We start from the raw sequence: 72,089 nt of genomic DNA, 5'->3' as shown, positions 1-72,089 counted from the left end.
AGGGTGAGCTAGTATGGTTTAAATAATGTATGCAAGGATTTAAGTTCATTGATTTACAATGAAGTATGATGGTGTAGGTATGATGTAGAGGCATACCCAAGGTACTATGTGGTTGCATTATTTTCTAAGATTATTAAGTATTGTGTATGCTTAGATACTACCCTTAAGTTTCTAAGTGTGAACAAGACTAGTTATATAGTATACGGTGTTTGTAATAGCTAAGTTAGGAGTTATAGGTTGGTGATGTTGGGTCTTTGGTGTATTAGAAATTCTCATAGTTTAGGGAAAAATATGAGTTTAAAGGGTGATAGTAGAAAATTAAGAATAAGAGGGCAGATTATGTGCTCAGTGAGATAGGTATGTTTGCAGAGAAGAGTCTAATTATATGATCATAATTATTGAAGCTAAAGGAATCTAAGGATGGTATATAATAAAGTATTGTACAAGAATAAAGTTAGTATTTTCCAAATATAGTTTATTCAAGTGAGTTGAACATTCAAGTGTAGATCGTTATAGTAATGAAATTGTGGCTTAGTCCTGATGATATGGAATAAGCCCATAGGCTTAGAATGTTGACTTTAATCTAAGGAGGAGATTATAAGGCAAAAAACTAAATCAAGTTCGAGTTTGATTGTGATGCATGTCAGTAAGAGTTATGATGAGATAGTGATCCATTCTTACTCTAGCATATTTCTTGGATTTCAGTCATTATGGCACCCTATCCATGTCTTAAGTAATAGAGACACACTTGTGACCAATGTATATTCACTTACTGCATATTCATGTTTATTCTAATCTCCTAGTAAAAGAAAGTAATAGCTTCACTCCGTGAGCCTAGACATCCCTCATGAATCTATGAGTTTTGTCTTATTTTAAGAAACTTATGATAAATATAAATCCATGTTTCACAGTATGTTCTATTACCAAAACTCGTGGTACACCTATAATGACTAGTTAAATTTGAATTATGTCATGTATATCTTTAGTTTAGATCTCTTCAATGAATCCACGCCTATGATACTCTATTCTTCAGGCCTCAATCAAGTATCAAAGTTATGTATAATATTCTTTCATGGTTTAGGTACTCATGTTCTATCACTTCGGTGATCCTTCTTATATTAAAATAGTGTTGATTAAAATGGATGAACAATGGCTTATATGGGAGAGAGTGGATGTTCCTTATTAGGAAAAAGTGTTGTATGCTTATTTTATCTTAGGTTATAGGTGTGAGAGAAGATCAAGGCAAAGTTGCGGTATTTGTCATAGTTAGTTGAGAATTCTTGGTATGCCTTTTTGTTGATAATTCATGAAATTATTATTGATAGAGGTATTACAAAATATGGAAAAATTCCTAGATGGGGTGGCTTCCTAGAAGTTCATATGTGGTTATAATGATAGGCTTGAATGTCATGTGGGTATATAAGTGGAGGAATGCATTGTGCTCTAGGGAATTCATAATTAGAGCTCTGAGTTAGTTGTTGAAGTGGTAAGGAGTATTATCCTTGAGATGGAGACTCTGAAAAGACATAGGGTACTGAATTTTATAGTTTAGACTAGTATTAATGTGTTATATGCAGTACCTCATAAAGGTTATAAGTTGCATAAAATATAGCGTAGCATTTAAGAGAAAAAGTATAGTTGAAAAACGCATTTGAGAAGTGTTGCAAAGCTTGAGAGTTAATAGTTACATCGCCTAAGGTATAGTAATCCCGTTCTTGCTTCTGTTCTATATGCCTATATTCCATGTTATGTAGTTTTAGTATGTTGCAATTTCGTATTCAAATTCCATACTCAGATCATGCCTAAAATCCTTCCCCCGGTTGCTATTAGAAGTTATAATAAGGAGAGTCTGATGAAACTCATATTCCCTTCTTAGCAACTCTTGGATATTTTATCACATTATCTATCACTTTACAGTTCTATATGTAAGATCTTGTCATGAATTCTTTAATTGAGTTCTAAACTCTCAGTATGAATCAGCTCCTTATAGTCAATCAAGTTACCTCAGAAATCAATTTCATGTTAGGGATTTTATCTTTTCAGCTCATCTATATTCTTCATTTGTAGACATGATGGATAAGTACTTATACTTTTTCACTCCTAATAATAATTAAAGATTTTCCTCCTAGCATTTCGCTCTTCTAATATCAGGTCTATATTAATTCATATGATTCCTAGGTTGTGATCAAGTTCTATATGTATCAACTAAGTTGGTACTCTGTTAAGAGGTGATTCTAATTACAAAACATGTTTAGAATATCAGTTTTTATTAGTAACTTTATTTGTCTCAATATCAGTCACCATTCGAGGACGAATGATTCTAATGGAAAGATATTGTAATACCCCAAAAATTTCTAGCTAAGCTTCTAACCATTCGTCATAATTTTATAGGTCCAAAAATGATTATTTTTAATCATAGATAAGTGTTATGATAATTTATCTAGTGTGTAAAGTGTTTCCGATGTGAAGAATGTTCATAGGAAACACTTAGAGAAAAGTTGAGTTGAGAACTTTTGTTATCGATTGACTTTTGGTATTCGATTCTACAAGGGTCAACTTTAAACAAATATAGATTATAGAATATATTGAGTTTTGAAGCTAAACACCAACAAAATTAAAGGTAATTGAGTCATCTTTCCAATGCATCCGATTTCTCCTTTATCCTATACCTGAGTGAAAAGTTATGAGAATTTTCATGACCAAACCAGTAAGGATCCGTAATAAGAGCGTGGCACACCCTCTGTGCTCCACGATAAGATAATGCCACACCCATGGCCATAGAAACGCCAAAATTCACATTTTTCTTCACTCTTTTGAGGAAAAACTAGTCATTTACATCCTAAATGACCCTGTAACTAATATTAACATATTTTCCCTCATCCCATAACTCAAACACATGATTCCTCTTCTCCCGTACTATCAAAAGCATCCAAATAAGGGTTCTTCTCCAAAGTTTATACTCTCAAGGCTCAAATTCAAGTTTCCTTCAAGATAATTTACTAAGCTACGATATGTGGGGTTTAAGCAACGATAACCTTTTAACCTTATGTGCCAAAGCTTTGATTTTACAATTAAATTAATGAAATTTCAATTAGGGTTCATATCCACTATTTATGATTTTGAAGTTATGGTGATGGTTTTAGAATTCAAGTACATATAGTATAAAAAATCATGGTTTACTCATGATTTACGAACATAGTAGTTATCATAAAGTGAATTGTAGTGTTCTTCATCAAAGTACCATAATTGTGGTAATAGTATGAGATTTTAGCATGATTAATTTAGTTTTCAAGAAGCTCAGACTTACTTTTCAAACTAAAACCTATTACAGTATGATTTTATTTCAGTTTGATCTTATGATCTCAGACCAGATATGAAATTCACATAAGTAATTAAGAATTTGAGATAGAAACAGAAGAATATTGTGTTTCCAGACATAACAACTTATATGCTTATTTTTAAGGTGAGTTTTATATAGATTACTAGCACTAGCATGACTTGGGAGTAGTACCTAGCACCGAAGAGCAAAGTCTTAGCATACCCTAGTTCCAAAAACGATGTGTCACCATAGATTATTATTCAGTTTGTCCAAATGGGCATGTAGCTTGTCCTAACGGACATGCCATATATTCTTTAGCTTGTCCAAATAGACATGTATAGGTGATAACCCCAATTAGTCTTTTTACCCTGACAAAGTATATTGGACCCTTTTGATGAGGGTTGTTACATCAGACTTAATGATTCTCGTATGATTTATGTCGGTTTACAGAATCTCCCACAAAAGCAAACATTTTAGAAACTAAGTGTAATGACTCACAAGCTTTATTTGGATATTGTTTTATGATTTATGCTTATGTTATTTCAACTTTCTATTTTATTTATGATCAAAGTGAGTCTATTTACACTTAGTATGCATGATTTTAAGATTATGATAGATATTAGTTTTTACTTATTGCATTCACTCTCACATACTCAGTACATTCCCGAAGTATTGATCATATATACGTTTGTGTGTCTACATTATTAAATAATGTATGTAATAATTGTAGCTGACAACATCATGACCAGACAGTTCGAGCTTCCAGCCAGTAGGTGATGAGTTATCTTTATTCAAGAACCCTAGTCAGTTTTAGATCTAGTATTTTTTTTTATTCATTTGTATTGATTATGGATAGCTAGGGGTCATATCCCGGTTACCTATAGGCAGTATTAGTCGAGACTTCATAAACAGTCAGTCAGAATTGATGTATTCAGTTTTAATTTTTCTATATATAATTCAGTGATGTCAATATTTTTAAATAGTATTGTATTAAACAAGTTTAGCTACTCCGCTTAGTCTTTCCAGTTTCATGTATTTTTATTCAATTGCTTAGGAATTATAATAGTATCATGGGTTAGCTTAAGATCACTTATGATTCTAAGCACCGTGTGACATTCAGCGAATAGCTGAGCATTACATCCTATCTTCTTTAATTTTATGCATCAACCTCGGTTAGAAAACATCTAAATTTACGACTTATTGAGACAAATGCATATAATTAAAGAATATGATACATTTTATGTGGTCAAATTAACTACTCAATAGACTCTTGCTAATACGCACAAAACTTTTTCCAAAATAACCTTATCTATTTGAAATACTTTAAAATGTGATTAGATGCTCAATTAGAACAGGTCATAATTCTCAATATATTAAATTTAAATTAAACATTGATACCTAATTTTTGCCTTCCACATTTACAATTAGTTTCTGAATTTCTCTATTTTAAATAGTTTTAAAATATTTATTTTAAGTTATTTTGAAATTTTTCAATCCTACCTTTTGACTTTAGGTGAAATTAATATATTTAGTGTTTAATTATACATGATTATATAATTATCAGTTAAAAAAATGCTTTACAATTTATTCAGAGTGAAAATTTTGAAAAATTACAAATATTCTACTTTTCTCAAGATCGATTGAAAATAATAAATTGATGACATAATTAGTTTCTTAATTTTTACTTTATTATTATTATTATCCTTGAAAAAATAAATAAAATAAAATTTTGTTTTATTTAATATATTTTGAAATTATTGTATTTGAGAAACTCGAGATTAAATTGATTATAAATTCCTATCGAATTATGATTAAATTTAGCTAAAATTATTAAATTTGACTGTAATTGAAATCAAATTGATCACAATTGCAATACAATTAGCCGATTGATTTTTAATTTGGCCAAAAATTAAATAAAATTGGTTAAATCCTAATCTAATTAGGGTTATTTAAAAAATAACCCCAAAATTCTCTTAATTTTCTCAGACCCCTCTTCTATTTTAATATCTGGGCCAATTAAACCCAGGCCCAAAATCAAATCAATCCACCAGCCCAAAATTCCCTCTGCCCCAACCCAACAACCTACAACAATAACAAAAGCAGCCTACCCCCACCAGCTCAATTCACCAAATCGCCCCGACCCATCACTTGTTATATTCCAAACTTCAGCCTTCAATAAATATATATAACAAACAACCGACAAAACAACAACAAACAATGTTTCAATACAACAGCTGCACAACACAATATTCTCAACAACCACCCGACAACCATACCCGAAACTGACCTGGGATCCAACCTGACCTGCCAAACATGGCAGCCTGTAACAGCCATAATTTCAATACAACACCACCAGCAAATGACAATAATATTAATAGTGTGATAACAATCAACAATAATAGCAAAAGACCGATAAACAACTGCTGCAGCAATAACTCAGCAATAACGTTAGGATTTTGTCCAATTCTAGTCAAACCTTATCAGGAATTTTTAAATTCAAATCTTAAATTCATTTTCCCTCTTTATCCCTCAATTTCCCTCAAAATTAGTTCCAAAGATCCTATAAATATCGATGTATGTAGAGTGGAGAGAAGGAGGATTCTTTGGAGAAAATTGAGGATTCGGGATGAGCATTCCTCTTATCCTACGTAACCAAAGAATTCAAGGAGAAATTCCTTTGAAACGTTCAATCCCGACAAAAGTTAATCTCTGATGAATTCGTTTAAAATCCTGTGAACTAGTGAAAGTAGTGAAATTCTTTCCATTTAAGCTCGTTCATCTCGGTTAGCTACCCGAAGAAAAATAAATACCTCCCCTCATCTAGTTTTCTTGTGTCATAACTATTTACTTTATTACCATATAATTTTTTTTTAGTATAGTAATAGATGCTTGGATTGTTTGTTGTAGAGGCTTAAAGGCCGTAAGATTTTTATTTATATGTTGCCAGAAGTGTGCTGCTTGCTTTAACGTTAAAAAAATTAATGGAAAACTTCATTATTGAATTTTGTTTATTACCATATATTTGGCTCTTGTTTGAACTGGTTGTCACAAGTAGAGTAGAGTGTTTTGTGTGTGATATTTGATATGCGAGTTTGAGGACAACATATACCTATTAAGTGTTTGGCCAATAGTTTTCCTGTCCTTTTCATTTGTTGTTACTAAGAATTTTTTTTTTGTGTTATAAGTCTGGCCAAATTGATAACCTGTTTATTATCCCCTGATATATATATATATATATATATATATATATATATATATTAAACTCACAACATTTGTAAATAATTTAAGCCTTTATGCTATGGTTGGCTTTTCTTGTAACAAATCTTGAATCTATTATTTGGGGAATCAATGTTAAATGGATGGTTAGCCCATGTTTTGGCACTTTATTGTTCTAGTTGCTAACTTTATGTATTTTAGACAAATCTTGAATCCATTGTTTGGGGAATCGATGTTAAATGGATAGTTAGCCCATGTTTTGGGACTTTGTTGTTTTAGTTGCTAACTTTATGTATTTTAAACAAATCTTGAATCCATTGTTTAGTGAATTGATGTTAAATGGATGGTTAGCCAATGTTTCGGCACTTTGTTGTTCTAGTTGCTAACTTTATGTATTTTAGACAAATCTTGAATCCATTGTTTGGGGAATTGGTGTTAAATGGATATTTGGCCCATGTTTTTGGCACTTTATTGCTATAGTTGCTAACTTTATGTATTTTTGACTTTTACTTGAATCCATTGTTCGGAGAATTGATGTTAAATGGATGGTTACCCCATGTTTTGGCACATTGTTTAATTCATTATTGAGCTTTTGATTCACTATTTTAGACAACATATTCTACGAAAAGTTTTATCAAGTAGATTAATTTGTGTATTCATTCTTCTTGCGCTCCTCCTCTCTTTTGATTTTTTTTTTGCAACCTAAATAATTTGGAGTATCATTGTTTAGGTATAAGAGATACTAGTGATGTATTTTAGTGAGTGATCTTGCTTATTGTGTTGAGGTTTAGCCTCCTGACTGTAACCATAAATATGTTGGTTTCAAATAGCAATATTAAGATGAGTTTTCTTTTCTTTTTATTAACTTCTATTCTTCAAGTATGTTTTATTATATATAAATATAGCTTTAAAATATGCACGGAAATAATTGTGTACACTAATACCTTAGAGAGAGAAAGACATGCCTCTCTCTAAAAATCCCTCCCCTCCTCTCTTCTCTTCTACCCACTTGATCTAAGAGGATGACCATCACTCATGCTGCCCCGTCGATTCTACCGAAACCTCTAGATTCCTCAGATACCTCCATGGGCATGGCCACGGAGACTCCATCAAAGTTATCCATTTGAGAAATAACAAAGGGTCAGATCGTACCTCAGGACCACAATCCTTAGATAAAAGAAGCTTCTCTTACTCCCCTATTCGAAGGAGATGACATTTCCTTGTCATAGAGGAACACGTGTGACTATACAAACCATGGGAATTCTCTATCATTTTCAAATTGGTGGGGATAAAAGTAAATCACTCTTACCTCAAGAGAAAACTCATAGAAATATGGAAACTAAAAGAGGCATTTCCCTTGATTGATCTCGGTCTGGACTACTTCATGGTTAAATTATCTGGGAAGGAATCTCAGCATCGGATTCTTTAGGATAGTCCCTGGTCTGTGGCTGGAGCATATGTGTTAGCTAGGGTTTGGGAACCAAATTTCATTCCAAAACAATAAACGATCAAATCCACAGCCATTTGGATTTGATTACCCCAATTACCTACTGAGTATTACGATGGATCTATCTGATAGAGAGTGGGAAGGAAAGTGGGGAAACTCCTTAAGGTCGATGCCTACACTTCAGCTACACTCAAAGGTCGATACGTGAGACTATGTATATAAGTTTCCTTGGATGTGCCTCTTAAATCGGAAATAACCATTGGGAGACATAAACATCCAATCATCTATGAAGAAGACGACTTTCTCTGCACCTCTTGTGGAAAATTAGGACACGTCACTAACTCATGTCCCCAAGGACCAGTACTGGGCGATTCCAACAACCTGGATACTCAGACGAATCCAATTAGCAATGAAAGTTCCTGGCAAATGATCAAATTCAACAGGAAGAAGAAGGACACCAGAAAATAACAACATGCAACGTAGAACCTGGCTCAGAATATTAAGGTTAAATCATTTGATGTCGGGTCAGGAAATTTCCATGATATACCCTTCTCAAGAAGCATCCCCATTCCCAGAGATGGCGCATTTATAAGTAGCTCTAAGGGAAAGAGTGTGAAAATGGTGACTTGTTACCCTAATGAATCGGTTCAAAGCTATGGGCCTATTGAGGATAATCATCTCTCTGATAGGAGGCCTACTACTATCAATAGAAAAAGGCCCAATTCCCATAGCCCAAATCTTCCTTTGGGGAATACCATTAGCGAGTCAAACCCTCTCTAACAGGCCCTATTAGGTAAGGCCTTATTCTCTTTTCGGACCAGTCAAATCAGGCCCAACATGTCTTAGGCCCAGTTGCCTCTCTCTCAAAAGCTGAGCTGGCTACTAGTTTGAATATCCATCCCTCTCTCTCCACCTTTGGTATCCAAATGATAAGACCTCTTAATGACAATCTATCGGTGTACATCAATCATGAGCCTAATTTTGCTATCTCCAAGGTCACTTCATTTATTGATGCATGCACCAGTAATGATGGAAGTCGAAAGGTCAGCTCTTAAACTGACCTTTTATCCCTTTCCCCCCAAAATAAATCTCAAACCTTCTACTCTACAAGCTCTGACTCTCTTCTTCAAATTTCTACTAATGTCTCCCTCAATCTTAAGTCTAGCTCATCTAGAGTTCTTTATCTTAAACCCCTAGAAAGGGGCCATGTTCCCAAGTTATGGCTGGAGATATGCCTCTCGCATATGGTAATACCTCTAACACTCCAGCTTGAGTGGAGAACCCTCATCATTCACATTCAGGACCTGCATTATCTCTCCCAACTAGTGACGGAGGGAATCAACCAGGGTCTATCCAACTATGGTCAAAATGTATGGATGACCACCATGATGACCATCTTCAACCAGAGCCTCATGAACAATATCTCCCCGGAAATGATATTCTTAGAGCTAAACAAGATGTGTCAAAGTCTTTCCTTCTTCCCTTCAACAATATTATCTCTTCTCATAGAGGGCCTAACTTTTGTGAAAAGATCTGGGGACCCCCCCAAACAATGGTAGATCCTACCTCCCAATGCCCTTCTCTACTTTCTCTCTTACTGGAAGTGATGAAAAGGTCCAAAACCATAGATATCTTAAGAGAGAGCAATAGGGAAATAGAAAAGATCCTAGCTACCTTAAAAATCCCTCAGATAGAGGCCGTTAGCCTAGAAAAGCCTCTCAAATATATCTTCGAGGAACTCACAAGTGAATTTCTTATAGTTCTCCTTCCTCAAGACCTCAACAAGTTTGACTTAGAAATCAAGCTTCTGGGACCAGGAATTTTCTTCTCGATACTCATGAATCCTCTCTCAAAAAAGAGGAAGTAACCAATGAATTCTCCCCTGAATCCACTGGACAAGGGCAAGGGGATTATTGAATCCCCCTTAAAACTCACTCTCTTTCAAATAAACATATTTATATAGAATGTTAAGGGAGCAAATGAATTCAAAATACACTGCCAGACCATGATCAATAACCATAAGCCCTTTCTATTGGATTTGCTTGAAACCAAAATGGGAGACCACAAATCCCTCAATGATATCAAGTTATCCATATATCTGTCAAGGTAAACTCTCCCTCTTCCCATTAGTTATTTAGTGCCATTTATGCTAGTAATAACATTGATGCTAGACTAACTTTATGGGAGAACCTGATAGAATTTTCTGAATCTATCAAGGACTCCCCTATAGCCCCTTGGATCATTGAGGGAGATTTCAATAAAGTGCTCACTGCTTTAGAGAAATTTAGGGGGAACCATGTCAATGTCAACAGAATTGGTGCCTTCTGGGATTGCATCAACAAATACTATTTTTTGGACCTTGGTTTTAAATGTAGTAAATACACCTGGACAAACAAAAGGTACAAACACAGAAGACATCTCATCCTTGAAAGATTAGATAGATGCCTGGTCAATGAGGCCTAGCTCCACCTTTTCCCTGAGTTCTCTGTCTCCCATCTGGTCAGAACCCAATCTAACCACTGCCCTCTTTTTATTAACATTCTCAAAACCCCTTTCCATTGATAAACCCTTCAGAGTGGAATCTATGTGGTGCTCCCACCCTAATTTCATCAATGTGGTCATGAACTCTTTTCCTAATTATAAAACCCTCATTGATGCTACCAGGGACTTTGAACTCTAGGCCAAACATTAGAATAAGTCCATCTCTGGCAACATCTTTCACTAAAAGGCTAGGACCCTAGACAGAATAGTTGGTATTCAGAAGTCTTCCTTTTATATCCCAAAGTTATAGTCTCTACAACTATTATACTGAGCACATCCTTTATATCCTCTTCAATTGCCCATTGCCCAGGGACTTTTGGACAAATCTCCTCCTTAAAGGTACCAGACCCTATAGAGTCACCATTGATAGCTAGATAACTAGCAACTGGAATCAAACTTGGTCTAACCTGAAGAATAAGATATATGACTACATCCTTAACTGGAACACTATCCTTATCTTCAATCTCTAGGTATATGGAAGAATAGGAATTGGAATGTTTTTTATAAGAAGAAGGAGAAACCTTCCTTCAGGCTTATCTATAGAGAAGCTGTGGAATGCATGCACCTTACTGCCAAGGTGAAGCCTAGGAACTCCTATCAGCTTATTAATATCAAATGTCATCCTCCCTTAGAGAACTATTACAATCTTAACACAGATAGTGCTTGTCTAGGCAACCCAGGCAAAGGTGACTTGGGGGGGTAATCAGGAATAGTGTTGGGGGATAGGTCATGGTTTCTCCAAAGGTTTCCATCGAACCACCAACAATCATATGGAACTTTTAGCCCTTAGAGAAGGCCTCCAACTTGCTGAAGAGTCTAACCTTACCCTTATTGAAATCAATATTGGTTCCTTAGAAGTAATTCTCATACTGACAAAAGGTAACTTAATGTAAAATTATATTGTTGATGACTGAAGGTCGACGCTAAGAAGGATAGGTATCCCATAGGTGGTGCACTGCTATAGGGAACAAAATGGAGTGGCAGATGCCTTGGCAAAGCTGGGAGCCAATTTAGATATCCAACAGGGGACTATGCTTTTTTAAGTTCCACCCATGTGTGCTTGGAATACTGTGCGGACAGAAATTGTAGGAACTTAATTTATTATATTGGTTAAGACTAACTTAGTGCATTCCCAGGAGGAATTGCAAACCTCTTTTGTACTAAACCCAGATTGATGTTGGATTGAACTTATTTTGACATGCAAAGCCTTTTGACCAAAAAAAATATATCTATAAATTAGTATCTAATCCTTATCTCTTCTTCACTTTACATGAACTCTTCTGGATGAGTCCAATGGGAATCCCCATATCCTTGAATTTGAACGTCGTCGAGTCGAGCCTCATTAAAGTCCAAAATTAGATTGATATGCACAGGATAGAACATATATACAGGTTGGTATACGCTGATAAACAATGTGTATACACTGAAAGTCGTAGTTGCATACCATCATACAGTGTACAATGAAATATGGGGAGGTGATATGCTGATTTCTACGTTGATTTACATTATATACGTGGAAATATACACAAAAACACAAGGGTGAGGGATATGATATACAGTTAGTATACAGCTGATATACAACTGCATAAATGGACCAAAAGTCCATAAAAAAATGGGCCCAAAAGCTGGCCAGATTCGGGAAAAGGCCCAAACATTAATTCTTCTTATTCTTGTAAATTCCTATTTGGTTATGTGCTTGTATTAGATTTTTAATTTGGTTAGCCTATATAAATCCCCTTAGAATATTATCTTTTGTTAGTCTCTGTAGTTTTTCCCCCTGCACATTTTATTTTATAGTGCAATATTCAAAATTGGTAAAAATATATTTTTCTTTATGTTTTTCCTTAGAATAACTTTTCAAAAGTCAAAATGGCATTTTATTTCATCAATATGTTAAAATAGTTCATTCAAGTTAAAAAGAATTTTCATCGACCTAAACTCCATTTCCTTTACGAAAGATAAAATTTTCTCACTAATTAGCCGAGGTTCATAATTCGTTCAAATTGATATTTTTATTTAAAGACGTATATATTTTATTAAAAATGATATTCAAAAATCACTTTATTTGTCCCCTTAATTGAAAGAATAATTTATAAAGAAAACGGGTTTAGCTCAACCTTTCTTTACAGAAAGTTTTTCTCAAGTTAAATAGGACCAATTTTCATTTGGTTGACAAATGTCATTTTAAGTCTAAAAAAATAATTAAAGGTAGTATTTTTATAAAATCAAGTCTTCGTAAAAATTAGCCACGTTAGTTAGTCAAGTTAGTTCTTTTTGGTAAACCGTTTTAAACGGACGCTCCTAAGTGCCTTAAAAAGGGTGCGGATATCTGATGTATGAAATAGATTTATTAGGTATCTAGTGAATCTATTTTTATTTGTGCGTGGATATTTCTTAAATTTTGTTTCAATATCTTTTAGTGATTTACTTTTTTCGTAAGATATATTCATTAATTTGTTTGGTTTATTATTTTATCCTGTAGTAATTGCAGAGTTACAAATTTCTGTATAATAATTTATCCTAACTGTACTGTAATGTATATCTAATTCTAGATTTTCAATGTTATTTATTATCTTGTGTTGTTCTTCTCGTAGTGAGTTTTTTAAATTATATAAACTATCACATGTACTTTTATCTAAATTTTCTAAGGTTTCTTCTATCCATATTAATTTTTCTTTTAGATTTTCCATTATTTTTCTAATTTGGTTTCTATAATTAATTTCATTATTTAGATTTTCTTGATTTTCTCTAGTTTTTCTAATATATTCTAACATCTCTTAATCTGTATAATATCCTTCTGGGTAAATTTCCTCATATAACTGTTCTAGCCAATTTATGGTTTCAATTTCATAGTCTATCACTTTTTCTAATATTATTTTCTTAATATCTATTATTTCTATATCTTTAAGTATATATAAGATTAAAACTTTAAGATAATCTAGATAATCTATCTTTTAAAATTGGTTTTATTATAATATTTTGTAGTTGTTTGTTTTAGCCTTAGTAGTTCTTGCATATTTTTATTAAGAAATTCTATGTATTTTATATCTTTATTTTCCATGTATTTGTCTATATTTATTTTTATCTGTTTTTCTAGTAACTGTATGTTTTTCATATCTTTTTCTAAATTTTCTATGTAATTTGTCATGGTAAGTATTTGTAAGAGTAATTAGGTAGGTATGGTATATAATTTACTCTAGTCATGTAATATTTACCAAATGCTTTTTCTAATATGATTTTTCTTATATCTACTACTTTTATATCTCTAAGTGCATACAAAATAAGTATTTTAAATTTATCTACCATCACATCAGATAAATAATTATTCATTTTCATAAAATTGCTTTTTTCAAAATATTCCCTTCAACCATGTATATAACAAAATATGGTCATCTTAGCTTACTATATACTAGATTATTCTTAAATAATATGTTCTTCGGTCACTATTAACATGGTAATCCGGATACTTTTTCCCTTAAACAGCGCCTCTACTCTGGTTACTCCCCGCCACGGCTTCTTGCCTCATTGGTTTCACCTTTAGGATGACATAATTCTTAGGGATCTTTCTCCGTTTCCGCTTTGTTAATAAACTTCTTAACATATTATTCTTCGAATAATTCTACTATAAAGTAACTAGTATGAATTTATTTTATCATATCATGATTGTTGGGAATTATGAATTTAGCTATTCATAATCATAAATAAATATACCTGTTCGGGTAGTTTTGATATTTCTGAAGTTTGTTCCTCCATAGCTTTTTCCATTGAAATATGTCTATTTAATTAACTGAGTAAAATATTTGTTGTGGAATGGAGAGAATGTTTGCTTCAACGCATGAAGGCTTGCTTTGCAATGCCTTCAGCTTCCTTTATTTATAGAATGAAATCCTCTTTACAATCTTTACACCCTTTTTTTACATTGCTAAAAGAACTACAAAAAGTCAAAAAAGGAGGCTAGGCTACTAACTAGCCTTTAATTTCCTACAAACCTACAAATTTACAATTATTACATCTTTTACGTAAAGTCTTTCACTTTGTACAATAATTCAACAATAATAAGACTTTGTACAATATCTTGTCTCCGTTGATTTTGTCGTATCTGCTATATCTCCAGTATTGCTTCTTATCTTATCTTTCCAGTTGGCATTTTGTCTTCTTTTATTCTAGATGTACTTCTGGAATGATGTTATCTTCTCCATTACACCTTGAACATTGGTGATCTGGATATTTGTGTCCAATTATTTTACAATATCTTGTCAGTAGTCCGTCTGAAATAAATCCTTTTTTAATTGCTCTTGCGGTAGATTATTTTTCTGGGTTGAGTAATTTCATTATCCACTGTCTGACATCTTCCATATCTGCTTGTCGTAGCTCTTTTGAATTAGAGTAAATCATTTGATGATCTCTCGAATAATAGCTCCATATTGGGTTTCCATTAGTATAATTATTTGCTAGTTCTTGAATAATCGTAGCTAGTCCAATAAGTCGTTTATTTGCGTAGAAGTCGGGTATCTCAATTCTGGGTATCTCCGATTGTTGTGTAATATCTTCTGGTATGATCATATCTCTAGTTAGTCCTATTTTTACAACTTGTATAACTGATTTTATTTCATCATATAGTATCTCTGCCGGTGCAGTATAACACTTTATATAAAATAAATTTCCTTTCGTTATCCTTTTGTAGGTGGTGAATATCTTGTATAATTCTTCCATAGCTGTTAATTCTTCTCCGTCTTGGGTATATATGGTGTTTAATAGTCCATAGTCAAAACAGGTTTTTACTAGGCTTGGGTTAGTTTTGGGTAGTGCAATTAGTTTGTTGTATCCTTGTAATTTTTAGATTATATAGTTGGTGTTTGGTTCTTTGATGTTTGTAGCTTTGGGGTTATGGTTTAGAAAAGTTTGTACTCTGTAGATATTTTCTATGTATTTCTGGGCAGTGTAGTTGTAAACTTTTTTATCTTGGTTTAGGCTATCTCGGTATGTGCTAACTTGTGGGGGTATGAACAAGTGGTCTTTTTGTGTTTTTGGTGTAAATGGTTTTTCAAATATTTTATTCATATTCATATTCTGGTATCTTGGTCGATTAACTCCTTTGCTTGTACCTGCAGAAGTAGATTGATAAATGTTATGGGTTTTATGGAGTGTCCCAACGTCTCCTTCTAGCTCTGGAACTTTAATGTCTTCCGATCGACATAGCTCTGCACACTGCTGAGTTAGCTGATTTGTAGCTATAAACTTCAGTTTATCTTCATTAGTCTTTAGCTTTTCTATCTCATTACCCATACTGTCCACTTTCATTGAAAGCGTAGTTAGGGTGTTAAGTATTTTTTCTAGAGTATCTTCTTCTATTATTTCAATTTGTGTAGCTTTGTCTTGATATGTAATCTGCAATAACATTTTTGTTAGTACTGATCACTTCAATTGTAAATGTGAAATTTAATATATTCAAAACTAGTCTCCGAATCTCTTTTGTTGTAACTGAATTTTGTATTTTCTTTGTTAACCACCAGCGTACCTGTGTATTATCTGTTCGTACAATAAATTTGTTATATACAATATATGGCTCAAATGCTAATAAACATTTATATAATGAACATAATTCTTTCCTATTTATTTCCCATTTTATTTCTGTCTCATTGAACGTACCTGAGTAGTATCTACAATGGTGTTCTATTTTTTCTACTTCATATCGGTATTTAAGTACTCCTCCGTAACTATATTCATTAGCATCTGCTTCTACTATATATATAAATTTTCTATTTTCATCTGGAAATTGTAATTTTGGTAATTCTTTACAAAGTAATTTTATTTTTTGAACTTGTTTTTTATTTTCTTCATTATAGTTATATTCTACATCCTTTTTAAATTTTTTCTGTAATGGTTTTAAAGTTTCTGCTAATTTTGGAATATATTCTCTTACTTGGTTTACTAATCCTAAAAATGATTGTAATTTCTTTTTTGTATCTAATTTTTCTTTCGAATTTATTATTTTTTGTACTATATGTTGTTGCATTTTTACTCCACTTTTATCTATTTGTATTCCTAAAAATTCTATCTGATTTTTCATAATTTCAGCTTTCTTTTCGCTTAGACTTATTCCCGATTTTTCTATTATATCTGTAAATTGTTCTAATAATTTTAAATGTTCTTCTCTGGTTTTTGTATATAATAATATATCATCTATGTATACTATACAATTAGATAATTGTTTAAAATAACTATCCATAAAATGTTGATATCTACCTGGTGCATTTTATATCCAAATGGTAATACGTTCCATTCATAAAATCCTTGTGGTACCGTAAATGCGGTTAATTCTTTAGATTCTTCTTCTAGCATTAGGTGGTAAAATCCTGATTTACAATCGAATTTGCTAAAATAATTATATCCTTGTATTTGTCTTATTTTTAATATCTTATTTGGTATTGGATAGTTATATGTTATAGTTTTTGCATTTAAATTTCTATAATCAATTACCATCCTACTTTTTCCTCTTTTTTGTTCACTATGTTTATTTACTATAAATGCTGGACTATTATGTTTACTATTACTTTTTTGTATATATTGTTTTTCTAATAATTCGTCTATGTGCATTTTAAATTCTTTTAAATCGTCAAAATTATATGTTAATCGTTTTTGGGTTATTATGCTATTTTTATCTATTAATTCAATTTTTATAGTAGTTTTATGTTTTTTCCATCCTTTTAATGGATCTTCACTATATAATTGTTCTAATTTTTTCTGAATTATTTCTATTTTATTTATTGAAAATATAGTTATTTCTGTTTTATGTATCGAAAATACTACTAGTTCTATTGTATCTTCAGTATTTTTTATATTTTCTAACTTTTGTGTAATTTTTTCACTTCCTTTTATCCAATCAGTTTTCTTTCTTATTTTATTATTAACTCTTTTTGCTCTTTCTTTCTGTTTACATGGTGTTGTAAACCACCAGTCTGTTTTGGTTATTATATGTGGGTATAATTTATCTAAGAATGGCATTCCTAAAAGTATATCTTTTGATGTTAATTCATAATTATAAATTTCTTCTATTGTTAATATCTTATCCCATACTTGTATTTTTACATTCCTAGCTTTATAAGTAATTAAGCTTCCTTCATTATTAAATCCTTTAACTATTATTGGTGTTTTTAATTTATCCCATTTACTTTCTGGTAAGCAATTATATCTACATAAATTAGCTTCTGCTCCTGTATCTATCATAGGCGTATAATATCTACTATAATATCCTTCTACTACTATCTTCATTAATACAAGTATCTTCATTTCATGTTAAGACTCTTTTTAAGAATAACTTTTCTTTGTTATATGTTAAGGTTAATTGTGTATGTTCTATATTATATGGTTTTACTTGTTCTAACCATTTTATTCCTAATATTATATCTGCTTTTTGCATTTCTTCCTTTACTTCGAATTCTATTTTTATTTTCCTAACTCCTATTATTATTTCTTTTTCTGCTATATTTTTACTATTTATTAAACTTCTTGGTAGATCTGGGCACATATCATTATCAGTCTTTATTTCTTCATTTTTTACTAGATATTTTGCTATATAATTTTCTTCTTGTCCTATATTCAAGAGTATTAGATATTCTTTTTCATTTATTTTTCCTGTTATATAATATTGGTTTAAATTACTTATTGAATTTGTTTCATAACTTGTTCTTTTTGATGAGCTTGATGATTCTGGTTTTTCATTAGCTATTCTTTTTGTTGTACTTATTCTATCATTTACTATTTCTAAATTTTCTTCTGTATCTATGTCTCTATAGCTATAATCATTATAATCTATTGTTTTTACAATTTGTTCGAATGGGCTTTCTATTCGTATTTTGTTAATCTTATTTTTTCCTGTTATTTTATGTTTTGTTGTTAATACATATAGATTTTTGCATCTTGCTGTAAATATTTTACTTCCTGGGGTTAATTCTATTCCTGATATTTTCAAATATAATACGAGTGATTTATCTATATTTCTATCTGTTACTGCTACTGAATAATTTGCACTTATTATAAATTTAAATTTTTGGTATATTAGATTTCCTTTTACGGCAGTTATTATGCTTTTTTCTATAGGTTTTATAATTCTATCATCTGCTAAATATAATTCTATTGGTGTATCTATTCCTTCTCTAAAACATGCTTTTATTAGTATCTCTGTACCTCCAAGGTGTACATATTTTATTGGATCTCCTTTACTTTTTTATATCATTTATTTCTTTATTAATTATTCTTTTTGTTACTAGTGGTATACTAGCTTTGCCTTTTGCATATCTGCAGTCTATTACATGTTTTTTTTGGCATACTACATAATATTCATCTTTTATAGCTGTTTCATATTTTTTTAATAGTTCTATAGGTGTTAGTTTAGTTGTTGTTGATGATGATGTTCCTTCTATAGGTTTATTAGTTCTTAATACTTTTTTGCTATTTTCAGTTAAATTTAAAAACCATAATTTTACTGATCCTATTAGTGTTCTTTCTATATATTCTGGTGCATCTGTTATATTTATATTATTATCTAATAATTGTTTTGTCATATATCCTATCCATAATTGTATTGTTTTTTCTGTATCTATTACACAGTCTAGGTCTAAAAAGTTATAATTTTTATTAATTATTTATTTTGGTATCCATTTGTCATATTCATTATATTTTTTAAACTTATTCTTATAATACATAGGTTTTCTTATTTCTGTTGTTTTAAGTATTATATTTTCATCTTCTTTTTTATCAAGAATATTTATTTCTGTGTGGGTACTTTCTAAGTTTTCCTCACTAATTTCTTTTTGTTTTTCATTGATTTCTAAATTTTTTGTATTTATTAATATTTCTATATATGTTTCACTATCTTCGGAATCATAATTATCTGTCTCTGTCTCTTCAACATCTATATTATTTATTTCTAATTCTTTGTTTTTTATTTCCAATTTTTCCTTAAATTGATTTATCTCGTTCAGTAATTTTTGTTCTCTATCTTTTTCTTCTTTTTCTTTTTGTCTTTGTTCATACAGCTCTTTTAACATTTGTAGTTCTTTTTCTAATTCAGCAATCCTACTATTTTTAGTTTCTTCTATTTTTCGTATTTCTTCCGTAGTTTGTTTTTTTATTTTTTCTATTTCCGTTTTCCTATCTATCTCTTCATTTTCTTTTTCTATTCTTACCATTGCTGTTAATTTATCTTCTAATTTTAATTCTTCTTTTTCTAACATTAGATATAAATGTTCACCTATTTTCTTATATCTTCTTTCTAGATTATAAAATACTATTTTTATTTTTGATCCTTCGTGGTTTTCATATATTTTTTCATCTATTATAAATTCTTCTTTGTTCATTTTATTGTGAATAGTTCATGTTGATATATATATTCTAAACTATCTATTTGTGATTCTAATTTTGATATTTCATCTTTTTGTGTATTTATTGAATTTTTACTAACTCCGGCAAATATATTATAATGTAGTCTTTTTATTCTTATTTTTAATTCTTTACGTTTTTCAGAAATAATTTATTTTAATTCTTTGTATTGTTGTACTTTATTCATTTTAAATTATATTTATAATATCTTGGCGGATATCATAATCTAATTTTATCATAATTGGGTGGTATGTGTTTCATTCTTCTAGATTTTAAATGGATTATTAATTTTGATTCAATACTAGATATTAATGTAATTAAGTAAGCTAATCTTTGTGGGTTTTCTTTTATTTTATTTAGACTTATATATTCTGAATAATTACTAATTAAAGATTCTTTAATTTTTCTAAAAGCTTCTCTATTTTTAAATGGTCTTCTCATAATTAATTTAATAGTTTATAGGTAAATTCTAATAACTCTAACATATATCTTACTTCCGTATTTTTTGCATTACTGGGCTTTGATACCAATTGTAGGGGGGTGTGGATATCTGACGTATGAAATAGATTTATTAGTTTAAAGATTTGTTTCTATTTTTGAACCTTTGAAACTCTTTTTTAAAAAAATCTTGATTTTTTTGTATAAAAATCAAGTGGCAACTCTGTGAATTTTCTTAAAATTATTTCAAAATTTTCTTAAAACTTTGAAAGTCTTAAGAAGGAAGAAACCATTTTCTTTTTTAAATCAAATCCGAAAAGGATAAAACAGAAATGACGACTCTGTTGAGGAATTATCTAGGTTCTAACCAAAAGTAATTTTATAACTTGTTGTGGCTAATTATTACGTGTTTATTTATTTAAATTTAATATAAAATGCCATTCCATCCATATTTCTTCCATTCAGGAAAATTGACACAGTCACACGTATACGTGAGGTATGCTTTGCACACCCGCAAACTTCTTTCAAATTCCAAATTCTAGGAGAGTTGGCGTATGCACAGTGTGTCCAGATCTTTTTCTATGTGACCGCATAGCCTTCTCACTCGAGTTGTCCACTCGGGAGCCCTATGTCTAGTAAGCTAAATCTTAGAAGAACAAAAGATAGAACTTCCCTAAATATTTGTCATGCTTGCAGAAGCCTTAGGTGGTTTGACCCATGGTGTCATTCCACAAATTTAGGAAACACCCTCATGTCAAAAGGGTTCACGATCCAATGACAATCCTCATATTATGTGCAGAGATAATGATAAATTGATCCAAGTCAAAATTTGATCAAATTCAATTTGAAAAATTCTAAACTCGCGTAATATCATTAATTAAAATTGAATCAATTTATCAGAATCTCAATCGATATTTGACGTTCATGCTCACCCTTGGCTCAAAAGGGTCACCCAATTAGGACACGCTATTTACTATTCTATTTGTTGCATGATATAATTATCTTATGTGATATAACTGTATATGTGCTACAGTATTTTATTGTTTTGCTTTATCTATGTTCGCTTATCTGTGTGTTTAAAGGACATACATTTGGCTTAAAACAAGACTAATCCATAACAGAATTTTTCATCAAGATGGATAGAAAATTTAAAATGAAAACGAGTAGTTTGACAATCAAGAAGAAGTGAAGCTGCGACACCTGAATTTGTAGTTGTCAAAGCTATAAATCCTCTATATCTCACAGTTGCTAATAAAGCGCGATATAAAGAGATTTTAAGAGTTTCTCCAGGATCATCAATAAAGAAAGCACTAGATTTATTTGAAAATGTTCTAGCTAGGATTATATTGTAAGCTCTTCTTTGTGCAATAATTAATTTATTTTGAAATAGTAAATTTTCTTTGCTAATAGTAATGTTTCTTTTAAAGTAAACATCTTTAACTTCTTTTGCTATTGGAGATGCTTTAATAATTTTTGAAATTAGTTCAAATTCATTAATATCACAGCTAACTGAATGAAGGATATCATTAATATGATTTAACCACTTTATAATGAATTTTATTTATATTTATTTTTGAAGTTTTTGCAAAAATTCTCTGACAAGGACATGTTAATATTTTTCATAATTCTTGTGGACTACTTGAATTACAATAGATTAACAACATAGCAAATAAATGTCTGAGACTTGATGACATTTGATAACGTACTGCTTCAAACATACGTTCTATTGTATTATTATCTGAAAGTAGCAATCCTCTTTTTTCCGCTGACTCTCTAAATATTTTACAAGGTATTTCATTTACAGTTATTAAATTTTGATATGATTTTGATCCTCTATGTTCATTAAAAGTAATCTAAAAGTGTATTTTTCTCCTTCAGTGGAATAACAGGTCACAACATGTCCAATAACATGTCCATGTATACAGCGTGTTCATATTTTATCTATTGTTGACCATATAATATTTAAAAAAATTCAGTATAATAAGTTTAAATTTTTTGTTGTGTCATTTAAATTGTTCATTACAAAAAAATTCAATTAACATTTTTTTTTTGAATTATAGGATTATTTATAATTCTACTAATATTATCAGTCCTTTTAAATAAAATAAGTTGTTGTCCATCGAGATGTAATTGAAGGTAGTATACATTTGAATACATTTCATTGATAGTAAAAGCAAATATACATCATGTTATTGTAATACCCTGGATTTTTATCCTTAAAAATTTTTTGAGCTTTGAGCTTACTGCCGAACCTACTACTCACCTTACGAGTAGTAAGGTGTCATTACGGGTCATGAGACCCAAGTCATAGGGTGAGCAGTGAAGGTTGCCCTTGTTTCTACCTTAAATATGAATTTACTTAACAAATTATAAAGACTCATTACGAGTCGTAGTGTTTTAATCTTAGGGTGATCAGTGTGTTGCCTAAACCTTCTGACTAGAGTACGACTAGGACATAACGAGTTATATGAACTCTTTACAAGTCGTATGGCCCCTTTCGTAGCCAAATTAGTGTGGTAGCCCTTTGTTTTTGTTGTGACCACAACTTCTCTACACGAGTTGTAACGTGTCTATATGAGTCGTATGACTCTAATAATGGTCAAACCAGAGTGGGTGCCCCATCCTTCTTCTCAAACTATGACTTATGTGATGAGTCATAATATGTCCTCATGAGTCGTAGGATGACCCGTAGTCACTGGCGATAACTTTTTAGCTTTCAATTAGTGGTACTTTGAACATTTTTTCTTTTCCCCAATAATAATCCATGTCTTAAAAAAACTATTCAAGACCTCATTATCATCCATAACACATTCAAAACAACTCTCAAAACTCTCTCAAAATTATCTCAAGTAAAAATACTTAGGGTTTCTCAAGGTTGACAATTAGAGCTTCTAAGGGTGATTTCTTCTTCACATTTCTTGGTAATTAAGGCATGTAACTCTACCTTAAACTTATTTTCCTTAAAGCATGTGTGGTAAATGATTATTGATGTGAAACTAAATTGGATTTGACATGGGTTGAGGGTTTTAGAATGATTGAATTTTAAATTGTTTTTCCATGATTACTATGAATTATTCATGTTTTGACTTGAAGGTTTTTGAACTAATGGGGTGCATCGGTGTGGAAATTGGAATGGGGATCGAGGCATTCCCCCAATTTGATGATTTTGGTATTGAAATTGGTTTGAAAATTGTGTTTCCTCAACCCACTTGTGTTTTTGGTTTTGAAATACGACTTGTCACATGATTTGACTTACTTACCCATAATATTGCATTGCATAATTTGTTAAAAGGTTAAACATGGATTTTGAAGGTCTTGTTCGCCGCGTGTTGATTGAAATTAAACACTTGGGGGTTGAGGCATTCCCCCAAGTGTATTTGATAAACTAAAAGGGGTTGAGACATTCCCCAAACTTGATTTAATAAAAAAAAAGGGGTCGAGTCATTTTCTAAACTTAATTTAATAAATAAAGGGGGTCGTGGCATTCCCCTAAAATGATGGAATGTAATTAAATTGGCATAAGTGTAAGATTGCAAGCATAAGGATATGATGATACTTGTGGTTTCCTTAATATGTCATTCCATGGTTAAATGAATGGGTTATGTGAAACTTTTTTTAAATTGGGCTTAATGGAGGTTGTGTAGCTAAATCGTAAATGTGTAAGTATTAAAGGACTTGTACTGAAAACTCATGTTTGTCAACGTGAGGTTGGTCTTGATGGTCATGTGCTTATGACACATTTATTATATATTTATATCATAGATTGATGTGGGATCGAGGTATTCCTTGGTTTTTCTTGATACCTTCGGTTCATGCGGCTAGCATGCACTGCGACTAACACGCACTGCGACTAACACGCATTGCGACCCTTTCAGCAGAGGGAGCTGAACCCATATAGTCCATGGGTGCCTTTTTAAAACGGTTGAGCTATATAGTCTAGTCTAATATTTTTACTTTATTCTAAGCCTTGTTCCCTACCCCAGCATGATTTATATATATATATATATATGTATATTATGTGCATGTGAATTTTACTGTGTTTTTGACATGACATTATTTTATCTCTTACCTAAGTTATATGCTAGCACTCAACCCGCTAACTATCTCCAGACACTCTATCCCCACACGATGCAGGCACTAAAAATACTTCTATTTTCCTGCCAGTGATAGGTGATTGATGGATAGCTTAAGAGTCAGCTTGAAGTGGTGAGCTTCCATTCATTGGAAGGCCTCCATTTCATGATTTGGTTTTCTTAAGTCATATATATTTCTTTGGTCTAGTTTTAACTATCATCGGGGGTATATCCCGACTTAGACTGATTTGGTCCTGTTTAGAGGTTTTGTGGATTACTGTGGATTGAATGTGATTGTTGATATATCCTAGATTCCCTTTGAGCTTATTTTCTTCTATCTTGTTATATGTCCTAAATTCAACCACTATTAATGTATTGTATTTCATTTGACTAGGAAAAGGGGGTGGTCTCCGATCCACGGCGGACTTGAGATACTCAACACATCCAGACCCTGATTCGGTTCATGACAGTTGCTCAGACTCAGGCGTAGATACCCACCTATCAGATTGATATTCTTTTAACTCATCAACTTCTATATTTGTATCATTAATAAGAATCTAGAATATGACTTTATCATGTCCTTTGCATATATACTTAAAAATGTACTTAACTACTTTATATCGGAGCAAATCTCTACATTTATATGATAATTATATTTGAAAAAATATAAGTGAATTGTAAGGGACAATTCATGAATTGTTAAGGAGATGTTTTCTTATTTTCACATAGATTTCTGTATTGCGTTTTCAATAAATAGGATATGAACTTTTTCATTTCGTTGTTTCATCAGCAAACTCTTTTGAATACTTAAACCTACAATAGTCTTTTTTCATATAAGAACTTTCAAAATTTAATTCACCACAAGGTCCATGAATCATGCGATGTGTAACAAGTGAATATAAAAGAGGATTTATTTTAGAATTTGATAATTATGTACAAACAAATCGATCATAAGCTTCAAATATAATTATTTTGTACTTTTCATTAAGTATAATTAGAAATGAGCATGAGGAATTCCCCATTTTTGAAATTCAGCCATATGCATAAATTTCACAACTTTACCAAATATGTGTTTCTTTAGTAAATTTTTTTTACGTCTTCTAATTTTGTACGAAATATTCGACAAATTAAATCAGGTTTATTTTTTGCTTCATTAGATGCCAAAATATTTTTTAAAATCTCTGGTCAGGAGGGTTACAAGTCATGATTAAAAATATATCAGGTCTCCCAAAACATTGAATTGATGCAGTGACATTCATAGATCGTCGATCGGTACATATCTCTTGGCCCTCCTACAAAGCTAAGTGGGAGAAATTATATACTTCCCTACCTGTGAAGCATGTTTTTTTAACTTGTTGAAGAACATCTAGTAATCCTCCTAACATATTAGTTCTGAATATATCCTAATCGAAAGAGGCAATGTCTAATTTTTGAATTTCAATCTTTATCCATTGAACTACAATGTATTGTTAGAATAGTCGTCCTGAATGTAAAACTGTATTTTCATCATTTAGAAATCAGTAATAGTAATATTTAAGACAGAAGACACTAACTTTTTAGCATTTTCTTTTTTCTAGTGTAACACCCTGTATTTCGGGCTAGAACGAAAATTGTTATTTCTACGTGTAGATGTTTCAAAAGCCATAAATCCTATGAAAATTTGGAATTTTAATCAATTATGTAGTGTGGGAGCCTATTTGAGCATGAATTGAGATCATAGAGATCCCCTAACTCAAGGTCAAGTTGAAAGCGTTCCTGTCGTTTGAGTTTTAGTGAGCGTCGAAACTTGAGTCGACTTTAATTGACCATAACTCCTTATATATAACGAACTGGGTGGCCTACTATATATCAAATGAAATCTCTTCGAATTATCTTTCCAACGATATCAATTTCTCCTAAATCCGATACTGGAGCAAAAGGTTATGTCCATTTTACTCCAGCATATCAGCCTGAAAAATTGAGTGGCGACATTCGTGACAACTTATCACAAGTGTGACGACTTATCATGAATGACGTCCTCCTTAGGCAGAATCCAGCCCCCAGTGACAACATTTCTGATAAGTTATCACAAGTATGACGACTTATCACGAATGTCGTCAGCCTTAGACAGAAATCTATCAATTCCAACCCCCCAGTGACGACATTTGTGACGATTTATCACAAGTCTGATGGTCTATCACAAATGTCGTCAGCCTTAGATTTTCAGCAACTGAAAATCAGTTTAGTAAGGGTATTTTGGTCTTTTTCTTTCACTTTCCACAACTTATAACCCTTAAGAAGCGTATTATCTTCCATTCTCTTTAGTTAAACATCTCAAAATTCTCTGTACACCTTCAACCACAAGGTTACAGTTTCAACATAAAAACCCAATTATCTAGAGATTCAATCATGAGAATTTGATAATTCTTTCATATTTGAATTTCACGTTAAGAGGGATACGAGGGACATCCAATAGTTCATGAACAACCTTCCAAAATTTTTAAAGTCATCCAAAAGCTCCAAGTTTAAGGTATGTGGTTTTGAACAAGAACACCCTTTTGTTCTTGTACCCAAAAGTTACATATTTTCGTAAAGTATTTCGTAAACTCATGGAGAATTCCTATCATATTATTATATCGTGAGTTTTAAGAAACTATGTCTTACCCAAGCTTTGAGTTGTAATATTATTATGCACATTAATATTTTAAATTATCAATTTATGATTTAAGTTGCATAATTCAACGTCTATATCCTATTTTGAGAATTTCAAGTCCTATTGTTGTGAATTGAACCTTATGGTTAAAGCATGAGTTTGAGAATGAGATGTTAGTGATTTTTAAATATTATCAAGAAGTGAGTTTTGATTATAAGTTAAGATAGAAATCCACATTCTTGAGTTTGAAGTAAAGGGGATGCATTTTGGCTCCCATTATATATATATATATATATATATATATATATATTGTTGAATTATTTTAATATGGATTTTTTAAAAGTTCTGAGCTAAGTAAGGGAATAGTATTTAGCACCGAGTTGGGCGTGATTCCAAGGTCTCATGCCCCAGAACTGCGTGCCCCCATAGGTTCTTGATATACCCCAAGTGGGTTAAGATAGTGATCAATAAAGTTAAGGTTTTTTCCGATGGCAATGATAGAACAGCTCTCCCCAACGTGGGCAAGACGTTGGACTCCATGTAGCTCACATGGTTTATGTCGGTTAGAAGAAACTCCCAAAGTAGTCCTCCACTCTATCTAAGATACAAGTATATGTATTTTGAAAGCTATGAGTCTAAGATTTCTAAGGCTCTCAAGTGTCAAAATCTTTAAGTTTCCAAAGAATTTCCTAGTTTTCATGAGATTAAAGTGTATGCTCTGAAAGATGTTCTTTTAAGACTTTATCTATCTTACAAGTTTGAGAATAAAGAAAGAATGCAGATTTAGAATGAAGTGCAATGATTTACATGATTTACATTAACTGTTTTCTTCTTCATGATTATGATGGTTTTAATTTAAGCTATGTGAGTCATCTATACTAGCATGCATGTTTTCTATAAGGATTTATGATATTGATTATTTAATTTCATACACCCCCATATACTCAGTACATTCCCAAAGTGCTGATCCATATATAAGTCTATGTGCTACATTGTCTCAAAATGTAGGAACAAGACTTAGTATGCACATTCAGATTCAGTCAGCTCCCAGCTTCCAGTCAGCAGGTAATGAATTCTTTTGATTCAAGGGTTTGAGCCAGATAGACAGTATGAGCAGTTCTTTATTTTCCTATTTCAGTCGTATTGAGTTGGGATAGTTGGGAATCATGACATGGCTATCAAAAGTTTGTACTAGTAGAGGCTTCATAGACAATCAGTAGAAGTTGATGTATTCAATTTTAGTTTTGATTTGTAAAGATGAGTTGTAATCTTGTAAATTCAGTTTTGTATTGAACAGATTTAGAAAAGAGTTGTTTTTGGCTAATTTGTACAAATTTATACTTTTTATTTAGTTGCTTATAAGTTATACCAGTAGAAGGATTAACTTGGGGTTACTTATGACCCTAAGCACTGTGTGACGTCTCGGGACCCATTTTTGGAGCGTTAGAAACTTGGTATAGGAGCACAGAGTTCAAGTGTCCTAAGGTGTCTGTGAAGCCGTGTCTAGTAGAGTTTTGCAGAATGGTACGGAGATGTCTATACTTTTCTTCAAGAGGCTACAAGGCACTTAGGAAATGTCTCTATTCTTTTAAGTCTCAAATCATGCTATAGAAATATTCTTTAAGAAACTTATACAGATTCTCATCTTACTCTATCCGACCCACCTCTGCCTTATTTTCAATGTATCAGAAACAGTAAAGCATAAATCTTTATAGATAGTGCTTTCTCAGACAGTCTCTACAGATAGTTATCAAATTGTAAGCGAGCTAGAAAGTATCCCATCAGTGTTTTTGAGTTTCGATGATTGAAGTGCTCTATTCATGATTCATAAAGGTCGTGCACTAAGCCCAAGTCAGATGTACTTCTAGATTCCTCCTCAGAATCTATAATGTAAAGCTATACTTCCCTATCCATGTATTATTCTTGAGATAGCATGATTAGTAAGTTCCAGTTCCTCCCCAGATAAAGCTCTCAGATTGTCTAAAAAGAAGCTTCAAAAGTCATACAAAGCGGCTTAAGAGTAGCATCTAGTGTGTTATAAGTATCTTAAGATCAGAGTTATGTCCTCACTCTTATGAGTCATGCAAGTAAGACTAAATAAGATGTGTATTCTTAGATCATTGAATATTGTGTGTCAAGTTTCGATCTCTTGTAACCTTGTTATCATTGTTATCAAGTAAATAGATATCTCTCAACTGTTAAATATATATATAGCAGGAGGGACGTTATAATTAAGATAAAAAATTACTATCACCCCCAATCATTAAAAGACATTGATTTTGGGCTACTTGAAATAACACGAATAGAGTAAAAGAAAGAAAGTAGTTTTAAAGGGGGGAAATAAAAAAAATGTGTTCTTTTCTTATTTGTAAATTGTAATTAAATGTAGAGGAAATAGAGAAAAACTCAACTTTAGACATATAAAAACCTTTCAATAACTCATCAACCTCGGCTTGAAATTCATGTAATCACAGTGATAAGTATTATTCTTTTTAAGGCCAAAAAATCATAGAAATAATAAAGAATTATAAAATTCATATACCTTTATTAAAAATCTTTCACAATTTCATTTAGATGTAAGGCATATGTATATACTAAATGCTCCAAAAAAAATTTTATGATTGTGTTTAATAAAAATTTCAAATTTTGTATGACAATCAATTATAGAGTAAATAAATTTTTGGGTGAAAAAATTATTGGGTTTAAAGTATATGAAAAGTGTGAATGGAAAATGGAGGAACCCAAGTGGAAGGAAAAATAGAGAAGAAAACACTAAAATGGAAAGTGTACTCTAAAATGAAAAGTCTAGTATTTCTCCTACATGGGTGGGAGAATGTGACTTTCAAGTGTTTATATTAAGAAACACTTACTCCACTTGGTAAGTGAGGGAAGAAATAAGAGATGTCTCGCGCCGTCATCATCGCTCGACTTTGGCTCTTTTTGGACAAAATTTATTTGACAAAAATTTAATCTGAAGGGAAAATAAAAATGCAGTAGTTTTGATCCTCCATTTATATGCATGCATGCAGCGTTTCAAACTGATGCTTCAGAAGGATGCACTATTTCTAACTGATGCTTCAGAAGGATGCAATCTTTCAACGAAATGACACACTGATTCATGAAATGGTTTTTCTGTTCGGAAAAGATGTAATCTTTGGACGAACAGACATGATTTTTCAGGAAAGTTCACACCTTTTAAGTCAACCATTGCCACTTTTCAGAAGAGGCATATGAAGGCTATATAAACCTGCTTTCATCCACAGATTTAGCTACGAATTTTTTAAATTACAAACTCTCTTCTTGTCTTCAAAATATTCTGTGTGATCAATCAAACTGTTGAGTGGGTTCGTTGAATCCTACAATTTGAGATACCGCTATTTTTCGGATTGAAGGCTATTTTATTCTGGGAGAAAGATTCCATAACCTCAGATACAGTGAGGGAAATTATTCCTTAAGGACACTCTGTGAAGTCGGGGGACTTGGCCTTACAAATTCTATTTCATCTATTTTTTGAAAATAAACACATTTCTTAGATATATTATTCATAATCTAGTGTTGAAGGTGTTAAGTAACTTCAAAAGTGTTCTTGTCTTAGACTTGAACTAGAGCTGAAGTTGGTGTTGCATGTTTACAGATTCTTTTACCTGAACACCATAAAATAACAAAAATAACTAACAAAAATATGAAATACGCATACACAAATAAGGATAAGTTCTTCTATATGAGAAAATAGATAAAATCAATCATAATATTGTTAAAAGAGGACTGAAGTAAGAGATATGAAAAGTTAGAAAGTGTGGAGGTATGTAAATATTTTTTTATTGATTGAAGGATAAAAGAGTTCCTAATTCCGAACATTACTACTTCTCGTCATCCTCTTTGAGATATCTAATCCTTCAAATATGTGCAGAAAAATGTTCATTTGACCTGTACCTGAGTATTCATAAGTGACTATTATCTTGACAGTTTGATATTTCTTCAACAAAAAAAGCAGAGGCGTATTTAGAACCTGCTAGCCGATAAAGTGTGTGGTTGTATGTATATATATATATATATGTATGTATGTATGTATCTCATGTAGTGATTTACGTTGTATCTAATTAAATATATCCAATTATATATGAGAAAATGCATCAAAACCCTCCTAAACTTGTCACTCCAACTTACTTTAGCACTTAAACTTAACTGACATTTATATACCCTCTTAAAAACTTCAAAGTGTATTATTTTCAACCCCTCGTCCATCCAACTAGGTCAAGCCTTAGTGTTGTAGGACCACACACTTTTTAATTGGTCCATGTCATTTAAAAAATTGGTCCTTACTTAACCTGATCCAATTTATATTTAATTAAATTTTTGATCCGTTTTCATAAACCTGACCCGATTTAATAAAATACCCCCAAAATCATCTAAAACCATCATTCTCTTCATTCCCATCCTAATCAAAATGACCTAGTCGCTTGAATTAACATATTTGTGTTCAAAAATACTGAAATTATTGAAGGACTTTTCAGTTGAATCAACGTATTTGTGCCTAAATACTGAAATCTTGGAGGTATTTTTCATTTACATAATCTAGGATTTTAATCCATTCATTTTTCGAAGGATTTAGGATTTTTATGTTTTTGTTTTTGTTTTTATTTTTGCTAATGCATATGTCTTTTTTAACTTTTTTGCAGTTTGACAATGAATTTTGTGTACATTACATTAAGGTTTCACCATGAAGAAATTTTACAATGAAAACCTCAAATTAAATACGTCGGAGGTATTGTTACAGATTGTTTGGATGTAGATGTTGATAAATTCTCTTACTTTGAGTTTGTAGGATATGTTAAAGAAATTGGGTATATCTTGTATGGTTTTTATTAGACCACCTAAGTCTTTTAAGTTGGTTAAAGTTACATCTGATAGTGATATTTTGGTTATTGTACCCCAACTAAAAAATGAAGATATTGTTGACCTATTTGTATCACATTTAATTGAAAAGTCTATTTTGGTCCCCTCTCCCCTCCGTTCTTACTTTTGAATATAAAACCCATTTGGATGGAGAATCTAGTTCTTTTTTTGATAAAGAGTCTGGTCAAACACATGAGGATAGTCAAAATTTAGGGTTTGAAAAGGCTGCACAAACTCAAAAATCTACTGGTGTTGGAGAAGAGGTTGGTGCAGCTTCAACAAGTATTAGAGAAGAGGTGGGTAGGGTTTCTGCTGGTGTTGGTGAAGAGTTGTGTGGTAGGGATTCTAATGGTGTTGGAGAGAAGGTTGGTGCATCTTCAACAGGTGTTGGAGAAGAGGTTGGTGGGTCTTTTACTGCTACTACATCAGAATTTCCAATTATTGAATCTGATTGGGAAAGTGCAAGTGAAAATAGTGAAGATTCAAGTTATAGAGACTTGTTTGATGAAATTGATAATGATATGGAAGTGATGTTCATGAGGAAGTTAGGACTTTGATAAAAGGTAAAAGAGCTGCCAAACTAAAAAAGAAAAAAAGGTATCCTAGAGCTGAAGGGGTTAAATTAGGTAAAAAAAGAGTTGATATTGGATATGATGAGTATTTATCCAGAAAAAATACTTTGGAGGATAAGATAGGTGGTAATGAGCCATATTTTGATTTAGATGAAGAGGCTAGCTTTGAAATAGATAGTGACGTAAATGCTGATGTTGAAGATGAGGTCCAACAGGCTTCAAGTAGTGGGAAAAAATGAGGAAAGCAAAAAGACCTACAGAAATTGTGTTTGATCCTACTTGTAGGTTAGTTATTTGAGAAACTGATTTATGTTTTGAAAATGTTAAGAAATTCAGAAAAGTTATCACTAGGTATGCAGTTCAAGAACATGTAGAATTGGACAAGTTTATTAATAAACCAACTAGGGTGAGTGTAAAATATGTAAATAGTTGTCCTTGGTTATTGTTTGGTATTCATGATTCAAGGAAAAGGGTTTTTGTTGTGAAAAATCATAGTCCATTCTATAAATATACTGCCATAATAAAAAATAAATTAGTTAATTCAAAATACCTAGCAGAAAGGTACAAGGACAGAATTATTTCTGAGCGAAGAATTAGAGTTTTTCAATTGCAAAATTTGGTGAAAAAAAGATTTGAAGGTGTATGTTGGTAGAGCTGTGGCAAGAAAATCTAGAAATATTATCTTGGAAGAAACTATGGTGATCATATGAAGGAATTTAAAAGAATATTGAATTATAGGGATGAGCTTTCAAAGACTAATCCAGGAAGCACGTGTGTGGTGAGGCTTAGTGAAGAAACTTTTGAAGGTGCAAGAATATTCCAGTCATTTTATATTTGTTTTGATGCTTTGAAGAAAACATTCAAAGCTGGATGTAGAAGATGTATTGGGTTTGATGGTTGCTTATTAAAAGGTATTTGCAAAGGACGATTACTTGTAGTAGTTTGCAAAGATGGGAACAATCAGATGCTACCACTGGCCAGAAGTTGAAAATAACTTCACTTGGAGATAGTTTATTAGGCTAGTAAAGGATGATCTTGAGCTTGGAGATGGGACAAAATTAACAACTATTTCTGATATGCAGAAGGTTATTTTTTTCTCTCTTATCTCTTCATTATTTAATTTTACTTAATTTATTATTATGTCACCTAATTTTTTTATATTTTATTGAAAGGTCTTGACACTGCTATTCAGGAGTTGCTGTCAAATGCAAAACAAAGAATGTGTGCAAGACACATTTTTGCTAACTAGTCCAAAGACTGAAAAGCCATTGAAAGAAGGAATTATTTTTGGAGATGTGTCAAGTCTACATATGAGCAAGAATTGAGAAAAAATCTAGATCATATGGAGATTTTAGGTGACAAGATAATAGATGATCAATTGTGGTACAACATTGAAAGATGGTCTAAGGTCTACTTCAAAAATTTATATTGTTGTGATAGTGTTGACAACAACATGGCTGAAAGTTTTAATTCATGGATATTGGGTCCAAGACACAAGACTATCATTATAATTCTTGAGGAAATAAGAATCAAAATGATGAGAAGAGTTAGACAACTAAGGGAGTTCTTTGATACTTGGATAACAAATATTTCACTAAAGGCTTTAAAAGTATTGAAAGAGAACACATCAAAATCAATAAAGTGTACACTTGAATGGAATGGTGGATATGGTTTTGAGGTTAAGGACATTTAGGGTAATACTTTTATAGTGAATTTGAGTAACAAAGCTTGTACTTGTATATCTTGGATGCTAAAGGGTATACCTTGCTGTCATGCTATAGTTACACTACATTTTAGAAGATTGGAGCCTATTCACTATGTTGCACATTGGTATAGCAAGCAAACTTACCTCAAGACCTATAAATACTTCATTCAACCTGTCACTGGAATGAAAATATGGCCACAATCAATCAACCTTCCTGTTATACCTCCTAAAACTAGAAAACTACCTGGCAGACCTAGTAAGAGTAGAAGGAAAGAGCAGTCTAAAAACAAGACATGTAAACTATTTTAAAAAGGTGTTGAGATGATATGCAATACTTGTCATGCTAAGGGCCATAATAAGAGGGGTTGTCCTTTGAGTGCAAAAGCTACTACTGGTAGAGGAAGAGGGAAAATTTCAGCAATGTCAAGTGTTGGTTCTTCTGCAGATTCAACCAAACACAAGTAGAGAAAGAGGAAGACTTAAGGGTTCTACAAAACATGTAATCACTTGGATTTTTTATTTGCTATTAATTCTTATTAAATAATTTTTTGTTGTATAATAGGCTACTACTCTTCCTACTCTAAATGTGGTTGGTGTGACTGGAAGAGGAAGAGGGTCTATTGGTGTTGCTGAAAAGGGAAGACGGTCTATTGGTATTGCTGAAAGGGGTAGAGGGACTGTTGGTGTTGGTAGAATAGGTAGAGGGTCAGTTGGCGTTGTTGGAAGAGGTGGAGGAACTTTTGTTGCTGCTATATCTAAATTAGTGTTATTGCTGGTAGAGGTAGAGGTATTTCTACTGCTGGTGCATCTAATGTTGGTGGTGTTGCTGGTAGGGGTAGTGGGATAACTTTAAAAAAGCCAAGGTTGGTTGGTATGGAAGTGCTACATACACAAAGTGGTTTTACAATCCACAATGTAAGTTGAATGATTTCACAATTTTCAATTTTCAAGCAGATCTCAAGACACTATTACCTCCCCCAACTATAGCTAAAGTTGATACAACACACTTTAACTCACATGAGTTTTACCACATTTCTAAACTCAATTTTGCTATATTACTGTCATTTTTATACTTATGTGACACCTTCTATGTAGATAGGATACATTTTATCATATATTTTAATTGTAAATTTTGTTATGTTATATAAACACAAAAAGTAAATAATAATATAAAAAATTTGAGCTTAAAAAAATAATAAAACTCCCTAAAATTAAGATATATCGTACCAATCAAATTCCTAAGATAACTTATTCTTGTGTTAATGCAGCCTGGAATGCCTTTGAACTCTTTTATAGTGACTGAAAATCTTGGGCAACACAGGCCAAGATCAGGTGTCAAATGTAAAGGAAAACATATTGTGACCCAACAAGGACTTCAAGAAATAGAGCACAAAAGAGAATGAAGACAAGGTTCAAAACTGCCGAAATGAACCATATGAGCCAAACAGGCTCATCAGCTGTCTAGTTGAAGATTTCGTAGTGACTGGTATGCAATTGTGGCTGCATTACTTTCGATGAATGTTTTGTTCAATTATGAATGAAGTTGACTTTTTAAAAAATAATTATGTAGTTGTGACTGCAATGTAATATTGTACTCTTTTAGTTATGCAGCTGTGACTGTACTAACTTAATTTTTTTTGTCAAACAATTATGCAGTTATGACTGCAATGTATTCACAATCTTTGGTATGTATGCAACTGTGACTGCACTATTTTGATGCCTAATTTTAACTATTTTTTTTATCATATCATTATGCAACTGTCTGCACTTTGGATTGAGTCATGTTTGACAGTCCAATAAGAACAACAACATTCCATTTGTAATCCTAAAGAAAACATTACACTAAAATATCATCCCACAAGACCTAATAAAATTTACTCAATTTCAAATACAATGCAAAGATAAAGAACTACATTACACTAAAACTAAGTCAAGAATAATTTAAAAAAATCAAATTCATTTCAAAATAAAGGATGATACACACCATTTTACCAACTAACTACATCAAATTCTAAGGTAATTTTATTGAGTCTTTATTTATGTAGATCATTCCAAATCAATAGCTAGTAGCTATAACAACAGCATAACAACAAAACACAATGAAAAAAATGCATTATCCTTAGTCATTCCTTTAGCCATGTTACTTCTCCACTTCTTCTCTCTTTCTTTCATCTTCTCAATCTCTTATTTCAGCTTCTTCAACTTCATATCTACACAATTATCATCTTATTTGGATACTCTAGACTTATCAACTTCTTCAGAAGTTTTCGCAATCAATTTTCTAACTTCATTGAATGATGTAGACTTGTTATATTGAGATTATTCCACTATATTCTCAAGCTCACCTAATTTTTCAATCAATTTAGGAATTACAAATTTGAACCTCGAATCTGTATTTTCTTTATCCCTCTAACACCAAAAATTGCAAGATGTTGGACCCTTCTATGATTAAAAAGGAAGAAATCAGAATTCAATTGAATCAGTTGGGATAAAAAAAATGAGAAATTGAGAGAAAAATATCTTCTTTACCCTATAGTAATTACAAGCCCAATATCTTCTACCGGGATTCGTCGAAATCTGAGATGTCTTCAAAGGAACCACAAATCCATGATTGCATCGAACATCTTGATTCAAAGAAAATCACTCTCCTCCATACAAAGCCTACTCAAGTTAATTGATCTCATGATGTGCTGCAAAGAATTCATTCCAAAAAATTACATAAAATAGAAAAAACTTGATAAGAAAGAATAATTTTTTTAATAGAAGAGATGAACTATACCTTATAATGAAGTAAAGGCTTGATTTTCAAAGGAATTTCAAATCTTGGCTTGATTGAAGATGAGGAAGAGGAGAAAAGAAAGAAAGATTAGGATTCTTAATCAATTTGGGGCAAATGGTACGTTGCCTTGGTTTTAATTTTTATTTTTTTTATTAAATTTTGACCTTCAACGGGCTTTGATTTGATGGGGAAACACGCGCCGCGGTTGGATGGACGAAGGGGTGAAAATAATGCACTTTGAAGTTTTTAAGGAGGGTATATAATGTCAGTTAAGTTTAAGTGCTAAAGTATGTTGGAGTCACAAGTTTAGGGGCGTTTTGATGCATTTTTTCATTATATATTTAATACGCTGATTGCTATTCGGATATGTCTCTTCAACAATGGCTTATGGCTCTAAGTAAATCCATCCTCTAAAATTTCATATTTCACTTAAAAAAGAAGAAAAAAAAAGTAAGAGTTAATAGACTAAAATAATCAACTAAAAAGCATCCCAAGCTAAAAGATGGGGGAGAACTGAGAATCTTTCTTGGCTTTTTATAATATTTCTCTGAATTGTATCCTCCAGACTTCATTTCGCGTAATTAATGTAAAATTAAATTATTGGGGGTTATGAATATAAAAGAATTAGAAATTATGAATATATTAATACTAATTAAGAATATAATTTATGAGGATAAAAAAATATGAGTTATGAAAATAATTTTTAAAAAAAAAATATTTGAAAAATTTTTAAAAAGTGAGAAAAAAGAAAAATGGGAATGAAGACCATTGAGATATGCCACATCAGTAGCCTCCAATGTCTTCTTTATTATTATTTGAAAACAATTTAAAATTTTTTTTTTTTTAAAAAAAGAGAAAATGAGAATGGAGACCATTGAGCGGTACCACATAGCAACCTCCAATGTCTCATTTATTATTATATATAGATTGTTTAGAAAAGAGAAACTGAAAACAGAAAGAAGAAAAAAGGAGAGACAAAGAAAGAAACACAAAGGAGGAGAAAGTTGGAAGTATTTTTCTTGGGCCAAATCCATTGACAGCCCCCTCAACTTGACACCATCTTTCACTTTGGCACCTCAAGTGCACGTTGTTCACTTTTGACACCTCAAGTAGCTATAAAGTGTGTCGTTTTGACACTTTTTGTTGAATCAACAATGGACGTATGACACGCATTTTGAACGCGTTCTGAGGGGTATTTTTGTAATTTTATCCTCTATCTTCTCCTTCTTTCTCCCTTTTCCACTATGTTTTTCCTTCACAAGCTTCCATTGTTGAAGAATTCATTTTCTTCACCATTAATTTTAATTTTTGATATTAATGAATTCTCCCCTTCATTCCTCAAACTTTTGATAAATTTTAACAATATTTTATTGAGTTATACTATTAATTTTATTTTTTTCCAATTTAGTATTTCTCAATTTGATCCAATAAACAACTTTTTCAACTGAATTTTGCATAATATGATTAAAGAATCCACATATACAGGCATCAAGAGGAAGAAACCTCACCGATAACAGTCATCTTAACGACGACGACCATCACCGGTAAGGTCGTCTCTACCGTAACAGCTACGGAAAAAGACAATGACGACATCTGTGTTTTGCCCCAATTTAATTTGACTGAAGAATTCATTTTTTTAAACATGAATCATCACAAAGAGGAAGAAAGAAATTGTGTGTGTTTAGTGAAGGTCCATCAATGGCTTCCGTCTCTAACAAGTTGAAATTTGAAATTTCAGAGATTTAAAATTTTAGAGGGTGGGGGTGAGTTAGAGAAACAATGTTGGGGGTGGGGTATTGGGGGTGAGAGGGGAGGCACTGCTGCATTTAGAAGATGATTTTGAAGGTTGGGGGTAGGGAGGGGGGGCATTGTTGCTGGACATTTAGAGAAGATGATGTTAGGGTGGGGGAGGTAAGGGAGAGGGGGGGGGGGGGGGAAAGAGGGGTAATTATTGATTTTTTTTAATTTAAATTAATGATTTTAAAATTATCTTTTAGAAAAATGACAAATGTCGGCATACTATTTGTCACTTTACATGTCAACAGCACGTGTAATACACACACCTTGTATAATTTTGCTGATTCAGCAAAAAATGTCAAAATGACACATTTATATGCTACTTGAGGTGCCAAAAGTAACCAATGTCCATTTGAGGTGTCAAAGTGAAAGATAGTGCAAGTTGAGGGAGCTGTCGATGGGTTTGACCATTTTTCTTGTGACATGATGACACATGTATATCAACTAAATCAAAAAGACAAAAATAACCTTGAAGCACAAGCATGTTCAAATCTTTGCCTTTTCTAATATAGCAGTAATATAATTGAATTTTATGGAATAACCACTGCAAACCAATGAAATAACATGCCGGATTTTCCTGCAAGTGTATCAAAATATAACTTTTTGTTTGTAGAGGATAGTTTTGTATTTTCAAACCAAAGAACTGATAATACAGAGGGTACCAACTTGCAGGAAAATCCCGAAGGTCCAGGAAACAATATGCCTCATCAATGAGTAGATTAATCTACTGACATCAACCATCTTTTTCTCCATATATGAGACCGTCTGTCTATGCCTGGGCCAAGGGGCCTCAGTAGTGTACATTATCAGCCTCAGAGGAGAAGGAAGGCAACTTCGGATTCTTAGCGCCACTCTGAGGCAGGCGGTTCGTCGTATGTCTTTTCTTACGAGGCATGCAATTAACCAACTTCTAATGATAATGATAGATTCTTCTTTTAAAAAAGAGACAAGGATATTATTATTTCGTCTCACTAAAGGATCCAACAGTTGTACAAAAGATGAATAGACAACGTGGATGTAGAACTTCCTCAAGTGTATAATCCAACATTTATCTGCAGTTCAAGACAAACAGTGCACAGCCGTGAGCTTTTACTGACGTGCGTATTGAATCCTTTATGGCTCCAAGATTTGTGCCACTCCATACTTCTCTGCCACTGCAGATTGAACTTGTAGCATGAATTGCATTGGCTATCTCTGATATTTTTGCTGACATTTGTGTCGCCTGATTGTTTAAATTGAAAAACGCCAAGTAGATTTCTCCTGAAAATGTACGGAACGGTATACTGATGTCAGATTCCAAAATTCTGTGAACCGACAGTGTGCAAGTCTTTTACACCACCAAGTTAAATTGAACTACAATAATGTGCAACTATTCAAAGCAAGCCTGATATGGTAACCTGAGAAATAGCCTGCTATCATTGGTTCCACCACACAGATAATGTAAAAACTCTTTATATCGTCTTTAACTATTCATAGCAAGCCTGATATGGTAACCCGAGAAATAATAGCCTGGTATTATAACTAGGCATCACTGCTATTATTGGTACAATTGCATACATAATGTAAAAACATTTATATCGTCTTAACTATTCAAACCAAGCTAGATATGGTAACCCAAGAAATACCCTGCTATTATTGCTTCAACTGCACAGATAATGTAAATGAAAAAACCATCTAATAATTGATTAGTAAACTATAATCGCAGGGGCTGATGCTTACTGCATAGATTGACATTTGCAAGGATCTGTAATACATGTAGGCTTACAATGGACTCACTTAGCTAGTTAGCTTACATTTTATAGCTTTAGCATAGCTCAATGCTAAGGAACCACATACGATAGACAAATTTCTAGCCAATTAGCGCGTATCTTTCAACATACGACAGTGGTCTTATTCACTGTCCTGACAGGATTGCATCAGGGATCTACTCTTAGTCCCTTTTTGTTTGCGTTGGTGATGGATGTGTTGACGCGGCGCATTCAAGGGGAGGTGCCGTGGTGTATGCTTTTTGCAGACGATGTAGTTATGATAGATGAGACTCGAGGGGGTGTGAATGACAAATTAGAGGTGTGGAGGCAAACTCTTGAGTCTAAAGGGTTCAGGGTGAGCAGAAGCAAGACAGAGTATGTGGAATGCAAGTTTAATGACGTGAGGCGGGAAAATGAGGTGGTAGTGAAGCTGGAAGCACAGGAGGTATGTAAGAGGGATAAGTTCAAGTATCTTGGGTCCGTGATCCAGAGTAACGGTGAGATTGACGAGGATGTCTCGCACCGTATTGGGGCGGGATGGATGAAGTGGAAACTCGCGTCGGGGGTGCTGTGTGATAAGAAGGTGCCGCCCAAGCTTAAAGGCAAATTCTACAGGGTGGTAGTCCGTCCGGTCTTGTTGTATGGAGCGGAGTGTTGGCCAGTTAAGAACTCCCACATCCAAAAAATGAAGGTGGAAGAAATGCGGATGTTGCGCTGGATGTGTGGACTGACTAGAGGGGATAGAGTTCGGAATGAGACTATCCGGGAGAAGGTTGGTGTGACTTCAGTGGAGTGCAAGATGCGGGAAGCACGATTGAGATGGTTCGGACACGTGAAGAGGAGGGGCATGGATGCCCCGGTCCGTAGGTGTGAGAGGCTAGCGTTGGATGGTTTTAGGCGGGGTAGGGGTAGGCCGAAGAAGTACTGGGGCGAGGTGATCAGACGGGACATGGAACAGTTACAGCTCACCGAGGACATGACCCTAGATAGGAAGGTCTGGAGGGCGCGAATTTCGGCAGAGGATTAGGGCCAGTTTGGGTCGCTAGTGTAGGAAATTACTTGGTGGGGGTTTTATTCCTATTATGATTTCGTCTTCCGTGTTCCATGTTTTATTACGAATCTGTGTGCTTTCCTCTGCTTTATACTACTTATGGGTGCCGTATTTATGTTATGTAATCTGCTTCTGTGCTTTACTATGTGTTTGTGTGGTATCTCGTGCCTTGAGCCGGGGGTCTATCGGAAACAGCCTTTCTACTTCATCAGAGGTAGAGGTATGGACTGCGTACATCTTACCCCCCAAACCCCACTAGGTGGGAATACACTGGGTTTGTTGTTGTTGTTGTTGTTGATTAGGACTTGTTGAAAGAAGGATAAAGAGCTACAAGTTCAATGTAACAGTTAATCTGTTTCAAGAAGTTAGTTATTTAAGTAACTGTGTGAAGTATAGTTGATAGAGTTAGTTAGGAAGTTAGCTTCTAGATCCTTCCATGTAACAATATATATACATGCTACTCACTACATGTAAAGCTAAGAAAACACAAGATTCAATCAATGATCAAGCTCTCCACTCCATTTCTTCTCTGTTCTCTCTTCTTCCTTCTTCTCTAATCTGCAACTTACGGAGTTCATATACCAAGAACTTTGATTCTGTTCATGGTATCAGAGCCATGCGATTTTATGCTCACTTCGAAGATTAAGTTTTAGCTTCCGCAACATTCAGTTTCAAGAATCTCAAGAAATCGATTTACAACAATGGTGCTACCTTCTAACAATGGTGCAAATGTTGAGGAATCTTCAAGCTCAGCAAATGGTGCAACAGGTGCACAAAACTCTGTTGGAGTCGACTACAATCACCCTCTGTTCTTGCATTCCTTATATGTAAGTGGTTTACAAATCATTTCATTTCAATTAACTGGAATTGAAAATTTCTCAATGCGGTTTCGATCTATGAGACTCTCACTGTTAGGAAGGAATAAACTAGGAATGGTAGATGGTTCTTGTTCCAAGGAAAAATTCTATCCTGAATTGGGCAATCACAAGGAAAGAGTGAATGTCATTGTTCTCTCTTGGATCATGAGTGCAGTAGCTAAGAACTTGCTTGGAGGTATAATGTATGCTAAAAGTGCTCAAGCAGTCTGGAATGATCTCGGTGAGAGGTTCAACAAGATTGATGGGTCAAGAACTTTCAATCTTCACAAGGAGATAGCTACTCTATCCCAGGGAACAACTTCTGTATCTCTCTATTACTCAAGACTGAAAGATCTGTGGGAAGAATTTGAAGCTTTAGTGCGTATTCCAGGGTGCAACTGTGAAACATCAAAAGATTATGTTGCCCATCTTCAGAAATTAAAGTTGTTTCAATTCTTGATGGGGTTAAATGAGTCATATGGTCAGGCAAGAAGCCAGATATTGCTTATGAATCCACTACCAACTATTAACCAAGCTTATGCTATGGTAATCAGTGATGAGAGTCAAAGATCTGTAGGTGCTGCAACTGGTATTCTTGGTGCTAATCCAACTTCTACAGGATATGATTCTGCTATGTTCTCTAGAGACAATGATCTTTATCCTAAAGGAAATGAGTCAACAGTGTTTACCAGAGGAGTACAACAAAATAAACAATTCAAAAAGTCACACTCTTTACTGTGAAATCTGCAAGATCAGAGGTCATACAAGGGAGAATTGCTGGAAAATGGTTGGTTACCCTGCTGATTTCAAATTCAGAAAGAAAATTGGCACTAGTGCAGGTGCAAATGTAGTCTGCAATGACATAGAAAATGCAGGACATATGCAGACTACTTACTCCACACTACCTCAAGATAATAGTATTACAATTGCTGTCAAGTCTATGTTAGGAGGAGCTGCACATCAACCAACTCCATGCACATTCACTAATGAACAATAAGCTCAAATTCTACAGCTACTACACAAAGAAGACATGGCTAAGTATTCAGCTCATGCTGCAGGTAAAATGTAGAGTCAATAGGCTCCAACAGTACGGGTCCATGGATTATAGACACAGGTGCAACCAATCACATGGTTGCAGATCTCAGTGCCTTAATCAAGACCTCTATATCTAACAGTGAAGTGCCAAAAAGAGTATACCTACCAAATGGTGATATATCTCTAGTCACACATGTTGGTTCATATAATGTGTTTGGACAAGACACTATCACAAATGTTTTTCACCTCCCTCAGTTTAAGTTTAACTTACTGTCAGTATCTAAACTTACAAAAGAACAACATCGTTTAGTTGTTTTTTATCCTGATTTGTGTATTTCAGGATCTTTACTGTGGGAAGGTGAAGGGGATTGGTAGAGAAGCTGATGAATTATATGTTCTTGCCAACACTACTATGAATGATGCTGCAATGATTACTCAAAGATCTGATGCACTTACTGATTCAACCACTACATCTATATGTGATTCTGTTATTGATAGTGTAAATCTAGACATAGCCTTATGGCATAATAGACTAGGACATGCCTCAACTAATGTACTCAAGAGAGTTCTATCCATAGATAATATCATATCTGCCAATAAGATCACTGAGTGTGTAGTTTGCCCATGTGCAAAGCAAGCTAGGCTTCCTTTTCCTGCTACATGTATTAAGACTTCTAGCACATTTGAATTGTTACACATGGATGTATGGGCCCCTACAAAGTTCCCACAATTGAAGGAAATAGATACTTTTTAACAATAGTTGATGACTACTCTAGAATGACTTGGATCTATTTACTTAAGCTTAAGTCTGATGTGTGTGCGTGTCACTTTCTCAGTTTATTCAGTATGTCAAGACTCAGTTTGATAAGAATATTAAAATCATTAGGTCTGACAATGGTTCTGAGTTTGTAAACTCAGCATGTCATGCTTTGTTTACAAAATTAGGCATCCTCCATTAAACAGCTTGTGCCTACAACCCTCAACAAAATGGAGTGGCTGAGAGAAAACACAGGCACATTTTAGAAGTCACTAGGGCACTTAGATTTCAAGGTGCAATACCTATTAAATTCTGGGGTTTGTGTGTCAAAGCAGCAGTATATATAATCAACAGGTTGCCTACAGCTATACTAGATTATATGTCACCATATGAGAGTATACGGAAAGAAACCTGCTATTGGTCATATGAGAACTCTAGGTTGTCTATGCTATGCTAAAATAGTCCAACAATTAGATAAATTGCAATCTAGAACAAGAGAATGTATATTAATGGGCTATTCAGAAACTCAGAAGGGATATTTACTATATGATCATGCAAACAAAATATTTTTTGTCAACAGAGATGTCAGCTTTAGAGAAGAAGTATTCCCTTTCAAAGAACAAGCTACTCAAACTCAACATCTCACAGCTGCTAAACTCAATGAGACATTATCTAATTGGTCAGACTTATATACACCTGATATGATGCTCTCACATGATACAGAAACTACTCAAACACCAATAGTGGAACATACTAATCCCGGGATGCAGGCAAAAGCTACACAAGTGCAAGATGATCAGGGTCAAACATCAAATGTGCCTCAAGCTGAGGAGCAAGTACAAGTTGTTGCAAGGAGGACTGCCAGAACTAGAAAGGCTCCTTTATGGCTCAAGGATTTTGTGTCTCTCAACATACATCAGGAAGAACCTTATGCTTAAAGTAAATACATGACATATGATAGACTATCTCCCAAGTACCAAGCTTGCATAGCAAATTCATCCACTACCACTGAACCTGCCACTTACAATGAGGCTGTGAAAGATCCTAGGTGGATAGAAGCAATGAAAATTGAGATTGCAGCACTTGAAGGTAATCAAACTTGGGAGATCACTAGTCTACCTGAAGGTAAGAAACCTATAGGCTGTAAATGGATCTTCAAAGTAAAGTATAAAGTTACTGGTGAGGTAGAAAGATTCAAAGCAAGGTTGGTTGCTAAGGGTTATAGCCAGCAAGAAGGAATTGATTTTCAAGAGACATTCTGACCTGTTGTTATGATGAAAACAGTGAGAACAATTCTTGCCATTGCAGCTCAAAAGCATTGGTTCATAAACCAGTGTGTAGACTCTTGAAGTCCCTGTATGGTCTCAAACAGGCTCCCAAGCAGTGGAATGCCAAGCTATCTGAAGCCTTGTTGAAAATGAGATTCAAATAGACTCAGCTAAATCACTCTCTATACATAAAGCACAATAGTGAAGGTACTACTATTGTCTTAGTCTATGTAGATGATATGTTAATCACAGGAGACACTCTAAGACTGATTGAAGACACAAAAGACAAACTTCAGCAAGCCTTCACGATGAAAGATCTAGGTGAACTCAAATTTTTCTTAGGTATTGAATTTGCAAGATCAAAAGAAGGTATTTTGATGCACCAGAGAAAATATGCATTAGAGCTTGTATCTAAATTGGGACTTGGTGCTGCTAAACTAGCTGCTACACCTATAGACACAAACATCAAGTTGACTACTAAGGAGTATAATGATCATATCTATAAAAATGAGCAAGGACCCACTGATCCACCAGCTAATCTGCATGCTTATCAGAGACTAGGAAAACTGTTGCATCTCACTTTGACTAGACCTGATATTGCTTATAGTGTCCAGACTCTCAGTCAGTTTCTACAACAACCAAAAAATCTCACATGGATGCTGCTATCAGACTAGTCAACACACTAAGAAGAAATCTGGACAAGGAGTATTAATGTCCAGTCAAGCAAATGCAGAAGTCTCTGCATACTGTAATGCAGATTGGGCATCATGTCCATTCTCAAGAAGATCAATCACTGGCTACTTGGTAAAGTTAGGAGAATCTATTGTTTCCTGTAAATCTAAGAAGCAAAACACAATTTCCAGGAGTTCAGCTGAAGCTGAATACAGAAGCATTACAGCAACTGTGGCTGAACTTGTCTGGTTACTGGGACTATTAAAGGACATTGGGATTGATGTCAAACAGCCTGCAAAAATTCACAATAATAGCAAGTCAGCAATACAAATTGCATCCAATCCTGTATATCATGAAAGGACCAAGCACATTGAAATAGACTGCCACTTCATAAGGGAGATTGAGTGTTATAGTCAACTATATTCCTACCAGGGATCAACCAACTGATGTGCTAACTGAGGGCCTCAACAGAGCTCAACAGGAACATTTGATGTCCAAACTAGGCATCCTAAATCTATTTAGGATCAACTAGCTTGAGGGAGAGTGTTGAAAGAAGAAGAAAGAGCTACAAGTTCAATGTAACAGTTAATCTGTTTCAGAAAGTTAGTTATTTAACTAACTGTGTGAAGTATAGTTGATAGAGTTAGTTAGGAAGTTAGCTTCTAGATCCTTCATGTAACAATATATATACACGCTACTCACTACATGTAAAGCTAAGAAAACACAAGATTCAATCAATGATCAAGCTCTCCACTCCATTTCTTCTCTGTTCTCACTTCTTCTCTAATCTGCAACTTACAGAGTTCATATTCCAAGAACTTTGATTCTGTTCAGGACTACACTCTGTTAATTCAACCTTAGATATTCTCTTAATTTACCAACATAGCAGCTTGCTTGCATCTACCTTATCTTTAGGTTAATTACTGCAAATTCCCATAATTATATCCCTTTCATCAGATTCACAAGACTCAACAAATAGAATGTATATATACTTCACCATCACTCCTTAAAGACATTCTCTTTTAGGGTCAGTGATATCCGTTGTCTCTCTGTGGAATAAATTTTTCGTTAGAGAAACCATACCTCTCCTTCCAGTTGCAAGCCAGGACCTAACTCCACCAGAAGAAGCTGCATGAAAGAAGAATCAGTACATAGTAGTAGATATCACTCTCTAAGTTGGACATATATAGTGGAATGTAGGCAAGTTATCCAGATGAAAAGAAACTGGCCTTTGACAAGATCCATGGTAGCGCAAAGACCAGAATAACTATTTGTAAGGGTTCCGTTCAAGTTCAACTCCCACATCTGTTATGCAAAAATCAACAGCATAGTTAGCCAGTGATTACCAGACACCACAGACTAGACGAACCTTCAAAAGTCTTGATTTCTTCAAAGAATGCACAGAACTTCTTGTGGCATGATTTGCTGTAAGTAGAACAAATCATATGTCAGAAAATTCAAACTGAATTACCTGATTGGCATGTGATCTGCACCGTGAAAATGAACCTCTGCTCAACTCTTTAGCTGTAAGCTTTTTATTTGAAGATGCACCAAAACAAAATTCTGTTCTCTCTGTTACCAATAAGTGAGGTTTCCCGTGATTTTGGTGCTTATATACCATCTCCCCTTCTCTGCATGAAGGACAAATTTCATTCATGAGCCAGGAAGATCGACAAATATAGCTAAACAAAATTATGATAGAATTGGATGAATCAGAGGAAGTTGAAAATATTACGATGCTGAAAGTGCTTCTCTCTTGTATAGACAAAAACGTGCCTTGCGTTTATTTGAGTTCTCTTCCCAGCATACTTGCTCTAGATCATTGTCAAGAACTTTGGTAGACCAACCATTTGCATTTACATCTTTGCAGCTCCTTAGAGTCAAAACTCTCATCTCCAACACATTTATTTTTTCTTTATCCTTGTTATGGTGAGTCAAGCCATGTTTCCCAGATGAACTCAAAGAACCTGTCACATAATGAAACTGCATTTGAAAACATCAGCTTAGGATTAAATTGTAAGCCTAAGTGAAGCCAAAAGTTGAGTCAATTTATTCACATACCTCCATGTTGTTTGAGCTAAACCAGTTAATCTCCAAAAGAGTAGGATTTGTAAGAAGACTAAATGTAGCATCGTCAAGCTGTCTCATATCTCCACCAAAGATGAGAGGGGACCTGACCATGGACCATAGAGTCACCTGCCAGAAGATCCATTGAATATAATCCAGTGACTGGAGCTATGGCATAATTGCAGAACCTCTGCGGGAAAATTACCTGAGTACGTTGCTCATCCAGATTAAGCCTAGAATATCTGTGTGGACCTTTATTTGAACCTGCACCAGAAAGGAGTCTATAATATTTCCATGCCGGATTTTCCTCCTTGTTTTGCCCAAGAGAAACACATAATTATGATGCGGGGAAGAACCATAGTAACCAAATTGGTTGATGTTGAAATCTAACCAAGCTAGCTAAGCAATAGAAATTGTAGGAGAATACTATATGTTTGCAATATGATGAACTTTTTTCTGTTTAACATTTAACTTAAGCTGCAAAGAATCTCTCTAGCTTGAAGATCTAGGAGCAATAATTTGCATTTATCTCCTTAAATAGTAATAGAGGGAGAACCTTACACTTTGCAATTAAATAAACAGAATCTGATGAGAATGAATATGCATCAAACAAGCATGTACCATTGGCAAACTACACAGAATCCTTTCAGAAATGATAATATTATTTTATAGTTTAACAAATACAGAGATTAAAAACAATCCTTTACCTGCATCCGATAGCCATCCAAGTGGTAGCATATCTAAGTCGGGCCACGATTTCCCCTTCAGGCCCTTGATTCCTACTAAGTTAGCAGCAGTGAAGTCCCTGAGACGAGGGTAAGGACAAACCTATGTCAACAGCTAAATTATAAAATAGTATTACTGACAAAAAAACAAACTAGAAGATAAAATTTGGGCTGAAACATAATCTGATTGTTAGGCACTTGACCATACTGCTCAACTATTTACAACTCAAGGAACTTCTATGTCAAATTTATGAAATAGATGCACAATCACAGTTCACAGTGTGAAAATAAGCTTTTGGAAGCAACTAAGGAAAAAACAAGAAATCCAGACAAATTATTAGAACAGATTCAATAATTTACCTCGCAACGTTGAAGTGGACAGACACATCATTCCAAGTATCCCAGTCATCCCCGGTTATCCGATACATATTGACCAAACCACTTACTTCCTTCGCAATGATTGGTTTTGCATTAGTTCCAGGGGACAAGGAATATATGATAGGTCGGTTAAGCTCATTTAATACCTACAGATAAGTACATTGTTATCACATTTCTCACTTGCCATTGTTGAATCCAAAGACAAATCTTTCAGCCATTTTGTTACTTGTTTGTCCTTTCAGAAAGTAAAATCATGTCATAGCACCATTAAAAGGGGCAAGATGCAGTGGGTTAAGGTGAAGAAACATAACCACCTTACCTCTGAAACAACTTTAATTTCATGTAAATCCAAGTCATCACCGAATACACAGTCATGTTTCACTGAAGAAGAAAAAACAGAAAGTTCCTTTGAGATAAAGCACAGAAAACTCAACTGTTAAACAATGATATGGATTTTTATCATGGACAATCCAAACAAGGATTAGTCCTGCTTCTCAAAGAAGTTTTCCTAGAAAGCATAATCATTGGGCTTATGACATAATGTAAATCTCTTAAGTTATGGTTTCACGTCAAATCAGACTTTTGATCGCATCAAAGCATCATCATAACCCATAGAAATATACCTCCCAATAATTTTCTTGAATATGTCTTACCAAAATCAACACCCCAGTCAGCATAATTTTGATAAAGTGACCTAAGAAATGCTCTTCCAGCTCCCAACTTGGTATTCACACTCATGAAACCATTTTTCATCCATGAGCAAGTCCTCTCCTTAATTCCTATATCTTGTGCACGCCATTGCCGATCAGCCTCCTCATAAGCTTTGCCCTGTTGGATGTGTCACCAAGAAGTTATGCATTTGTTATAGTTACTAGTATGTACAAGACCTTACAAGATGAACTTTATCAGCCATCATCAACACATTAGATAAAAATGGGTATGAACTTGCCCAAGAAGCTGCATTTTCCAGTCTAACGAAATTGGACTGCATATACCAATATTAATGTCTATAAATAAAAGCATAAAGTTGAATTGGTTGGGGATAAAGAGCAATACCGTAGTGGTATCCAATATGAGGGTGTTAGCATTGAATGCTTGCACACTTAAACCTCTCATTACATGAATCCCAAATTTCAGGCCCATGCTATGAACCTTTTGGGCCACTTCAGAAAATCCTTTTCCACCTTGAGAGGAAGGCCATCTTCCAGGGTCAGGAAGCATCCTTCCCCACTCATCAAAGACATCATAACCATAAGAATCAGTATAAGCACCCATTATTTTCTTCCTATACCAAAGAAAGTCCACCACAACATACTGCACAGAATCCAAAAGTTTACAGAACTTAGACGAAAGCAAAAGCACGTTGGAATTGTAAAAGAACCTAAATTCTACGCATTCTAATTTTAGGGAGTGTTTAGTATGATGAAATTCATTCCCTCTGGAAAATGTTTTCCGGTGTTTGGTGGAGAGTGGGAAATATTTTCTGAAAAGGACTATGCACCAGAGATTCATAATAATATTACTCCCTTCGTATCAATATGTTTGTATTATTTCCTTTTTAGTCCATTTCAAAAACTATGATTCTTTCCTTTTTTGACAACTGTTTAGTTCTAAATTTTCACATGGCATGTCTGAGACCACAAGATTAAAAGACATTTTTGTACATTCGACCCATCTTTTGTTTAAGACTGCAAGCTCTAAATGTCTTTTTTATTTTCTTAAGCTTTGTGTCAAGTCAAAACCAAACAAACAAAATTGAACGGAGGGAGTAGCAAATTACAAAGGGTGTTTAGATGAAACTTTTGATTACTTAAAATTAATAATATGAAGTTTCAGTTACAAGTAAAATTAATTATGTCAATAAGTGAGTAAAGTCAAATTTCCCCCTTTCGATGGAAAACATTTTTCCCATAACCAAACACCAGAAAAGGGTTATCATGGAGGTCATTTTCCATCACAACAAACACACCATAAAAGCATATACTATTACCTGATAACCATAAGGTTTTAATCGTTGTGCTACAAGTTCTGCATTCTTAAGAAACTCTTCCTCGGAGATGGTCCAACAAAACGAGTCATAAGAGTTCCAACCTCTTGGTGGCAAATTGGCTCGTCCAATATCACCCTGAGCTTCAGCTTCTGAGGTTTCCCTGTGGTTATGAATACTCAAATATATTATAATTTGATCATAAAATAGTCATCTTTTCAACAATACATGTAATTTATTATCTAACAGGAAAACAATTGAAAATCAACAATATAAAGATTGGCCCAACTCATAAGTCAAAAACTTCTTGTACCACCCATCTCTATAACAGCCTAACAGATGCCACCATGATGACAAAATGTCAATATTCAAAACGGAGGCGGAGCTAGCCTATTAAAGGGGGTTCGGACGAACCCTCTTTGATGGAAAATTATATTATTAATACATGGTTAAAATAATTTTTATTTATATATTCTAGATGTTGAACCCCTTCGATGAGTTTTTCTTCAAATTTTGAACCCCCTTAAGGAAATCCTGGCTCCGCCTCTGATTCAAAAGATTAGAACTTGCACACTTTGAGCAAATTAAGAGGTCAAAATGCATCTGAATTTTTCGTTTTATCAAAAACAAATGTGGGTTTTGTTTCTCTAGTGGATCAGAACTTATAAGTACCACTTGATAGTACTCAAGTTACTGATAGACAGAAACCCCAGACTGGATTAATGCTGAAATTCCATGAATTATACATGATTTTGCCAGAGAAATAATTACTCTCTCCCGACCAATTTATGTGTCACCTTTCCAATTTGAGAGTCTAACAATTTACTCCCTCAGTTTCATTTTTACTTGGAACAAATTTTACTAAATTTAACATTATAAATGATATTTTGAAATATAAATTTGACTATCCTTACTTTATACAGTTACTTTAATATAAAGGATAAAAAGGAAAAAAATACACACTTGGAGATGCCACTGAACTTTGAATACTCGAAAAAGATTAAAACTTGCATCAAATAAGCTAAAGATTAATCAAATTTAATGCATTTGTTTTTTTCCCTCTAACGACATATGCAGTACTACTATTTAATTATAACACGAAAAGCAAAGAAACTAAACTAAAAGTTATGAGGATACCAGTGAACAAAAAGAGTGATGAAAATGATGAATATAGAAGCTTTCAAGATCATTTTTCAGAATTCGAAGTAGTATTCTTTAAACAAAGTGGATGAACAGCGAAATTAAGTGATTTAGTTGAGGGATTGAAGATGATAGCAAAAATGAATGAAAATGGGTTAATTGAAAAATAGGTTGATGGTAAGTTGATATGTGAGGAAGTGAGATTGGGAAGACATGATCATAGGATGGCGTTTCGGAGGAAACGACAAGTGTCAGCAGACAAAGGTGGATCATGTCTATTTTCTGTTATGCTTTGCTGATGTAGGACTTCTCACACTGAAATTGATAATTCATTTAACCAAGAATAATAATAATAATAATAATAATAATGATAATAGTAATAATTTCTACAATCAAATTATTCTTTATTTTGTATTTATTCGAAAAATTTATGATTACTATAGAAAGATATTAGTATATATGTATTGATATTTAAATTTTATTTTGTTGTTATAAATAAAAAAATATTTCTTTGCACTTTTAAGTTATAAACAATAAATAAAAATAAAATACTTGTTAAATTTAAAATCTCAATTGATTTTCATGTTGAAAGGACTACTACATTATTAAAAATTCATAATTAAATATATCGTACGAACAAAGAATTAAAATACGAGGAACATATGCATTTAAAATTAGTAAATATTTAAATATTTCAAAGATTATGTAAATGTAGGTTGTTTCATAAATTCTTATCTCTTAGTGATAATATATTGCTTGAATCGACAATCTCTATCACCAAGTAATTTCTCATGAGATTAAGAAAACTTTAGGCAATAAATTTATGTTGTCCTAAAAGTACAAACATAAAAAAGGCTTACAATTTACTTAATTTAATAATGATTATCATAAATATTTTAACATTTATTTCATATCAATCATAACTTATTTTATAAAATATTAATATTAGATAATATTTGAGTATGTTGTTATAGAGAAGTAATTTTACAAACAGTGTACCAATATAATAAGCATCATTATTGTTATAGGTTGAACGTCTATCACGATCCAAAACTTGAGATCATGATGACACTTATCGTGGCTCAACCTTGATAAGCAAGTCAATCACCTAAAAAGGAAAAAAAAAATGAGATAATAAAGAAAATAAGGCAATCGAGACTCCTAGAATGAAGTCATGTCACATATACATAATAATAACGAAAACTGAAGGAATGCCATAAACTCCCTAAGACTGGTGTCACAAATGTAAGAGTATCGAAGTACAACATCCGAATCAGAAATACAAAATCTGTCTTTGACCAAATAAAGATAAAGTAAAGGGTCTGATAAGATTTGAAATCTGCCCCGAACTCTGGAGCAAACCAGTACCTCAAAATCTAATCAACATCGTCTGAACTCAACCGACATGTGTAGTACTCAAACTGAAATCTACACAAAAAAGACACAGTAGGAATAAGTATGATCTACTTGTACTTAGTATGTATCATAGGTCGATTGAGCAAAGTAGAAAAATAATATAAGTAAAGAAAATACTATAAACATGCAAGAAGTTCCCAAATAAAAGATCACACCATATATATATATATATGTATGTATGTATGTATGTATATATGTGTATATATATATGTATATATGTGTATATGTATATATATAAAATAAAAGAGAATATACATGCACGAAAGCACATAGAAACTGATTGCACATCAAGCAACACATAAAATAAGTACAAAATATGCATATGCAAATTCAATGCTATGAATGAAAAAGTGAATGATTAAAAGTCATCACATAACTTTCGGTATACACCTATCGAGTCTCAATACTGCCAAAATAGGACTCGGGGGGGGGGGGGGGGTCTCAATCCATATGCTATCTCTAAGTTCCCACCAATTTCAATTTCATAACTAATTTACCCGATCAGCACATCCGTCGGTCTAGACATTTTTAAAAGTGTCTCATTTTCTTTCAATAATCGATGTACCTTAACGGTACCAATATCTCATGAATGTTTATGTATGCAATGAGGATATAATTCTCATGGTTAAATCAATATAAAGATATCAAATCCATTCAATACGTGCATACTGAACCTAGAAATCAACTCAATAATGTCAACATTTCATAAATATGCATGTAAGACATCATTCATATCATTTCAACCCATAAGTTGGGATTTCTATTATGATAAAGACAAACAATGGTCAATAAGGCCTACAATATTTATTCAAGCCCCCCACACAGGCATCACATTAAAAATAAAGATAGTTAAATGCACAAATAAGGTCAATAATGTCTAATAAAGATCCCACACGGGCAACACACAGTATATAATATCAAAATACAACAACAACGGAATATAAATCCCAACTTGGGCATCACACAGTAAATAAAAGCTCAAAAAAATATATTCCATAATTATTTTCCCAAACCCATAACATGTTTTACTTATTCATTAACTACCCAATCTAGTCTGAAGAAAGTTAAGCCATAACCTACCTCAAAATATTGAAATTTAAGACTAAAGTCCTTCAATCACGGAGCCTTCCCTTTTTGAACGAACTTGAAATCAACTAAGACATACAAATATAATATCTATGTGTTAAAAGAAAGCTAATAATATCCATATTGACTACATTTAATTTGGGTACAAAAAGAAGTTCGACAATGAAAGGAGTAAGACCAAAATTTTCTTTTAGAAACACATTTCTCAAGGTTAGTGAAATCTACAGTTGAAAACCCAAGCAAAAATGAGTTAAAACGAGGTTCAAATCGAATAAAAATAATTTTTAAGATTTACCAGCAAATCCTCAAATTTTCATTTAGAAATCAAGATTAAAGAGTGTTTTGATGATGAAATTTAAAGTAAAGTAATGAAAATAAGGTTTCGAAGCTTTGTGGCATCCCACCCCTGGACGTCACATGATGCATAAATCACGTGTGATCCCCAAAGCTAACCTATGATACTAACATATTCGTGAGCATCTGAATAAAAATACATGAAACTGAAAATACTAGGTGAAATAAATATCGTTATCTGAACTTATTCAATACAATACTATTTAAAACATTTACAACTGTAATACCCCGAACTTTTTTTAAGTCGAGTTTTATCCTTAAGAAGAGTAAGAGCTGACTTTCCAAGTGAGAAATATTTTAAACCATGTATAATTTCCCTAATATCAACTTTTTCTCATGTGAAGAATTGAATAAGATTTCCGTCGATACCAAATTTGTCAAAATCCGATGTCGGGGTAAAAAGTTACGGACGTTTTACAGAAAGTTGTCTGAACTGCCTAGGTACCACGGGTAGGCCGACGGACCATCGAGCTAGCAACGAATCGTCCCCCATAGCCGTTGCCATGGGGTTGTAGTCCCATTCACTGGCCAAGTGCGATGGTCAGGACCGATGAACCGTCAAGCTAGCGACGGACCGTTGCCCTAGGCCGTCGTGATGAGGCAGTAACTCCCACTTCTGGTCCAGGTGCGACGGTCAGTCCAACGGACCATTGACCCAGTGACGGACCGTCGCACCCCACCGTCGCATGTCCCGTTCAGTAATTTTTAGTCACTTTAGAAAGGGTTTTTTGGTATTTTTCCATCCTTTTTAGCACCTATTTATATCAGATCAAGACTCTTAAATTCATTATTCATCTATAACATCAAAATCTAGGGTTTCTTTCAAGATCAAAAACCCAAGAATGAGATCAAAACCTTCTTCAAGAAAACTCAAGAAACCAAGAATCTCTCCAAGAACCTTCAAGAAAGAGTCTCCTAAGGTATGTTAGATGTTAATTCTTGGGTTCCTTCCACCCAAGAAGTCCAAGAATCCTTTTTAAAATTACAAAGTTTATGTATTTATGAAATTTCATGATTTATGTGTATTGAAGTTCATGATTATGTGTTGTTGAGTTTTAATTCATAATTTAGACTACAGGTATTAAGAATTGATTCTAGCATGTGATTAATTGTGTGATATTCATGATAAACCCTCTTCAAGTTGCATGTTGGTTGATGAAATCCTGATATTTGGGTATAGTATTGGTTGTATAACTAAAGCATGCTCCCCACATATTTGACAAAATTATTATGTGAAGGAAATAGAGTCAATATAGCATGGTTAGAAAAAAATCCCCAATTATGTATAAGTTCATGTAAGCTAAGTGTTTGTTGAAAAAACTTATTGAATGATTTATGATATGTTGTATGCATTCCCATTCACGTGTATTCCTTATTGAGTAAACTTTGAGATATTGGTATGCACTTCCTATACCATTACATGTTCATGATATTCAAGTGATTGGCGAGATGTCGTATTGTAATGCCCCAAGATCCCATCCCGAGACGTCACACGGTGCTTAAGGCCACAGGCGGCCTCAAGCTAACCTTCTAAACCAGTCATCACTTCTAGAACTCACTTTGACAATAGTCATGCTAATATAAAAGAGAATGACATATCATAAATATACTGGAATAAGATAAGAAACTAGCCTGTATAATCCAAAATACTGAAATTTTGTACATACCAACCCTTTAGTCTGACAAATTCTCTATACATCAAAATCAAGGAGACATTGGGACAAACCCCCAACTGACTCAAGTATACTGAAAGCAATAAAAACAAAATGGTTCACAAAAATATAAACATGATCCTCGAACCATGAGGACTCACCATTGAGCAGACGAAAAGAGGACCCGAATATTGCTAACGAGCTGAGTACCTGAACCTACATTACGAGAAAATGTAGCCCATAGAAAAATATGTGGGTTAGTACTTTGGAATGTACTGAGTATGTGGAGGTGCATGTAACAATGTAAATATCATCATCAATTTTATGAAAATATGCATATGTACAATGATGGCTCACTTGGCTTGCGTTAGATTGAAACATACTTTTCATGATCTCATCGTAAATAAATCATATGATAAAAACCTCATAAATCATCATAGATAAATTAACTCTTCAACTCAAGACTCGGAGTGACTCTGTAATTCTAGAAACTCGACTCTTATGGACATGGGAGGTTCTTATAATAAATATAAACCATGTGAGCTACATGTAGTCCAATGTTTTTTCCCTCCTAAGAAGAGAACCCCACATTGGCGGGAGCATCGTACTCTTGCTAGGGAGTACAACCTAAATTTATTGATCACAAGCTCATACTCGGCCTCTGGCCTACAATTATCAATATCAATCCTACGGTGGCACATAGTTTTGGAGGAAATACCATATTTCTTGCTCGATGCTAAATACTACTCCCAGACACAAGCTCAGAACGAGTTAGAAAATCCACCACAAAATCACAAGGGTATATCATGAAGACCAAATCAAATCTCTTTCTCATTTATCAAATCATAATCAATTTGTGGATTCCTAAATTGACTCAAATTAAATCAATCTTTCTCAATATTAAAAATGCATCAATTCATTAAGTCATGGCAACATCAATAACTTTGAGGAAATATCAAGACTCATTGTAACAACTCATTCTCATGAAGCAATATACTCAATAATCCAATTTGTCATAAGGAAGCTTAAAACTTGACACATATCTTGAAAGCACTTGAAATACCAACTCACGGTAGAAACTTGAAATTCATAATATTAAATATCAAGTCATAACTTGGAAATTGTAAACTAATCATGTATAACAAAGCTTGAACAATTTATATTCTCACAATCTCATGATGAAGTAATTTGGGTATAAACCAACTTGCAAAATCATATAAATCCATAATAAAAATCAAAGCTTTGAGTACAAGAACAAAAGAATTGCTCTTGTTCAAAACCCCACATACCTTAATCTTCGAAATTGGTTGAACTCTAGTGCTTGAGACTTTACTCACACTTGTAATAAAAAATTCTTGAAGCCCACTCTATGAGGAACTTGATTCTTGAAGAAATCTTGAAGATTTGTTGATGATTTTTGGAAGATTAATTTTCTTAAATAAAACCCTAGATATATTTCTTAAGAGAATTAGAAGAGAGAAACAAAGAAATTAGGTTTTGGATGAGGATTCTCATATATATATAGAGGTCTCCAAAAATGAGAAATGAACAAAATAACCTTGCAAAAATTGTCCATCAATTGCTGAAAAACATAGCTGACGACATCCGTGACAAGCCATCAAGCCCGTGATAGGCCGTCACGAATTGTCGTCACAAAAAGGGTGAATTTTATGATTTTCGGCTTAAGGTTGACGACATTTTGTGACAAGCCATCACAAAATGACGTCACAAAAGGTTGGATTTTGTGACTTTCTGCCTTAAAGTGAAGACATTTTGTGACAAGCCATCAGGCTTGTGACAAGTCGTTACAAAAGGTCGTCACGGATTTTCCAGGCTAACACGCTGGAGTAAAATAAGTATAACTCTTTGCTCCGATATCAGATTTTGACGAAATTGGTATTGTTGGAAAGATAATTCAATTATCTATATTTTGGTAGGTCATGAGATCAATAATTCATAGTACAACAGTAGATATGCTCATTTGAAGTTAACTATGCCAAAATCCTTCTCAAGAATTCAATAGGTAAAAAATGTTTTGATTCGCCCAATCGTTATGACATCTTTAAAACCTTAATACACATCACCCTTGACCAGAAAAAAACCAAAACACTATAATTTATTTCTCATGGGCTTGAGTCATGGCGGCACTATTGGTTAGAATCTCGGGGTATTACAATATCTCCCATTTGAAAACATTCGTCCTCAAATGTTGCCAGATAGGCAAAGAACAAGAGAAAAATGAGGACGTATAGCTGGAAAGACTCACTCAAAAGACTTACTTTACTCTATACCTTCGAATACTATAGAAAATACATGAATTCGTGATGAAAGTAGACACACTGCTGAATCTTTAATAAGAAGGGGGCGGAATTAAGAAAGAATGATACCTTCTGCTCGCTCCGAATTCACAGAAAAGAGGTGAGGGTACTTGGATCGCATATCATCTTTGGCTTACCAAGTAGCACTCTCAACATATTGATTTCACTAAAGAACTTTAACCAAAGGAACTTCTTTGTTCCTTAGCCTACGGATCTGAAAATCCAAAATCTCAAACAGAATCTCCTCGAATGAAAGACTATCCAGAATATCTAAGCTTTCGAAAGAATCAACCACGAAAAAATCACCAACACACTTCTTAAGCATAGAAACATGAAATAACGTATGAACACTAGACAACTCCATGGGTAAATCCACCTCATAAGCTACTTTCCCAACGCGGCTCAGAACCCTGTATGGACCAACATAACGGGGACTAAGCTTTCCCTTCTTCCCAAATCTCTTCACCCCTTTCATGGGTGAAACCTTCAAGTACACCAAATCATTAACATTAAACTCAAGATCTTTTATTCTCACATCCGCATACGACTTCTGACGACTTTAAGCGGTTTTTAATCTTTCTCAAATCAACTTAACTTTTTCCATAGCCTCGAGCACAACATCCAGCACAATCACAGCTACTTCTCCTACTTCAAACCAACTTATGGACGATCTACATCTTCTACCATACAAAGCTTCGAATGGGGCCATCTGAATACTAGCATGAAAACTATTATTATATGCAAATTTGATCAATGGCAAGTGCTCATCCCAACTACCTTTGAAATCAAGCGCACATGCCCTCAACATGTCCTCTAAAGTTTGAATAGTCCTCTCAGCCTAACCATCGATCTGCGGATAAAAAGCAGAACTTAGAAAAACTTGGGTACCGAGACCCTTCTGAAAAGCCCTCCAAAACTGGGAAGTAAACTGAGTACCCCTATCAGAGATGATAGCCAAAGGAACTCCATGAAATCTGACTAACTCATGGATATACAATCTAGCATAATCCTCAGCTGTATAAGACGAATATACTGGCAAGAAATGAGCTAATTTAGTCAATCGGTCTACGACAACCCAAATTGAATTATGATGACGATGAGAAGGAGGCAAACCAATTACGAAATCCATATTCACTTCTTCCCACTTCCAAGTAGGAATGCCAAACTCTTGCATTACACCACCGGGCCTCTAGTGCTCTACCTTAACTTGTTGACAAGTAGAACACTTTGCCACAAATCCTGCTATGTCTTTATTTATACTGTTCCACTAATAGATTTCCCACAAATCACGGTACATCTTGGTAGCATCGGGATAAATAGAATATCGTGCACCATACGCTTTATCCATAATTTTTTGACTCAAATCATCAACATTCAGAACACAAAGTCTACCTTACAATCTCAACACACTATCTTCCCCTTAGAAGAAAACCTCTACCTTCTGGTCCTTAACTGATTTCTTCAGTCTAGCCAAACTAGGATCCCTGTCCTGCTTCTCCTTTACCTCCGAGACCAAAGAGGACTCGGAACTACTCTGAACTAACATACTCTCTTCAGTAGAATCAAGCAATCTAACACACAATCTAGCTAAACGATGCACATCACAAGCCAATTCTTTCTTATCATTCTCTACATAAGCTATACTACCCATAGAAAACCTGCTAAGAGCATCTGCCATAATATTGGCCTTGCCCGGGTGATACATCACACTCATATCGTAGTCTTTTAGAAATTCTAACCATTTTCTTTGTCTAAGGTTCAACTCCCTCTGAGTAAACATATACTGCAGGCTTTTGTGATCAGTAAACACATCAGCGTAAACACCATACAAATAATTTCTCCAGATTTTCAAAGCAAAAACTACAACTGCTAATTCAAGATCATGGGTTGGGTAATTCTTCTCATGAAGCTTCAACTGTCTAGAGGAATAAGCTATAACTTTACCCCTCTGCATCAACACATAACCCATACCAACTTTAGAAGCATTGCAGTACACCACAAGACCATCAGTACCATCTGGTAAATCTAACACTGGGGCTGAAGTGAGTCGAGTCTTCAACTCTTGAAAACTCTTCTCATAAGCATCTATCCACTGGAACTTATTATATAATTATGATTCTGAGATGCTTAAAGTGACCCTTCGGCGACTGTGAAAATGATTTAATGATTATGATGATGCTTTAATGATTATGATGATGCTTTAGTGATTATCAGATGCTTTAATAATTGTAATGATACATGAATTATTGTGATGATGAATGGGTGATTGTGATGATATATGAATGATCGTGATGATGAATGAATGATTATGCTTTACTTTTATGTAATCGAGTCCTGGGGGTATTTATACCCGACAATAGAGCTATTGTCTAGAGACTGTTTCAGTTTCTCAATAATTCCAGTCGATCCATAATTCTTAAAACTCAGTGAACTACAGAATTGAAAAGGGTTCTTGAGCTTCTTGGGTGAAAGGGACCGAAGAATCAATATTTCATACTCAGTACATTCATGTACTGACGTATTTATGCTACGGTGTTTTATTTGACACCATAGGTTCAGAGGCACAGGATCCAGAGTATCCTCAATAGTTCAGTCCCAGTCAGCAGCAGTAGCAGTGAGTTCTTTTTTTTGAGGACGAATTTTAGTTTACTATTATTGCTTCAGTCTTTGTTTATTTTTAGTTGATGAAGTTAGTTGAGGACCTGTACCATCAACTCTGCAGTTCATATAGTTTAGAGGCTTTTCAAATGGATATATTAGTATTCAGTTTTCTATATTATGAGTATTCAAAGATGTGTTGAACCTAATGGCTAGTTTTTGCATTTATTTCAGATATTATGTAGTGTACAAGTACAAATATCAGTAAAGGGTTAGCTTGTGGTCCTTTGGGTTCATAAGCACCTTGTGACGTGTCAGGATGAGATCTCGGGGCATTACACATATTGATTATGTTGTGGATGATAGCCTATTGTCATGTCATGTACGAGTTATCCTGTTTTATGATATTTGTGTTATCGAGTCCTGGGGGTATCTAATACCCAAAATTTAGCTGCTTTTCTAGAGATGATTCAGTCTCAAGATAATCTCAGTCGTGCTATGCTCAGTAGAATTTAGATAGTTACAAAACTTAAGAAAATTCAGTGATCTCAGTATAAGTGCAATCCAGTCTCAGTATCATTCTAATTTGACTTAGTATTCAGTTCTGACTCAACAGTGTTCAGAAGTAATCAGTATTCAGTAGTACTCAGTAGTATTTAGTATTTAGCTCAGACTTCAGTGAGACTCAGTAGGCTAACAAGAATTCAGTAACATTTTAGCCAACTAGTAGAATCTAAGTAGCATTCCGTCAGATAACGGAACCAAGTGAACTCAGTCAGATCAGTCAAGAAATATGAACAGTAACAGATTCAGCTCAATCTAAGTTCAGTTAAGAATTAGTTCAGAGTCTTTCAGTTGGGAGTAGGAACTAGCACCAGTTCAGAGTCTTTCAGTTAGGAGTAGGAACTAGCACTGAGTGGTACAGGGTGACGACTTTCCCATTAGAGAGGAAGAGTCGTTAGTAGCAATCTCTGTACTCCAAAACTACATATCTAGTGCAGGATCAAGAGTCACCCACTAGATTAAGGCTTGACTACCTTCTAGGAATCACCTGTTTTCTTAGGCTTGGATTCCTGTTCAGGTTCACCCGTTAGAGAGGCTTGACCATAGTAGTGTCTATACCCGTGGCAAGGTACTGACATCCTTCCAGCTGGGGTTACAGGTTGGACCCCACTAGTTTAGATTTAGGGTATGTCAGTTAAGTAAGAACTTCCACAGTTACAGTTCAATCTCAGTTATCACAGTATTACTCAAAAATCAGGACTATCAGATATGGCATTCAGCTCAGTGAGGAACTTAAATAGTTCCATAGATTCATAGACCACCTGCTAAAAAGGCCTGGTCTCACATGAAATTAACCAGTATCAGTATTAATCAATTCAGAGATCGCTCGCTAGATAGCCCTGATCTCAAACTCAGATTCAATCATTCCTTATCATTATTACTAGATTTGAAGATCATTCGCTAGATAGGTTTGATCTCAGTTTCAATCAGTCGATATTAGTAAGCTCAGAGTTCAGTTATCAGTAGACTCAATTATTCAGACCCTCAGTGTTAGTAAATACAGATATTAGTATTAGTAAACTCAGTGGTCAGAAGTTAAAGTATTCAGAAGGTAGTATTAGTCCATACATGTATCCTCATTCAGTACTCTCATGTTATTTAGTTAAGTTATGTTCATGCATAAGCCCTTGCATTTAGCCTTACCTCATCTAGCATACCATTATATTAAAATTACTGACACATAATTTTCTCTTACGCTATGGTGTATTATACCATAGGTTCAAACGTACGGGATCCAGACCACCCATAGCAGTCTAGACTCAGTCAGCAACAGTAAATGTAACAGCGAGTCCTCTTCATTCGAGGATGATCCATATTTTAGTATGGCATTAGATTCAGTTTTTTTAGTAGATGGAGTTAGTTAGGGACATATCTCATCAACTTCACAGTTCAGACAGTTTAGAGAATTTTCGGACAGATGTATCAGTATTCAGTTTTTAGTTTTGAGTATTTAGACGTTTTGAACCTTATGGCAAATTTTTGCTAGTTTTTCATATTTATTTTAGTGTATTATGCAGTGCTCCAGTACAGATATCAAAAAAGGGTTAACTCGTGTCCTTCAAGATCATGAGCACCGTGTGGCATTCTGACTTTAGAAAATTGGGGTGTTATAACAATATTGGTTACACAAAAGGAAACAGAAACTGAATATATCAACTCTGACTGATTATCTATGAAGCCTCTACTAATACTGACTATACGTAATCGGAACATGACCCCCAGCTATTCCTAATCAATACAAATTAAATCAAAAAATTTTGAATCTACAAACTGATTGGAGTCCTCGAGTAAAGAGAACTCATCACTTGTCGGCTGGAAGTGGGGAGCCGCTTGATCATGATGTTATCGGATACAACTGATACCTACATTATAAAATCTTTCATCCACACAGATGTATATTGGATCAGTACTTCTGGAATATATTGAGTATGTGGGGATGCATGCAATAAGTAAAAATTGATATATGTCATAAACTAAAAACATGCATGTTAAGTGTAAATAGACTCACCATGATCATGAAGAATACTGAAAATTGAAATAGTATAACCATAAGTCAAACAATATCTGATAAAGTTTGTATGTCATTACACTTAATTTTTAAAATTATCTTTTCTTGTAGGAGATTCTTATTACCGACATAAATAATGTGAGCTAGCATGGAGTCCAATATCTTACCCACATTGAGAAGAGTTGTTCAATCCTTACCATCGGTATAGTACCTTAAATTAAGTGATCACTAAACTTAGCCCATTTGGACATGAGAGACACTCTCTAACAAGGCCCCTTAAACATACGGTGACACTTAGTTTATGAGAAATAGAATGTGCTAAACCCACATTAACCTCGACGCTAAATACTACTCCCAAAATATATACACACATGCTCATAGTTATGAAATTCACCTTAAGGTAGCATATGGGTTTATAAAACTGAAAGACAACTATGTTTCTCTTTCTAAAATAATACTCATAAAGAAACTTGTGAATTTCATGTCTTATTTGAGATCAGGAGATAAAAATTGAAACTTTAATCATGTTGTCATACTTTATAACTTGAATTTCTTGTAAAGTGAGTGCATTATGCTCAAATGGTAACCATTTACCATCTCATAGAAATTTCATGTCAAAATTTCAAAAATCAATTCATAATATCAATTTTGTGGATAAGTTCAACTCATGATGAAACATCATAACCTCAAAACATAAGAAAAGTGGGGATGAACCCTAATTATTAATTTCTTAAAATTTAAGTAAAAATACAACGACGGAAGGATATCCTTGTTCAAACCCCACATACTTGAACTTGATGAACTTCTTGAGAGAAACTTGATTTTGGAGCCTCGAAAGTTAAACTTTGGGAATAAATCCTAAATTTTTTTCTCTTGAGAGTGGAGAGGAGAATGAGCATTAAAAACTTGATAAATCTTGAGTAAATGATGTTTATAGGGTGATTTAAGTCATGGGGTAGGATTTTAAGGTAAATAGAAAAACCAAACTACCCCTAGAAAACTTAAAAAAATTATAGGAATTTCTCGATTGATGACTTCAGTTGACAACCCGGCAACTAGTTGATGATTCATCAAATCCCTTCGTCAATATAGTGTTGATTATGAGCTTTACTTCTTAAGGTTGATGACTTCAGTTGACGACTTGTTAACTCCCGTTGTTAATATCTTATAGATGTCTACTCTTAGATAAAATGAGTATAACTTTCTATTCTGATATCGTATTATGGTAAAATCAGATGTATTGAAAAGAGGACTCAAATATCTTTTGTTTGATAGGTCTTTAGCTCTAAAACTTTATATATTTTAGAATTTATACTCATTTAAATTTTACTGTTGTAGGCTTGAATACTAAAACTCAATCGATAACAAATGTTCTCAACTCAACTTTGCTCTAAATCCTTCCTATGACCATGATTCACATCAAAATCACTTTACACATTAGGTGAATGATCATGACACTTATCTATGATTTAAAATAATATCTTTTGGACCTTTAAACATATGACAAACGGTTAGAACTTAGCTAGGAGTTTGTGAGGTGTTACAATATCTCCCCCTTAGATCATTCATCCTCTAATGAAGACTAATATAGGGGCAAAAAAAATATAGTTACTAACATGAAACTAAATTTCTAAAATTGATCATCTTTCGTAACTAGAATCAACTTTTGATGGAGTACCAATTCAGCTGATGCATATGGAACATAAACACATACATAGGAATTGTATGGAACAATGTATCCCTAAAATTAGAAGAGCATAATGTTAGGAGGAAAATCTATTACTCCTATTGGATCATTGCTAGGAGTGAACAAATAAGGGTACTTGGCCATCATGTCTGCAAATAAAGTATATAGCTGAGCTGAAAAGATAAAATCACTAACATGAAACTACTTTTTGAGCTGACTTGATAGACTTATAAGGAGCTGATTCATGCTGAGAGTTTAGAACTCGACCAAAGTATTCATGACATAATCATACATACAGAACTGTAAAGTGATAGCTAATGTAATAAAATTTCCAAGAGTTACTAAGAAGACAATATGAGTTTTGCTCAGACTCTCCTTATCATAATTTCTAATAACAATTGAGGAAAAGAATTTTGAGCAAGATTTGAGTATGGAATTCAAATAAGGAATTGCAACATGGCTACAACTATATAACATAAAATACATGCATATAGAACAAAAGTAAAAATAGGATTACTATGCCTTAGGAGATGCAACTGTTAACTTTCAAGCTTAGAAACACTTCTTAAACTCTCTTATCAACTATAATTTTCCTCTTAAATACTATACTTCATTTGATGCAACTTATAATCCCCACTTAGGTGCATGTGACAACCCCTGCCATAGTATGAGTTGAACTACATACTCTCAACATGTTCAAGCTTAACTCGGAGTCACAAGGTGCTACATATGACACAATGATATTAGTCTAAACTACGAGATTCAATATCCTATGTAATTTCATAGCTCTTTTCTAAAGAATAATACTCCTTACCACTTTAACAACTATTTTTGAGATCTTATTAGGAATTCAGTGGCGCACAATGCATTCATCCACTTATATGACAACATGACATTCAAGCCTATTGTTAACCATATATAAACTTCTAGGAGACCAACATATCTAGAATTTTTTTACATGTTTTCTAATATCTCTATCAACAATAAATTCATGAATTATCTCTAAAAAGGCACACCAAGAATTCTCTACTAACTATGGCATATACCAAAGCTTTGTCTGGATCTTCCACCACACTTATAACCTTAGATAAAACAATCATACAATATTTTTTTCTAATAAGGAACATCTACTCTTTCTCATCTATTCTATTGTTTATCCCTTTTTATCACCACTATCTTAACATAAGGAGGGTAATTGAAGTGATAGAAACATAAGGACCTAAAGCATGAAAGAATACTACACATAACTTTGACACTTACTTGAGGCTTGAGGAATAGATCATCATAAGCAAGATTCATTAAAGAGATCTAAGCTAAGGACATATATAACATAATGGGATTTTACTAGTCATTAAGGGTGTTCCATGAGTTCAGAGAACTGAGCATTCCATGAAACATGGGTTCATACTTATTATATACTTAACATAATGCTAAAATTTATAGATTTATAGGGGATGACTAGGATCACGGAGTGAAGCTATTGCTTCTTTTACTAGTAGATGAGAATGAACATAAATATGCATGAAGTGTATAGGCATTGTTCATAGGCATGCTTTTATCATACAGGTCATGGGTAGGGTGTCATTATGATTGAGATCCAAGGAATACATTAGAGTAAGAATGGATCGTTATCTCACCATAACTCTTATAACATGCATCACAATCTAATTCACAAGACTTGATTTGGTTCTTCACCCTATCATCTCCCCCTTAGATTAAATTCGACATTCTAAGCCTATGTGCCTATTCTATATCCTCAAGACTGAGCCATAATTTTTTAGCTCTAACAATCTACACGTGAATTCTCAACTCACCTAGATAAACTATATTTAGAACATAGTATCGTCATTCTTGGACACTCCTTTCATATATATCACCCTTAAATCTCTCTAGCTCCAATAATCATTATTTTGTAATGTCTAACTTAGCTATTAAGAATGGCATATACTATATAACTAGCCTTCTTCACACATAGAAACTAAATGATACTATTTAAGAAAAGTGACACTCAATAATCTTAGGAAATTACTGATAATGTTCAAATTACACCTCTCTTACGAGAGAGTAAGCGGTCATTGTCAAATATATAACCCAACTAGGTTGGGGTCTAATCCCACAGGAAATATGGTATTAATTAAGTTGTATGCAGATTAGTTGACTTTTAATCATTCATTTTTGTAAAATAAATAGGAGGGATTTGATTCAGTTCACAACTTAATGGTTTCAGTTTAACAAGATGAAATATGTGTAGTAGTATTCAAATTCAAATAGCATGCTAGGGTTATGTCCACCTTGTAGTTTTGAATACTTTCTAACTATAGGCTTTACGAATTCATACATGCATCGTGTTTACAGAGAAACGTATTGTATTTAATAACATAATCCTAGTGTTTCTCAACCATCAAGGATTAATTCACTTTAGTTCTCTCGAATAAAAAATGTTTACCAAAAATAATACGAAATCTCCAAGTAGTTAATCCTGCTAAGGCATTAACTTATGAAATAGGGGTTGGTAATCCTATTTTCTTGTCACTACTCTCTTTTCCGAACAACAACATTTCTTTCGAACAAGTTGCGTTTTGAGCCACATCCTCTATGTTTGCAACCACGAGAATTCAAGATAAGCAAAGAGAGTATGATATTAAAAAGTCAATGCATAATGAATTTAAAACCAAAAGTAATAGATTGTATGGTACAAGGCTTTCATAACCCTAACTAATAAACTTAGATACTCATGAATAAGACGGATATCATCATAAATATATTCATCATACCAAAAACTAGAAGACGATCTTGGTGTACGAATAGTGAAAGTAAGAGAGAAGAAACATTTTTCTCTCTCTCCACCCTAAGCCGCTATTCTTCTCTCTCTGAATAATACAGAATAATGAATAATGAATAAAAATTCAGCATTAATCCTTTTACTAATCTTTTCTCTCATAATTGCCTTCTAAGTCCCTGAACTAATTATAAATGACAAACTAGTCTTGGATATAGTTTCTAGGTGCCACATTTGGTCCAGATTGCTACTCTCTCTTGTGTCATATGCCATCCGCATTCCATAGTCCCATAATGTCTTCATCTACCTCATTAATACCTGAAATCATGCTAATAACATCAGTTAGCTCAATTACATAGAAGTAGAGTAAAAACATAAGAAATTAGGCACTTTGTTCTCTAAACATAGTTAAAATATTGATAAATTATGGTGCTTAGGCGTATAAATACACCCAAGATCACCACCCCACACTTAAATCTTTGTTCGTCCTCGAACAACATATCTATTTATGCATACTACACAAGCCTTAGCACCCACAAAGGAAAATAAGATGCTCAAATAGGCTCACACAACAATTATGAACAAGAAGTAGCTTCAGGAATCATTCTTAGATACAACCTACCCTCAAGAATAGACTCATTAAGTTGTCAATTTCAAGCATATCGTTTAAGAAAAGAAATCATGTAAATTACCCAATCTTCATCAACCATGTGCCCTCACAACAAGAGAGTTACCCATAATCACTCACAATCATGCAATTTCTAACAAAATGGGTACAAGAATTAAGTTGCACTCACTCTCACAAAGAATTCTTAAATTACAATTGATGACCATATGCTTGCCCTTAGTGTAATACTCCACTAATATCAGAATGCTAAGATTAGGATTAAATAGGTCTTTTACGGGTTGTAATGTAGACTAAAGGATGGGTAGGAACTATTTTTACCAGATATAGTGACTATCTTCCCTAAGCGCTTTAATACACTACATTATGCAATTAAGATCAATCTCTAAAAACCAATTTCCACTTCTGCTATCTTCACAGATTTGCTTTTCACCCCAACTCATTAAGCTTAATTAATAACACTATGGTGGGAGTATGGAACCCTTTCAAATATTTTTTTGCACCCTTTTTATGTTACGCACCCCTATAATAGCCACCCTCAACTTAATTGATTTGCCTTAGTTGAGGTGCACAATGTCCAAGAAGGACCATGCCAAAACAAGTTCATTGTAACATGTCTGGGATAAATTTTGGAACTTTTTCAACAATTTTTGCTACTCCCAACCACATCAATTTCACATGCCAATAACTAGATTTTGGGGCATCAATTTCACCTTTTTCTTCTAATTGTCAAACTCCTAACTCAAATTGATTTTACATTAAAGCGCTTAGGAGCTTTTGAATTAAATTACGGCCTATTAAAGAAAGGATTAGGCTACATATGAGGCTAACAAAAGAACAAGCTAAAGGCTTAACGGGGCTAGCTAACATAATGTACAAAGGTAGGTCAAAAGAAGGTATGAACAATAGCTATCAAAGAAATGCCTAAATCATCTCCTAAACTAACAATCTTTATTTCGCTTTGCATACACACCAGGCAAGTTCTAGCATCAGTTGCAATAAGGAATATACAACAGTCTTACACACTCATGGAACATGGTCAACTCAATTAGGAGCATTATAGATTCTCGATCGAACAATTACATGAATTCAATTAAAACCAACAATCACAACAAGAGTCACAACTAGAGCCTAGATATTTCAAACGTAATGATCCATCATATACTTATGTTATAATGTCATGTGATCCACAAGAGCAGTTATATGTAATTGAAGGACTACTTTTCTCTTAAGACAGTTGTCATCCATCCATCATCGAGAAAAGCACCTAATTATGACTAAATAACTACCAAAATGAACAAAATAACTAATCCTATCCAGAAGTATACTAAGGAGAAGGTCCTATTTTCTTACAAAACAAGTAGCAAAGTAACCAACCACCCTACACTTAAGCTTAGCACTGTCCCCAGTGTAAATAACAAGATAAAGAACCTGGCTAGTATTAATTCTCATCCACGTTTAGAGTCATGCCACCTGCATGAAGATCATCATCGGAGCCATTTTTCCTGTATTCATCCCATCATCCACAACAACCACACATAATGAAACTAACTATAATTAAGATGAGGGTGGTGAGGTCACCACCCCATACTTAATTTGTTAGTATCAACCAATTAAGTGTTATTGTCGGGTACTCAGACTTCGCCGACATACACATTGACATGGTGCACCACGTTAGTCACAATACAATTCAATCACTTCAATTTCCCCAAGTCTATTTCAATAAAACACTTTTTGAACAAAATCATACCCTACACTTTCAACCATATCAAGATATATCAAACACCATCACTTTCACAACATAGCCATGGCAAGAATTTAATTCATAATCCTCAAGTGATCAATTAATAACTATAGCATAGATTCACAACACCTAAGGATTAAGAAAAGAACACTTACCTTGAAGATAAAGGATTGAGGAAAGTGAGTCGATGTTCTTGGGTTTTGAAAGTAGTGAGGAGCTTGTGGGACAAAGAGTGTGTTGAAGGCATAGTTTTTTAAAGGATGAAATTTGGGTTAGATTAACCCAATTTAAGGTTGGATCTATGTTTTTTGGACTAAGTGTGCATCGTATAATATATCACACACTTGATACAGTGGGCATCTACGAAGAGGTATGCAACGCATACCCTATCACACAACTTTAAGAGTGCAGTGCATAGGGTATCGCACACTTGAGGTAGTGAGCATATGAGGAGAGATGTGCAACTCAAAGGTTATTGCATATGTTAAGGTGTGTAACACATACATTATTGCATATATCAAAGTCTGTGGTGCATTGTGCATCGCATAGTTGGTCCAGTGAGCATGTGCGATGGGATGTGCGGCACACTCTTGGTCAGAAAAGATCGGCCCGCTCACTACACTACCACCATAGACCTCATTGAAAGTCTTAAAAATAAGTTGCAACACGAAAATTTTGGGGTCAGATTAACATAATTTGGGGCACAACTCTAATACAAATCATGACTCGAGCCTTAATAATTGACCATTCCAATTTACCTGTAATATTCCTACTACT

The 72,089-nt window shown here is 33.7% G+C and overlaps 1 protein-coding gene across 1 annotated transcript; it reads right to left on the bottom strand.

Moving 5' to 3' along the window:
• Positions 1-39,729: 39,729 nt before the first annotated feature.
• Positions 39,730-52,757, bottom strand: LOC107847562. The gene is made up of 14 exons (XM_016691896.2): positions 52,479-52,757; positions 51,345-51,504; positions 50,411-50,668; positions 50,008-50,182; positions 49,674-49,735; positions 49,337-49,500; positions 48,959-49,056; positions 48,457-48,515; positions 48,246-48,380; positions 47,920-48,167; positions 47,656-47,815; positions 47,414-47,489; positions 47,268-47,312; positions 39,730-40,056 (listed from the first exon to the last, which is right to left on the bottom strand). The coding sequence occupies exons 1-14, from the start codon at positions 52,529-52,531 to the stop codon at positions 39,845-39,847; spliced, it is 1,905 nt and encodes a 634-aa protein (XP_016547382.1). The 5' UTR covers positions 52,532-52,757; the 3' UTR covers positions 39,730-39,844.
• Positions 52,758-72,089: the final 19,332 nt, after the last annotated feature.

The sequence above is a fragment of the Capsicum annuum genome, chromosome 11, assembly GCF_002878395.1.
Source record: "Capsicum annuum cultivar UCD-10X-F1 chromosome 11, UCD10Xv1.1, whole genome shotgun sequence".
NCBI lineage: Eukaryota > Viridiplantae > Streptophyta > Magnoliopsida > Solanales > Solanaceae > Capsicum > Capsicum annuum.
Note: the sequence above shows the minus strand (reverse complement) of the source record. Positions and strands in the feature narration are given on the sequence as shown.

Bases quoted from the DNA above. Each gene is read 5' to 3' on its own strand.
- LOC107847562 (XM_016691896.2), bottom strand. From the start codon at position 52,531: ATGATCTTGAAAGCTTCTATATTCATCATTTTCATCACTCTTTTTGTT. The intron at 48,516-48,958 runs GTAAAGGATTGT...TTTCTGGTGCAG, and splicing joins TGGATGGCTATCGGATGCAG to GTTCAAATAAAGGTCCACAC. The intron at 40,057-47,267 runs GTATGGTTTCTC...GTACATTTTCAG, and splicing joins GCTTGCAACTGGAAGGAGAG to GAGAAATCTACTTGGCGTTT.